Here is a 72089-nt window from a genome sequence, read left to right as displayed (position 1 = left end):
GTCCAATGCATAGTAAACACTTTACTAATAATTTGCAAACATACATTGCTTTGTTTGTATCTGAAAACGATTTTCAGTTCCATGAATATCACATAACTATCCCAAACTTTCGAAGTTCGGGTCTCATGGAAGCAAACATTTTGCACTTGAACGTAACGGAATTCTAGCTTTTGGATCGAAGGACGAGAGTCACATCATTCATAGCATTTGCGGGAGGATACCGAAAGCATGCGATAGGACAAAGTCCTTCTCGGCACTCTTGAGGACAATCCTCACATTACATTGCCAATCGTAAAGTTTTAAACAGATATTTAACAACTATTTAATTTTAACAAGGAAGGTGGAAATGTGAGCCATTATTCTACAACTATTTTGCAAGAAACACTTAGATAATATTAATTACACTGAGAATTAAACATGTTAATTCAATAGTGCGCTCCCACTCAAATCAATATCTCTCATAATTGATTGTGAGTGATTCAATATCCATATTACATTCAACACCAAGGATGCATCCATCTCAAGTGACGAGAATTGCAACCGGTAGGCCAACTTGCCAATCACTTCTTTATGTGACTCTTGTTCATCTTTCGATGCGTGTGTTCCGATCTCATGACTTTCATGCTTGAACATCAAGACAACCAAGTGATCTCGCTGTGAGGTCTCAACTCACCCGCCTCACACTTCTCTAATCGTTCGTACCCATGCATCCATGTGATACCCCGAAGAGATAGGTGCCATGACGGTACTACACTTGGGAGAACACTAACTACTTGATATTTTAAGTGATAGATCACCCTAATAAAAAGAGACTACCGCGCAATCAAGAAGGGTGCATCATAAGGGATAAACATCTCAGGCAATTCATAATAGCATGATATGGTATAGCCCTTTCTGATGGAGAAGTCTTTCATTTCTTCGTCTTCAGTATTTGCCTCGATGTTCACCTTCATGAATATTGCCACCGCCTTGTCAATGCACCAGATAATATTGCTATCTCTATAGCTAATAAAATAAGTGCATTACTTAAGGTTGACACGCAGGTCATTTAAAGTGACAATCATATGGCTCCTGCCATCATGCCGAATCATGACATGCAGGTCATGTTAATTTTAGATTATATAGTCATCTCATACATAATAAAATTATTATGAGCACTGCTATACCACATCACATGCAAACCATCCTGCAAAACCAAGTTAGACGCCTCTAATCGGTTCATACAAAAAAGGTTATACGTGGCTTCTAAGGTTTCGTAACAAACCGAAGCTACCAACGTCCATCATCAAGTATGATAATTCAAGTCGCTAGATTAACTTTGCAGGGTGTATGAAGCACGAGATAATAAAATCTCGAACCCCATACTAAACTTCTTCATACGCATGACCCCTGTGCAGATCATATCTTCATTGCCCTTTCGTGTGCGAAACATCCATCTTTCTTTAACTATGGTGGAACCCGAAGAACTGTTAGCACTTCGTTGATATGTCAATCAGCATACTCAGGGAGCAGCATGAAAGGATCGCGGATTGCCAGGACTTTGTGAGATTCCACCATGTTGTCAAGATTAGGATTATGCAAATTCAAGGGAAGCAACATGAACATCGGGTAATAGATTTCATCTGCTACCCGCACAAATAATTTTCAGTAATAGAACTCATCTACTACATAATTATATTATGCAACACCCATGCATCTCTATGTATTCTAGATCGCAACCTGCATCTACGCATAGCACGGCTCATTATGCCACTATAGGGTAACGCGGTAGAAAACAAAAATTTCCGACCTATGCACCAGCCCAGGACCACTATGGAGACTGCATACAAGGTTTGATCTTTTTCGTTACCGACTCGTAGCGCAGTGGAAGTAGAGTCGATGACGATCGGCGATGCGGATCCCCGCAGCTAGGATTTACAACCTCCCAACCGCGAGGATGTACTCCCTCATCTGCCCCACGGACAGCCCTCCGGGGAGCAGTCGGGCAGTCCCTCGGACGGTGTCGCGGACAGCCCTTCGGGAGGCACTCTCAAAACTCAGACGGTCACTCAAGCAGCCCTTCGGGAGGACTCACAGAACTCGGACCGTCACGTGGACAGCCCTTCGGGAGGCACTCTCAAAACAGCCCCTCGGGCACAAAGATCGAAACTACGACCTCTCTATGGGGTTGCACACATACGGTGTCATCTATCCAGCAGGGCTTCGCCGTCCAGAACTTGTTCCTGCCGGAACCCAGACGGCCTTTCAGCTCTACGAAACTATTTCACGGGGAGGGAGAGAGAAGCCAGATCATAGCATGGCACTTGTATGGGAGAAAGAGTGTGTCTTTAGGCAGCCCCCTCCACCCCTATTTATAGGCCAAGCCCAAGGGTGGCTTCTCCAAGAAGCCAAGGGGATAATACCAAAAGGCCCTCAAGGTGGCTTCTCCAAGAAGCCAAGCAAAAAGCACTTTCACTATTCATGACAAAAAAATTCAGCATCCGTTCGAACTGAAAATATTTATGTGGGCTCAGAACATTTCCAGTACCCACTAAAATAATTTTCAACGCGTTCCGAAACAATTTCGGTTTAGTGATTTTCATCTGCGCGAAGCAAACAAGAATGTATTTTCACTATTCATGAAGACAATTTTTTGCGTCCATTAAATCCGAAAATATTTCTATGGGTCTTAGAATAACTCCAGTACCCACTAAAATGATTTTGGATTCATTCCGAAACAATTTCAGATTAGTGAATTTCATCTGCGAAAAGCAACCAAACCGGTACCGACAGCTCCAGAACATTTCTGGTTTTAACCCGAAAAAATTCCTAGAAGTTTTCAGAATAATTCTGGCACCCTCCAAGAATTATCAGGCCTGTCTTGAAACCAATTTTACTTAATGGTATATCCCGAAACAAATTTTTGGTTGTACGAAACTATTTTGCTATTCTCTCTCCGGAACTCTTCCATTATCTCCGAAACTTTTTCGGCAAATTTCTCTCAGACTCCCTGTCTAGTATTCAGCAGATAGATGACCCTTAAGCGTGTGACCCTATAGGTTCTGTGAAGCATAGACATGACCGGAACACTTTCTGATCAATGATCAACATCGGAGCCGTGGACACCCATACTGACCCATATACCCACACGAATGAATATTTGAGTGAACCTCCAGTTGTCGTGTGCTATTCATGTTGCTTCGTGATATGTTACAAATACCCGAGGTAACACATGTTGGCATCCCCATGGATCAACAACTTGTCTACGATGCCAGTTACATCGTTATTGGTATTGTTCTCTTTTCTAGTTCCCGTGTTCCGGCATCCTCGTGATCAAATCACAAAGTGTCTGGCCAGACGATGATGGATACCATAACACCGAGAGGGCCGAGAGATATCTCTCCATCATCGAAGGATCAAATCCCAATCTTGAGCTATCAAGTTACTTGACATACTTTTCCATTTACCCGTAAGCCGTCATAATAGCCACTTATTTAGGGATGACATTTAACAAACCCCAAAGTTCATGAAGCAAGCATGAAGAAACTCGATGCTCTCATGGTCTAAGGAATCATGCAAACATTAACCATCTCTGGGTTATGTACCATTAACTTGTGACGAATGAATCTCATAGCATAACATTAATCCGGGTCGATTCAACACAAATGTTCTCTTAACATTATGCCCTCAAAGTTGTTGTCATAGACATGCCCATGATCAGGAAAACAAAACCATCATGCAACACTTGAGCTAGTCGTAGAGGCTAGACTAGGAATACTTCTTACCGTTTATTATTCCACACGTGCATATGAGTCTTCCTCCGAGCCTTGTGTTATTGCAGACTCGAGAACCATAGCAGTTATAGCATGGAACATAAACATAATTATGAACATGGAGATAAATAATAGCATTTACTATTGACTCTAGGTCATATCTCCTACAATTTGGACACCAAAAGTGTTTCGGGACGTACCGGGAAGGAATCAGGTCACCGGAAGGGGTTCTGGGCACCCCCCCCCCCCCGGCAAGATATGGGCCTTATGGGCCAAACGAGGGGATAGACCAGCCCACAAGAGGGCTGGTGCGCCCCCTTCCTTGTTTGGCCAGCCCTAGGGAAGGAAAAGGGGGAGGGCTAGCCCCTCCTGCCTTTCCCTCTCATGGGAGAAAGGAAATGGGGGGCGCCACCTTCCCCTGCCTTTCCCCGCACTCCAAATAAGGAAAGGGGCGCGGCTTGGGAGGGACCCCAAGTAGGATTCCTCCTACTTGGGCGCCTCCTTTGGCTGCTCCTCCCTCCCACCTATATATATGTGGGAGGGGCGCCTAGCACACCCCGGATCAATTGTTAGCCGTGTGCGGTGCCCTCCTCCACCGTTTACACCCCCGATCATATTTTCGTAGTGCTTAGGCGGAGCCCTGCGGAGATCACTTCACCATCACCGTCACCATGTCGTCGTGCTGACGGAACTCATCTACTACCTCGATGTCTTGCTAGATCAAGAAGGCGAGGGACGTCACCGAGCTGAACGTGTGCAGAACGTGGAGGTGTAATGCATTCGGTACTTGATCGGTTGACATGAGAAGAAGTTCAACTACATCAACCGCGTTGTGAAACGCTTCCACTTACGGTCTACGAGGGTACGTAGACACACAGTCTCCCCTCGTTGCTATGCATCTCCATGGATAGATCATTGTGTGTGCGTAGATTTTTTTTGTTTTCCATGCAACGATTACCAAAAGTAGTCACCAAAGGACCGGACCCCATGGTAGAGACGGGAGAAGATATTTTTGTGCATCTGAAACCGCCGGTGAAAATTGTTAGTGAAAAAAGCATCAGGGGCAAAGTAGTTGGACATCAGTGTTAAATGGCCTCGTGACCTATAGCGATTTAGCACTCGATGACTCTTGATGATCCCTTGAAATCGAGAACATGCTATTCCACATCTGTAAGGACCACCTGCATCATCATTGTCTCATTCATGTAGTCCTCCTCGTCAGAAGAGTTGTTTGATGACTCAACATAGAGCTCGTATATGTACTCCATATCCGGATCAATTGCTTCAAAGAAGAAGGGCCAAAAAAATTTATCACAGCCATTTCACCAAATAGTTGTTGGGCATGGTGATTACCATAGGAGCTGATGGTACCTGCACAAAGGTTTGGAGGGGTGTAGAATGGTTGTGGAGAAGAAGTGGCTTGGAACCCGGATGTGTCGTTGTAGGTGACGGACTCGTCGAGTACCATCAAGGCCGTGTCGGGGTGGTCTAGGTGGTGGACCTGTGGCGAAGGAAAGAGAGAAAAGGGGAAGGAGAGAAAATGGGAGGATGGAGGAGCGGGGTCCGGGAGGGGTTTTGGGTGGGCCGGGGGTGTCGGAGTTTGATACGTCTCTAACATATCTATAATTTCTGATTGTTTTATGCTATTATATCATCAATCTTGTATGCTTTACATGTCATTTTATATCATTTTTGCGGACTAACCTATTAACTTAGTGCCTAGTGCAAGTTCCTGTTTTTTTGCCTATTTCTTTGTTTCGCAGAAAAACCATACCAAACAAAGTCCAAATACGATGAAACTTTATGGTGATTTTTTTGGACTATAAGAGACCCTAGAAGCTTCGGGGGGCAAAAGATGCATGAGGGAGCGACAAGCTCAAGGGGCCCGCCGAGGAGGTGGTCACGCTATCAGCACTTGCGGGGCCACATGGCTCCGTTTGACCTAATCTATGGCCCATAAATTCCCTAATGTTCCAAAAACCCCAAAATGAGACCCCAAAACAATTTTACCGACGCCGCAAACCTCAGCTCTTCTGCAATCCCATATGGATGCGTTTTTCGGTACTCTGTCAAAGGCGGAAACCATTGGGGAGGCAATCTTCATCGACCTTGTTGCCTCCATGATGATGTGTGAGTAGTTCTGACAGGACCTACAGGTCCATATCAATAGCTAGATGGCTTTCTCTCTCTCTCTTGTTTTGATCTTCAATACAATGATCTCTTCAAAGACCTATTCAATGTAATTCTCACTGTGTGTTTGTTGGGATCTAATGAATTGTGGGTTTATAATCAGATTATTCATTGGAATTATTTGAATCCTTTTGAGATCTATTTATGTGTGATTTGATAGCCTTGTATTTCTCTCCGATCTATCTGTCTTCTTTGGCAGAGTAGATTGATTTATCTTCAGTGGGAGTGGTGCTTGGTAGTAGGTTTAATCTTGTGGCGCCCTTACTCTATGACAGGGGGAGTTGCAACGCACGTATTGTATTGTTGCTACTAAGCATAAAACAATGGGGTTTGAACACATTATTTGGTCTTAGTTTGTCTATATTATGTCATCTTACTTAAAGCATTACTCTGTTTCATGAATTTATACTTTGAGATGCATGCTAGATAACGGTCTTAGGGTGAGTAATAGTAGTAAGCGTCAGTAAGTTTAATGGTCTACTTATCATGAACGTAATGCCTATATATGAATCATGCCATGAAGAATCATAATCATAACTACGCACTATTTTGTCAATTGTCCAACAGTAATTTGTCTACTCATCGTTGCTATATGTTGGGGAACGAAGCATGAAAATCAAAAAAAATCCTATGAACACCCAAGATCTATCTAGGAGAAGCATAGCAACAAGATGGGAGAGTGTGTCTACATACCCTCATAGATCGTTATTTAAGCAGAAGCATATATCACACGGTTGATGTAGTCGTAATCGTCATGATCCAATTGCGACCCAAACCGATGGAGTGCCGAACGGACGGCACCTCCGCGTTCAGCACATGTGCGGCTCGATGACGTCTCCTCCTCCTTGATCCAGCAAGCGAGGGAGAAGAAGTAGACGGGATTGCCGTCAACACAACGACATGACGGTGATGGTGGTGGAGTGATTCCGGCAGGGCTATGCCGAGCGCTACCGAAACAACAAAGACGGAGGAGTTACGAAGTAACGGGAGAGAGGGGGGCCAAGGGCTTGTGTGTCCTCTTGGGGGTGCCCCTTCCCCTATATATATAGGTGGAGGGGCATGGTGTCCAGACCTCCAATCCCTAGCACAGGCGCTCCAAGGGGGAGGAGTTGAACTCCTAGTCCAATTCCCTCCTTTCCCTACACAGGTGGACTTTCTACCTTTCCCAGCCACATGGGCCTTGAGGGACTTGTGCGCTAGCCCAATAAGGCCAGGGCGCCTCCCCTCATCCCATGCTGGCCCTTGGGACGTGGTGGAACCCTTGGTGGACTTCTGGACTCCTCCGAAAGTTTTCGGAACCTTATGGAAGCTTCCCGGTACAATACAGAAAAAACTGAAACCTTTTCCGGAACCCTAAAAACAACTTTTCGTATATAAATCATTACCTCTGGACCATTCCAGAGATCCTCGTGATGTCCGGGATCTCATCCGGGACTCTAAACAACATTTGGTCACCAACATGCACATCCAATATTACTCTAGCGTCACCGAACGTTAAGCGTGAAGACCCTACGGGTTCAAGAATCATATAGACATGTCCGAGACACCTCTCCGGTCTAACCAATAGCTGAACCTAGATGCCCATATTGGTTTCTACATATTCCACGAAGATCCTTTATCGGTTGAACCACGATGTAAAGGATCCGGTTAATCCCGTATGCAATTCCCTTTGTCCGACGATATGTTACTTGCCCGAGATTCGATCGTCGATGTCTCCATACCTAGTTCAATCTCATTACCGACAAGTCTCTTTACTCGTTCCGTAATACAAGATCTCGTGTGTAACACCCTCGATGCGACTATAGCTCCCACGTGTCGAGGCACGACTTAGAGACATAATCGCATTGAAGGCATATGTCGCAAATTAGGCAATCTTCACAACATCCCATGTAATATGATAATAAAGGGGACAAAACATAGTTGGCTTACACTCGCCACGTCAATCAAGTACATAAATAACATTACATCAACCAAACACTCATGGCCCGACTACGGCGCCAAAATAAAAGATAACCCAACAAGCGACACGGTCCCGATCACCCCCAACTGGGCACCACTACTGATCATCAGGAAAAGAAACATAGTATCGTTGAGAGTCTTCGTCGAACTCCCACTTGAGCTCAAGCGCGTCTCCTGGAGCGGAATCATCGGGCCCTGCATCTGGTGTAATAGTAATCTGTGAGCCACAGGGACTCAGCAATCTCGCACCCTCGCAATCAAGACTATTTAAGCTTATAGGTAGGGCAAGGTAAAAATATATGTGGAGCTGCAGCAAGCGACTAGCATATATGGTGGCTAACTTATTCGCAAAAGAGAGCGAGAAGAGGAGGCAAAGCGCGAGCGATAAACTAGAGAGCAACCTGTGCAAACATTACTCCAACAGCGTGTCCACTTCCCGGACTCCGCCGAGAAGAGGCCATCACGGTAACACACTCAGTTGATTCATTTTAATTAAATTAAGATTCAAGTTATCTACAACCGGACATAAACAAATTCCCATCTGCCCATAACCGCGGGAACGGCTTTTGAAAGTTCAAATCCCTGCAGGGGAGTCCCAACTTAGCCCATGACAAGCTCTCACGGTCAACGAAGGAATAGACCTCCTCCCAAGACATTCCAATCAGACTCGGTATCTCGGTTCTTTAAGACAACTCCGACAATGGTAAAACAAGTCCAGCAACACCACCCGCTGTGCCGACAAATCCCGATAGGAGCTGCACATATCTCGTTCTCAGGGCACACCGGATAAGCTAAGTGTACGGGAGCCAACGTAACCCAAGTTGCCAAGGGACGGCCCCGCACGGTGCTCTAGGTTGGACCAACACTCAGAGGAGCACTGGCCCAGGGGGGGGTTTAAAATAAGATGACCCTTGAGTCCACGAAACCCAAGGGAAAAGGCTAGGTGGCAAATGGTAAAACCAAGGTTGGGCATTGCTAGAGGAGTTTTATTCAAAACGGACTGTCAAGGGGTTCCCATTATAACCCAACCGCGTAAGGAACGCAAAATCCGGGAACATAACACCGATATGATGGAAACTAGGGCGGCAAGAGTGAAACAAAACACTAGGCGAGAGGCCGAGCCTTCCACCCTTTACCAAGTATATAGATGCATTAAGATAACAAGATAATATAATGATATCCCAACAAGTAAATAAATGTTCCAACAAGGAACGGCTTCCAATCTTCACCTGCAACTAGCAACGCTATAAGAGGGGCTGAGCAAAGCGGTAACATAGACAATCAACGGTTTGCTAGGACATGGTGGGTTAGAGGTTTGACATGGCAATTTGGGAGGCTTGAAAGCAAGTGGTAGGCATCATAGCATTGGCATAGCAAAAGAGCGAGCAAACTAGCATAGCAAAGATAGTAGTGATTTCGAGGGTATGATCATCTTGCCTGCACATTTGTCAGAGTTGACTGGATCCTCGAAAGCAAACTCAACGGGCTCCTCGTTAACGAACTCGTCTCCCGGCTCTACCCAAACAAGACAAACAAGCAACAAGGACACAATCAACCACGTGCAAGGATCAAACAAGATGATGCAAAAATGGTATGCTATGCGGGATGCGATGCGGGATGCAAATGCAGGATGTGACAAGAAATGCAAGAACCTGGCCTCAACTTGGAAATACAAGTGTGCCATTGGAAAGATGAGATGAAATCGCTTGAAAACGATATAAAGAACGCCGGAATCGGAGTTACGGTTTGGAAATGGCAAGCGATTCAAATATGACACCGGTCTGCGATTTACAGCAAGTAGCCATCTAAATGAAATGAGATGAACATGTTACAGCACCCAAACATGATAACAAAATACATGGCAGGGATGCATTCAAGATGCTTAACAAAAGTCTAGCACTGAGCTACGGCCAATTCATCCATTAACAGGTTCAAACAAGCATGGCAAAAATGCATATGGCAAACAGATCTCAGACTTAGTGAAATTAACACTTGTCTGGAATTTCAGATCAGGTAGCACTCTTCGGAGCAACAAAACTACATGCTACAGGACCTGAACATGGCAAAGTAAAGCATGGCATGGAGCTACTCAAAGAGCTTAACAAAAGTCCCTTAGTGACCTTGAGCCAAAAGGGATCAGAAAATACAATTGCAAGCATGTGAACATAGCAAAAAAAATAATCAGTTTTCAGACTTAGTGAAAACTGGAGCATGCTGAAAACAGATATCAAGTAGGCATATTTACGTGCTCGGTGCACTCACTAAGGAGCAAGTCATGATAAGCTAAGCATACACCCATCAATAATACACAAAATTCAAGCTAGACATGGCAAGAACAAGAGCATAGCATGCACGGATCAACTACAACATAATCGGCAAAATTGCAAACAAGTTGACAATCTGCCCAGATTCACAAAGTAGCAAAAGTAGAGCTCGATTGACTCAAGCTATGGTGCTCCAAAATTGCAAACAAAGACATGGATGGATAGAGCACTACAAGATTAACAAAACATCCTTACTGATCATCCTCAAAAGAGGCACGGATCACTAGGAAACAACATGAACATATGACCATATGAGATAACAGCTCAAGGACTTGGTGGAAATGCTAAGTCCCTGAAAACAGAATTAGCAAGTGCACCACTTTGTAAGCTTGTGCTAGTCACCACACACATCACAAAAATACATGGGTTGCACCTCTGGAAAGATGACAAAACCCTTAACAAAACATATGTAGAGCATCAGGGCATATCATGCACACATTAATCATGGCAAAAAATGACAAAAAGCTAAATAGAGTAGCAGATCTGATAATTAACTCAAGTAGCCCTCTTCTAACAGCATTTCGGGCATCAAGATGAACTCAAATGAAAATGATGCAATGGAATGAAATGATGTACTCTCTGATATGAACATTTTGATATTCTATATGCATGAATCGGAGCTACGGATGCAAAGTTACGAGGCTATGAACAAGAGCACTTGGATCTGGAATTTTTGGGACTTAGAGGAAAAATCAACCCCGAGATAAAAGTCAACGGAGCACGGAAGTCGAGGCGGTGGCGGATCTCGCCGGAGCCGGCCGGGACTTCGCCGGAGAGGGGGCGGGGAGGCAGATGCGAAGCTCCCTCGGCCGGATCCCGACGGCGGCGAGGTAGAGGATGGCCGGCGGGGTCGGCGGCTCGCGGTGGCGCCGGGCGGAGGCGGCGAGGCACGTGGTGGAGCGGCGACCGGCCGGGCGGCGGGCGTGTAGGCGGCGGCGGCGGCCGGCTCAGAGGAGGAGGCAGCGGCGGAGAGGCGGCTGCGGGCCGCGGGGGCCCCGGCTGGGCCGCGCGGGCCTCGGGCGGTGGCGGTGGCGGCTTGCCACGTGGCAGGAGGCGGTTGGCGGCGGCGGATCCGTCCGGTCCGGATGGACAATGTCCGGCGCGCGCGAGGGGACGATCTAGGGTTTTTTTCGGGAGGAAGGAGAAGGAGATCCGCGAATTTCGGGAGGGGACTTTAAATAGGCATAGAGGGAGCTCGGAGAGTCCAAATGAGGTGCGGTTTTCGGCCACGCGATCGTGATCGAACGATCTAGATGATGGAGAAGGCTTAGGGGGTTTTGGGCCAAATTGGAGGGGTGTTGGGCTGCAACACACACGAGGCCTTTTCGGTCCCTCGGTTAACCGCTGGAGTATCAAACGAAGTCCAAATGATATGAAACTTGACAGGCGGTCTACCGGTAGTAAATCAAGGCCGCTTGGAAAGTCTCGGTCCAATACGGAAATGTTTAATCCCCACACATGAAAGAAAGCTAGAAATGACCACCGGAGGAGAACGAAGCGCCGGAATGCAAAACGGACAACGGGGAAAATGCTCGAATGCATGAGATGAACACGTATGCAAATGCAATGCACATGATGACATGACATGCGATGCATGACAACGACAAAAACACACGGAGACAAAGACCCGAACCCGAGAAAAATAAATAACTTAACACCGGATACGGCAAGAGTTGGAGTACAAATTGGGAAAGTTACATCCGGGGTGTTACAACACTCCACCACTATGAAAGGATCTCGTCCCGAGATCTAGGACTGAAAGAACACCGGGTACTCAGAACGGAGGTGATCCTCGCGTTCCCAGGTAGCTTCACGGTCGGAATGGTGTGACCACTTGACTTTGAGAAATTTGATTGACTTGTTGCGAGTCTTGCGTTCTGTCTCTTCAAGAATAGCAACTGGGTGCTCATGATAGGAGAGATCTTCTTGGAGCTCAATGTCCTCGAAGTTGACGGTGCGGTCAGGAGTCTTGAAGCACTTTTGAAGCTGAGAGACATGGAACACGTCGTGAACATTTGCAAAGTTTGAAGGAAGCTCGAGTTGATAGGCGAGGTCGCCTCTCTTGCTGACAATCTTGAAAGGTCCCACGTATCTGGGGGCAAGCTTCCCTTTGATACCGAAGCGACGAGTACCTTTCATAGGAGAGATGTGGAGGTAAACATGATCTCCGATCTCGAAAGCCAAATCACGGTGCTTACTATCATAGTAGCTCTTCTGGCGGGATTGGGCTGCTTTGAGGTTATCACGAATGACTTTGCACATTTCCTCTGCCTCTGTGATTAAGTCATTACCCAAAAGCTAACGTTCACCGGTTTCAGACCAGTTGAGAGGGGTACGGCACTTCCTGCCATACAAAATTTCAAATGGGGCCTTGCCCGAACTTGCTTGAAAACTGTTGTTGTAGGAGAATTCAGCATAAGGAAGACAATCCTCCCACTTCATGCCGAAGGAGATCACACAAGCCCTGAGCATATCTTCAAGAATCTGGTTGACATGCTCAACTTGACCGCTAGTTTGAGGATGGAAAGCTGTGCTGAAGCGGATGTTGGTGCCCATGGCCTTCTGAAAAGAGTCCCAAAACTTGGATGTGAAAATGCTGCCACGGTCTGAAGAGATCACTTGTGGAATACCGTGCAGAGAGACAATCCGAGAGGTATAGAGTTCCGCCAATTGAGCTGCAGTGATCGACTCTTTGATAGGCAGAAAATGAGCCACTTTGGTGAGTTTGTCGATGACAACGAATATAGCATCATTGCCACGCTTGGACTTTGGAAACCCTGTCACGAAGTCCATTTCAATGTAGTCAAACTTCCATTCTGGAATGGCAAGAGGTTGGAGGAGACCAGTTGGCCTTTGGTGTTCTGCCTTCACTCTTCTACAGACATCACATTCATTCACGAATTGAGCAATCTCGCGCTTCATTCAAGTCCACCAATAGGCCTGCTTGAGGTCCTGATACATCTTCGTGCTCCAAATGAGTGGACTTTAAATAGGCATAGAGGGAGCTAGGAGAGTCCAAATGAGGTGCGGTTTTTGGCCACGCGATCGTGATCGAACGATCTAGATGATGGAGAAGGCTTAGGTGGGTTTTGGGCAAAATTGGAGGGGTGTTGGGCTGCAACACACACGAGGCCTTTTCGGTCCCTCGGTTAACTGTTGGAGTATCAAACGAAGTCCAAATGATACGAAACTTGACAGGCGGTCTACCGGTAGTAAACCAAGGCCGCTTGGCAAGTCTCGGTCCAATCCGGAAATGTTTAATCCCCACACATGAAAGAAATCTAGAAATGACCACCGGAGGAGAACGAAGCGCCGGAATGCAAAACGGACAACGGGGAAAATGCTCGAATGCATGAGATAAACATGTATGCAAATGCAATGCACATGATGACATGACATGCGATGCATGACAACGACAACAACACACGGAGACAAAGACCCAAACCCGAGAAAAATAAATAACTTAACGCCGAAAACGGCAAGAGTTGGAGTACAAATTGGGAAAGTTACATCCGGGGTGTTACATCGTGACTAACTCATTAGCCACATTGCTTGCAAGCTCTTTGCAATGTTGTATTACCGAGAAGGCCCGAAGATATCTCCCTGTCACATAGAGTGCCAAATCCCAGTCTCGATCCATGCCAACCCAACAGACACCTTCGGAGATAATTGTAAAGCATCTTTATGATCACCCAGTTACGAAGTGACGTTTGATAGCACACAAGGTATTCCTCTGGTATCCAGAAGTTGCATGGTCTCATGGTCTTAGGAATAGATACTTGACATGAAGAAAGCTATAGCAATAAACTCAAGTGATATGATCGAATGCTAAGCTTGTGATTGGGTCTTGTCCATCACATCATTCTCCTAATGATGTGATCCCGTTATCAAATGACAACTCATGTCTAGGGTTAGGAAACCTTAACCATCTTTGATCAATGAGCTAGTCTAGTAGAGGCTCACTAGGGACATAGTATTTGTTTATGTATTCACACTTGTATTTAAGTTTTTGGTCAATACAATTCTAGCATGAATAATAACCTTTATAATGAACAAGGAAGTATGATAATAACCAATTTATTATTGCCTTTAGGGCATATTTCCAACACTATGCTTATGAGAGATGTCTCTAGTGAACCTATGGCCCCGGGTCCATTCTCCATATTTACTAAAACCCTAAATTTGCTCGTTGTTTTTATTTTATATATCTACCACTATCAGATTTAATCCTTGCAATTAATGGGATCAAGGGGATTGACAACCCTTTTGCCTTTGTTGGGTGCAAGCATTTGCATTTAGTGTATGCAGGTACCACTTATCTTGCTTTCATAGTATTTCTTATTAGTTCGATATAAACTTGTTTCTTAACTGGGGGAAATACTATCTGCTACTATATTGCTTTAACCCTTTCTCTTCGGGGAAAGCCCAACACTATCACAAGTAGAAAAAGGAATTTTTGGTGCCGTTGCCAGGGAGGCTTCACCAAACAAATCAGGTGCCTTCGCACACATCTATCAATTTGCTTGTTTTTACTTTCTTTGTCATTTGCCATTTTATTCACCTTCTCTTTTTCATCTCCCTCCTTCCTCTCTAAAAAATTAAAAATACCAAAAATATTTTGTGTGTTATCTTTGCTTGAATCACCAACATGTCTACTCAAAAAAATACTAAGTTGTGTGATTTCTCAAATACTAATAGTAATGATCTCTACTCCTAATGGACGAATTGGTTGAATAGTCCCCCCCACTTTCAACCGGTTTATTTTCAACCGGTTTATTTTCAACCGGTTTTTCTTCGTCCCACCTCCCACTAGCCCCTCCCACCGGTTTTTCTCTTTTCTCGTCTGACCGGCAATACCCAACGTATTTATGGTAATCAATCATAATTAATCCACGTATAGTAATAAATCAATCCAGGTATGGTAAGGTCATAACTCAGGAAATTTTGAATATGGCAATTATATGGTAATAAATTTAAATTACCCCAAAGGCTATCAATCCAGATATGGTAAGGCCATAACTCGGGAAATATCGAATAAAATTTAAATTACCACTAGGTATGGTAAGGCTATCCACGTTAGTAATAAATCATATAGTAATAAATCATAATTAATCCACGTATAGTAATAAATCAATCCAGGTATGGTAAGGTCATAACTCAGGAAATTTTGAATATGGTAATAAATTTAAATTACCCCAAAGACTATCAATCCAGGTATGGTAAGGCCATAAATCGGGAAATATCGAATATGGTAATAAATTTAAATTACCCCAAAGGCTATCAATCCAGGTATGGTAAGGCCATAACTCGGGAAATATCGAATATGGTAATAAATTTCGATCTGTTTCATCTCAGCCTCCAGCCTCGAGAGGAGCCGCCGCTGAGAGGAGACGCCCCAGCCCCGAGAGGACCCACCGCCGCCGCTGCCGCCGAGAGGAGACGCCCCAGCCCCGATAGGATCCGCCGCCGCCGCTGCCGGGGAACGAGGTCGCCGCCGCCTCCCTCGGCTGGTGGGAGGTTTGACTGGTCTGGCGTTGGCACCGCAGATCACCCTCTGGTCCATGGCCTCGACTAGGTACGAATCCCTCCTCCACTTCTTCTGGTTTGGTTATTTCCGCATCTTGATCTGATTCGGACGTGTGTGCAGTTTGCTATGATCTGGCGACGGGGATGCAAGGAGAAGCTGCTGCGGTTTCAAGGGGCCGTGAGGATGCCCACCATGAAGGCGTGTCTGGGATGATGAAGGTGATATCCGCCAGGTCCCCATTGCCGTCGACTGGCGGCGGCCACCGTCTCCTCTTTCATGGCGTCGTCGGGGCCTTCCCCTGCCAAGCGTAGCGGCTCCTTGGCTGGATCACCGTCGCACACCTCACCGGCGTGGTCGGCAAGATCTGCATCTTGATCCTCGCCACTCTCTATCCTCTTGCAGGTAATAGGCTTTCCGCCCCCTCTTTTATCTCCGGCGTTCTCGTGTGCACGGATTGTGAGCGTGAAGGAATATTTCTCTTCTATTTCATGGTGTTGCTGTGCTCCTTCTGCTTTCACACTGCACATATATAGATTCTTCAAAGGAATTGGATGCTGATAATATCAACTAAGTTCCCTGAATGTGATATATATTCTTCCCTCGCTTTGAATTGATTGCCCCAAACAATATATCTCTGGTTGACAGTCATGGCCTATTATTATTGTTGTTAATTTACAACACTCTGCGCTGTATTGTCCAATCATGGTCCAAACTTCAACTTGGTTGTGGATTCATTGTATGTACCATATGTTGTTCATAGCTACAAAATTGCAATCTCGCGAAAATGCTCTTGAATACAGTAATTTTTTTGTCACATAACCCATATGCTGATGATAAAGTTTGTTGTATGAGCTTGTGGCATACTGATCAGACAGGTGGCAGGTATGCATTCAGATGTTGCAGCTCTAAGGAAGGGTAGTATATGGCACATGGCTTCGTGGGTTGTTCAACAAGAAGTGTTTTGGGCATATTCGAAAGGCAATCTTGTGAAAATTATAGATCGATTTTCTTATTCCGTCATCAGCTTCTATTGATATGAGCGATACAAAAAGTTCAGCACTGAATTTTAGTATGTTAACTTGCAAGATTTCTCACGACTATTTTTTTTGTTATAGGTTTATAAATTTCGAAATATAGTTGCAGCTTCACGGAATGGACGGCCCAAATTATGCTAGTGTCTATATGTTTACTTGGTGGTGGTCTAGCGTGAGTGACACCTGCATCTGTAACTTACCCATTGGATGTTCTTCGAAATCACCTGACAACACAGGTGATGCTTTTCTTCCTTTCGTGATTTGTGAATAACACTAAGCCAACCAGTCAATCAACGCTTTCATGCAATGTAGCTTTACAGACCAAAGGAACAGGTTTTAGTAAGCTAAACTTTCATGTCTATAAAATTCTGCAGAAAACCACTAGGTATTACAAGGGCATCTTTCACACGTTGGGTGTGTTAACCTACAGTAATCAATCAAGTCAACAAATATAACAATGATACTTTGTCTTCTGATTTTTGGTGATGATTTTTTTTGTGACTGAACTAACAGGAGTTGAAGCATGTGTTCTTTTTTTTATATGACTAGATGCATATGAACTGAAGCTCCATAATTTTCTTTTCAAGTCGACATTGGTGGCAACCAATACAATTAGCGTTATTTACAACCAATGAAGTCTTATAATTTTCTTTCTTAGAAATATACAGTGACGCTGACTATCATTTAGTAGCTCTACAGGCACTAGCCAAAAACAATAATGTTTATTTATTTAACCACCAAATAGAACAATAGGTTATTCTGCATTGTGGGTACACAAATCACAACACTATATTTCAGCTGTAGAAATCTATGTGGATGCCTGCTGATATTTTAAGCCTACATATTGCCGATTTGGTTTGAGTAATGCTTGAAGCATAATTTACTTCCTAATGTGCAAATAGCAGTATCATTTTTTGTCAAGAAACTGAGAAGACGGAAGAGAGTTGGTGTTGTCAGTGTGGTGAGCCTATGCGGCAACCACAAGGCTGAAGTCTGCTTTGATCGTTATTCAAGATTTGAGCCTTGGCTCCGGTTTTGATAGCTCTATATCAGTAAGTTTAGTCCAGTAACTATTTTAAGTATCTTTACTGTGCATAGTTGCATACATTTTATTCATGGATTAGTCTTGGTAATATTAACATTTGAAAAGCAATTTTTCTGTGACCATTTTTTCATCTTAGTATCTCCATCTACCAGCAAAAGTCAACGTGCACAAACCTGTATTTAACATGCAACATGAGATAGTGTGCATCGAAACTATGCTTATGTTTGTGACATTCATGTGGCATCTCATGCAGATAGATTTTATTATCCATTTCTGTAGCATGCAATGTTTATTTTCTTCTTTTGGTCCATAATCCCTCCTAAAAGTAATATAAGAGTGTTTAGATCACTAAAGAAGTGATCTAAACGCTCTTATGTTTCTTTACATATGGAGTACATGTCATGATTGTTGGATACACATGCAGACTTTCAGCGAGTTTTTGTTCTCGGACTTGGGATCGACAGTCCAAAGTTGATTGGTGGATCAAGTGAACTTGGTGCATCTCCATTCGAGCTGGAGTACAATTACCTGCCTGCTTGTTTAGCGCAGTCTCCACAATCATACAAGCAAATGAGCAGCTGGCGACCCAACACACAAAGTTTCTATCTTCTTATTTTCTATACAAGTAGCAGCTGGCGCAGCGGTGGTGTTGATGAACGACACCCAATGCAGAGGCGACAGTTACCATAGGGAAGAGGTCAAGAACATCTAGCTCTTGTGGTGTTCCTCCTCATTATTGTCATCGCCATCAACAGCAACAATAACGACCGGCTCATGAGACAGCTACTAGAGAGGGAGCGAGGAAGGTGGAGACAAATCTTTCAGGTACAATGGTATGACAACCATGTTCTGAACTATCAATGAGATTTGGTGCTAAGTCAGCATCGTGTTTTATCCAATCTATCAAACACCATAAGTTTCATGTCGAATATGGTTTTAGTCCTTCATATTTTAGTATCGTTGTAAATTTATCCATTCACATATCACTCTGAGAAACATTTTTAATTGGGGGAAGGAAGAATGGGAGAAAAGAAGAGTGCTTTGACGTAAAAAAAGAAGTCGTCAATATAGCCCGTTGCAACACACGGCGTTCTACTAGGAGATGCAAGTGGAGTGGAATAATGAAAATACATTGCATCAAATACATTTTTTGATTGTTACTGTAATTTTTTTCTATACATGTGAAATTGGAACCATAGGAGCAATACTTGGACCATAGGAGCAATACATGCTCACTGTTGAATAGGAGCATAGGAGCAATTCATAGGAGCATAGGAGCATAGGAGAAATTGGAACCATAGGAGCAATACATGCTCACTGTTGAATAATTTGTATATAACTATTTATGCAATACTTGGACCATAGGAGCAATTCATTCTGTATATTTTGCTGGGGATTGTGCCTTGCAGTCAATTTATAGAAGGGTAAGATGTATCGCAATATCTTTGACTTGCATTCTCTGTGATGTCAAGTAAGAAAATAGAATATATACTCTTTGAATTATCTTTTCTTTTTTTTGATGTCTCTATCTTACTTATATAATCCAATTGGCATTCGCTAAAATTTCTGTTGATGAAACATTTGTTTTGTGATGTGAGGAGGTTCTGTTTGTGAGTAGATACGGTTCGTAGATCATGATATCTGCACAATCTCAATCTACTTCCTATGACCATATATTGTATTAATAGGTTGTGTCAGGGTTATTTTATCAACTACTGGGTTGTTGATCTACATTACGGTTTAATTCTTACACGAATTAATGTTGACTCGATTCCCTGTAGTAGGTTGAGAGGCTTCTCCTCTCATGATTTACTATGATTAGTTTGCTTGGCTCCATGCTCCTCATGATTTCTTTGAATTTTTCTGTAGGTGCTCGGTCAAAAATCATCTAAGAAAAATATGTTGTTCTTCTCTACAAGGGTTGCATGTGGAATTTGAGGAGAATCTGTGCACCAGCATCCGACTCCTTGATGTTGCTCTGATCATATTGTGTAAATATATTTCTAATAAAGCAATCGCCCGATGGTGTACATGTTATAAATAACAAGAATCATCAAGTGTGAGCGATGGCAACATCATGATGGGATGGGATGTACTGTTGTGCTCATCAATAGAGTTAGATCACTTTTCTGTCTGAGAGTCGATTTTTTAGTGCATTAGATGGATTGACAAGTACCAAAGATTGATGCCAAGCAGAACTAAAACATGTCCACGAATTACCTTCAGTCCCGCATTCCAATCAACAACATTGGGCCGAGCGAGCGCGCGGGTGGCGCAAGAGGCAATGGGCAGCCGGTGGAGACTGAGTGGTGAGCGGCGGTGGTGAGGTCGAGAGGTTGGCACCAGCGGCGAGTAGGCAATAACCGTGACGGGCGAGCGGACGGGGCTTGTAGGTGTCACGATTGCATCACAATTGGAATAAAGTAAACAATGCATACTCGTGTGGCGATTGACTAATTTTGTGTGTTGTGTGCTTGTGTTAACAGCCAGCCAAATCAATCAGCCAAGGGCCATTATGTACGTGAGTGTGTTAGCAGTGGGTATATCTGAAGATTATTTCTCAACTCGGCATGTGGGTAGAGACTAAAAAGACAATGCCATGGTAGCATGGCAGACCTGGCAAGTGCCACGAACATCATGATATTCTTCCTTTTCTTAATTCCTTGATTTGAAAAATAATTTGCTCCGCGTGTATAGGAACATAGCAGTCGGGCAAACGACATTTTGGCATCTTGATCTATCAAAGGAAATATTTTTTTTACTTTAGAAAATGTTGGTTCGGATTGGTCTGTTGAGTTATGGCTGGCTGATCGGAATAATTCTTCTATTTAAAAAATGTAGCAAATAGCATTTCATTAGAGATTGGTCTGTTGAGTTATGGCTGGCTCATCGGAATAATTTTCCTATTTAAAAATGTAGCAAATAGCATTTCATTAGAGATGGCTTTGCAGCAAAACGCAAATCACTCAAACCAAGCTATCGCCGCCTCGTCGCTCTCGCCGGGAGCGACAACAACCGCGGGTCTCTTCTTCGCCTTCTTAGTCGGCATCTCCTCCATCCGGATGCCCTGCAGCACGAGCCACTCCGCCACCGCCTGGGACTGGACCTCCAGGAAGTTTAGGTCCGTCTTCGGCCATCCAGCACGCCACACTGCCACATCGTAGGCACGAGAGGCCTCATCGGCGGTGGGATACGTGCCGAGCCACCAACGCTGCCCGGCATCGGAGAACTCCAGTCCAAAGTTCCCGGAGGGCTTCGCCCTCATGCCGAAGAAACCGGACTTTCCCTTCGGCGTCTTCTTCAGCGCCATCGGGGAGCGGGCGGCGGCCGAGCAGGGAGCGGGAGGCGACGTGCGGCGTGGGGCGGAGGCGGACGGAGCGGGGCGGCAGCATGCGGTGCGCGGCAGAAGCGGACGGAGCAGTGCGGCGGACGAACCGGAGAGGAGGCGGACGGAGCAGGGCCGGAGGGGAGGCGGACGGAGCGGGGCCGGGCGGAGGATGGACCGGAGGCGGAGGCGGCCGGAGAGGAGGCGGGCGGGGTCGGGGCGGAGGTGAACGCGATGGGGCAGCGTGGCGGCAGGCGGCGGCCTAGGCGGGGTAGAATCAGTGGTGGGGTCTGGATCTATGGTGGGGCGAGACCTTAAAATGTTAACATGTAACTCTTGCAAACTATTTCAAGAGCCCGTGGCAACGCACGGGCAGTCTACTAGTTTTATTAGTACACCAATTGCTCCTCCCGCCACTACTGCGGAGTCATATGATATAAAAGTTGCTTTGCTAAATCTTGTTACGAAAGAACAATTTCCTGAAAACCTAATGAAGATGCTACATCCTATATTAATACCATCGTTGAATTATGAGATATGCAAAAAAGAAAGACGTGGACAATGATATTGTAAAACTGAAATTATTTTCTTTCTCTCTTAAAGATCGAAATAAAGCATGGCTTTCATCTTTACCACAAAATAGTTATGAAAGAACATTTTTATTGTTTCATGCTATTATAATATCATTTCTGAATACTTTTTTATAGTAATTTATATTGTTTTTATGGACTAATCTATTGATTGAATGCCCAGAGCCAGTTGACGTTATCTGCATGCTTTTTCTTTTATAGAAAATCCGTACTAACGAAGCTCAAAATACCATGGGGATTTTTGACAAATTCTTTCTAAAGGAGAAGAATCCAGAAAGCACCGGAAGATGTTGGGGGCTACATAGGGCCACCAGATGGCCAAGCGGTGTGGCCAGTGGGTGGCCCACATGGGCCAGCCTTTTTGGGTCCCTGGGCACCGTCTCTTGACCATTTTTCATATAAATTCCCATAATTTTCAAAACCCTTGGTACCATTTTTACCTACTTTTTCGACGCTGTGGGGTGGGTTCACGCGAATAACCAGCAGCCGCATGCAAAAACGCTTTCTGATAGTATGTGCACCCGCATATGCCATTGTGACAACAAAATATTTTTATTTTATTTTTATTTTTGTGAATTAGTGCCAGCGTATTTGTATCTCCTCGAAAGCAGGGCAACACATTCTTTCATCTCACTAGATGCAATAGTGACATACTTGTGGTGGACTCGTGTCCTCAGGCTCCCCCGTTGCAACGACGTTTGCTCCAGCACTAGTGCGGAGCTTCCGAGGTAGTCCATGAGGGGACGCATGGTCTACGTTGACGACATCTGGAAGACAGTGGTTTGTGGGCTGGGTTCTTGGTTTGCGGCTGGCAGGTACGGTTTCTTCCTTCGATGTTTTAGTCAAATGGGGTGCCTGATCTAGAGTTAGATGGCGTGTTTTGGATGCTGACCAGCTAGATTCTTTCAATGGCAATGGCTTCGTCGTTGGTAAGGCACTTTGAAGGTCCGAAAAGCTGCATATTAGCGATGGAGCCGCATCGAGCTCAGGTGAAGAAGTGATCCATCATATTATTCTTTGGTGGGTGCTACGGTGGTGCCGGAGGCAGGTGATGGGCGTTGGCGTCATCTTCGGTCCTGATTGTATTTTTACTTCTTGGCTGGTGGTCCTTTGTGCAAAGACTAGTGTTCTGGGTTTTTTTCGGTTTTGTCATGTCAGTGTATATGTGGCTTGTAACTCTAGTTTTATTATATAAATGAGACACGTAGTGCACGCAAAACAAGAAAGATGTGGATGCTATTTTGAACATTCCTATTCGGCAAGACATGGGTGAGGACTCTTTCGTGTGTTCGAAAATCTAGGCAACTACATTGTTAAAACGGCGTACAGTATTCTAGTAACTCAAAAAGAGGGAATTGTCTAGTGGAAGGGATGGCTACTAATACCTCAAAGAATTATCAACAGTTGTGGAATGCACTTTGGAAGTTGGATGTTGTGCCAAAGGTGAGAATATTATGATGGGGAGTTCTTTGTGGAATACTTTCAAAGAACACAAACTAAAAAAGACCCCATATCAACGAGTTGAAGCAGATGTAATATATGCCTTGCGATGGACGAAGATCTTCAGGACGCTTTAATTCACTGTTTGTATGCAAAACATTTTTGGGAGTAGGAGCATTTGGGGGTGCAATCACAAAATATGTATATATGAAGTCTCGCATAAAGTTGTGTCCCGGCATATCTTTTGTAATATCTGAACTAGTTATAATTTGGGTATGCAAAATGACATTATAATTTGTGGATGACAACATGACTCATGTTTTGCAAGTGTTATAACAAGTTGACTGAAATTTCAACACGGACGGTTCAAGTTTGAAGCAAGTGGATTGAAAGAAGCAATAGCATGTTACATTATTTTTCTTTATTTTTAATCTATAGTAGAAGTATATCTAAAAAACAGATCTACACCTATTATCAAACCAAGCACACATGCACTCCAATGTGATAAAATTACCGAAGGATAAGAAGCCGGATACATCTCTCCTAGGCCATCTCATACACGAGCGGGAGATGATTCTCATGAAGATTGATGAATACGATTCCAGATTTTCTAGCTAAATTTTCGCGCTCCGAGCACATAACCGACTTGTGGTTACATGATGCCCCCGGGATCTCTAAGCCTTGGCTATGAATTGTAAACCTATTCATTAGTCAATAAAGCTCCCAGTCTTTATGCAAAAAAAAAAAGAACTGGTACTATGCATCAGGTACTATACTGCATCAAAGTAGATTAACGTTATATATATGGACCCCCTAGCTGGCGAGCGTTGGCCGAGAAAGGGTGGCATTACGAACGATTTCGCTAGCATTATTAGTTATCAGGAGGTGGCAGTTTCTGTCGAAGAAGGTAATTTTTCGTTTTAAACTGCCATTTGATCTCATTTGGAACTAAAACTGCCATCAAAAGGGATTCATGTGCCACTCCTCTCTCACCAAACAGTCACTAGATATCATTTTCGTTTTTATATACCATGAGAAATGATTCAGTGATGAGCTCCCATTCCCATGATGGCATTCTTGCGCCGACAAAGCTGGCAATAACGATCAGCGGCGTCTGCAGCTATCGCGGCATCAACGAGTGCCCAATATCTAGTCCTGGCCATGGACAGCCCGGCCGAACAACCCAGCCTGAAAAAGCCCAACCCGCCTGGCCTGACACTGCTTCGAGGCCTAGATTTTGAGTCCGGAGGCTGGACCAGGCCCGGGCCTGCCATTTTCGTGATTTACTAAAGAGGCTTGGCCCATGGCCCGAGACCCGACGGCTTTTACACATGCAGGCTGGGCTTGGGCCTGATTTTTTAGGCCCGGCGTCCGGGCTGGGCCATGCCCAGGTCTGGGTTTTTTGCGTCGGGCTTGGCTAGACCCGGCCTGAGGGATGGCCAGGTATACCAATATCCCTAGGAAACACAACGAGCACATGGGACAGCAAGCGGTGGCTGACGACCATAGCATCCCACAAGCAGTCGGCTGCCCGGCGGTGGCGATATTCAGATCGAAATCGTCTAGGGCTCGGCTGTTCGAGCTTTCAGTAGAATATACGAGGTAGAAACTTGCAGAATGTATGGGCAGATAACAGTTTTTCAAACAAAACTTGCCGAATAATCCTGCCCAGCAACGTCGACCCTTCGCAAGGCGCACACGCCAGCATACTCTCTCCCGTCCACAAATAAGTATGCTCTCCCATCCACAAATAAGTATGGGAGTATTTAGAACTCATTTAGATGAGATATAATTTGATCTCATTCATTTGGAAAACAAGAACATATGACATCTACGTCAGCACACACGCATCTTATAGCATCATATCCAAGAGTAGGGCGTTTTGGAGCTCGGTCTCCATGGAGTCCGGATTTTTTGAAAAAATCAAAATTCACATTTTTCAGTTTCAAAAAAATCTGAAAAAAATCATACAAGTAAACAAGGATGTTATGTGTATGTATGTAAAATTTGAGGATGAAATACCCTAAAATACGATCTGTGCAAAAAAGACAAACTCATGGACTTTTAGGATGAATAGTGCATATACTAAAATGCCTCAGATTTGTTCTTTTTGTGTAGCACTCATTTTAAGGTGTTTTGTTCTGAAAATTTACACACATGTGCTTTATGTCTCTAAGTATGTGTGTATTTTTTTCAATTTTTTTTGAAATGTGAAATTTTAAATTTTAATCAAGTCAAACTCGGGCTCCATGGAGCCCGAGCTCTAAAGAGCATTTTCGCATACCCAATGGCTATAAAAGATGAATGAGATCAAATTATATCTCATCTAGATGAGTTCTAGCAAAACTGAATAAGTATGGCTTTAGACGCACCTTCAGTCAAAACTTTCTTTTTTAGAGTTCAGACAAAACTTTTACTCCCGGAGTAGAACTTTGACTGTCAATATCGTTCTAGATATTTTGATTGGAGATTGGAGATTTTAAAATCGTATGTATAGCTTACTTTGTAAACTAGGAGTAGGGTATTTTTCCCCGTATTGTGATAGAACAAATATAATTTATCTGACTTTAGAATTTGTCAGGGTTGTTTAGTTCAAAACGTGGTGCAATTTCTGACATGAGACATGATGAGAGCTAGGCAAGTCACTGGACAAGATATACCAAGTAATTTATATTTCTGGGCACATAATCAAGAATAAAATGCACAATTACATATGAATGGGGAATTATATACACAATGAGGCAATTATTCTCACGCGTATATAATTTACACTAGTAAAACATGCTTTTGGGCACAAGTCCTATGGCTATCTTCTGACCCCCCACACAAAAAATCTTCAAAATGCTGTCTTCTGTTGTCTATTCTCCATATAAAACAACCTGACCTCCAGCCTTCTTAGCTTCTTTACTCTCCATGCAAAATGAAAACACAAAGGTAGGAGGAAACTCGACAAGATATATCAAAAGCTGGACAACAATAGCGTCATAGCTCTCACTTCATCAAGTCCAGGAATACAAAACCGTTCCAAAGGCTATGAAGCACCGTCGATGCCAATAGGTTGCGTGATCTGGCAAAGACACCTCCCATCACAACCCCGAGAAATATCAACGGCAACACCCTTTGCACGTTGAAGTGCGCTAGCGCAAATGCTGCGGCACTTAGCAGGATTGACCATGGAAGAGGCATGTATCGCGTTAGAGATGGGAGAAGGAAACCACGGAACACAATCTCTTCCCATATAGGTGCACATACAGTTACTACCACAGCATACAAGACCATTGCCACCGGATCACGGGCCATGATGGATTGTTCTACACTGGATACCCCAGTGACTGGCCCTGATGACATATGAACTAGGCTGATGTTGATGTGAGAGAGCAAATTCACCAGTGGGAATAACAGGCACCCCAACGCTACATCCCAATGCCATTTGCCCTTCAATTTGAACTCAAACCAGCCTGGAGGAAGCGGACGGAATCTACCAAGGCACTGGTGAAGGATAGCAATCCCAGCAAGGCCTTCAGTTATGTCCGTCACGAGGCTATATAATGCTTGGCCTCTGTGCGTCAATGTTTCCTTGCTAAAGCCAGCAGCATGAGCCAAGAATGGCACTATCCAGGAACCCACAAGCCAAAATGTCGCGATCCACAAAAACATGACCTGCATTCACAAAGTATAACTAGCTTCCCTTAATACCAAATTCATGTAAACTGCTAAGGCCTTGTACAATGCAAGGTGCTTAGGAGATGCTTGGAGAAATAAACCAGGCTTTCCTTAAGCACCGGTGCTTATTTGTACAGGGCAGACGCTTAATTAGGCGTCTCTCCTCTAGAAATAGGCACTGGTGCTTCAGAAAAACCACTTTATTTTTCTAAGCATCTCTCTAAGCACCTAGCATTGTACAAGGCCTAAAAGATCATTATATTCAATCAATGTTCCCTGTTTAACTGATAACTTTAGCAAGACAACCAATAACCAACGTATTACCAGGGGCATCCATTTCTTTCCATTACATACATAATATGCTAGCACATGCATCATAACTTTTTTTTTCATGTCATATCCAAAAGATGTAACCACATAGGTTCGGCATCTTTTAGATCAGATTCACTATTGATATGTCCGTGTCCGTATACAGAAATCTAACGGAACATGGATGAATTACAATAAAAACAACATCTGACCCCTACTCATGTCCCTTAGGATACCCAGAAGATATCTTATGAATTAGCAAAACGGATGTCCGACAAAACCAAAACAAATATAGGAACATAATAGAATAACTTGAGAACTAACCTGGGTAATTGTTTGTCCAGTCCAAGGTACTGCCCAGCGCTCATTCCAAAATCTGGATACCGTTTCCTGTAGATTTCCCTTTATCTGGAAGATAAATTCAGAATTTCCATTGATTCACAGGACAAAATAAAAGTCTTAACAATGAAAAGGACTGGCATCAACATCTAGCCAATTGGCACTAAACAAAATATGAACACCTGAACCGATCAAATATCGAATGAGTGAGAAACTAATTTTCAAAGTATATTAACAATAAGATGGTAAATATTCTGCCAAGTAACTACAGATCCCACAATGTTTGCAACAAGAGTAACACAAAAGGAGAATATTAGAATTTAGCTTTACTGGTGAAAGACCGTGCAAGATATCATACAAATACCTGGACTTGATGAGAATGTGTAGTGCAAGGCCCTAAAATGGCAGGTATTCATAAACTTATAAACGACAAGCACTTCTTCCTATATGTTACTCCCTCAGTTCCATAATTCTTGTTGTGGTTTTAGTTCAAAACTAAAACCACGACAAGAATTATGGAACGGAGGGAGTATTAAACATTGAGATGATCAATTGTTCATCCAAAAGGTTCCTTATAAACTCGGATAGACATGCAACGCAATACAGTAGCACAACAATAGCTATTTTCCTTCGGTCCACACATTGACTGGCACCACACTAACAGAGAAAAGCACATGCCTCTATCGGTAAGAAAATCAATTCAGGTGCAACAACTAATTTTTTATCAGGTCGCCGCCAGTTAATACTAATAGAAGCGATGTGATTCGGTAACTTGAAAACCAGGCCCAGCCGTAGTTAAAAAAGGCGCGCCTAAGCAAGCGCTTAAGTGCGCCTAGGCTCTAGGTGATAGCAAAACGCCTAGCGCATAACTGCGCTTAATCTGCACATAATTGCGCATAAGCATGCGCTTTGATCAGAAAAGCGCAAGACGGTGGCAAAACGCACAATTAACGCCTAGCGCTTTTTTGAACTACCGCCCAGCATTTAATAGATCAAGTATGAACTCAAATCGATGTAGTAGTTCACAATGTCTCCTTCATCGACTGTGAAGAATGTTCTATGCCACGATTCCATGCATGACTATTGACTACTGTTTTGCCATTTTATCTCTTAAGCTCTCAAATAGCGTTTCAAGTGAGCAACTGAGCATAGAAACTGGTAGTTCTACTTCTATTGTATCACGCATACTGTGCTTCATTTTGCAGTATCAACCTACTGAAATTCCTATTGGTCAAAACACAATGTAGTTGGAATGCGAAAAAGAAACAAGACAAACCTTCTGCGCTCTAACAAACCAGTCTCCCTTTACATAATTCTCATCATCCCTGTTGGGGATTCCACCGTCTTCCTCCTTCAGGTCAGGGTCCCCTGAGATCTCTGCCTGCTCATTGTACTTGAAGCCGGTGCCATCATCAGATGTTGTTGACACATCGTGCTCCTGCTTGAAGCACGAGATGTGAACCGGCCCCCACCCCTAAATGCACACAACAAGCACAAGAAACAAAAAAAAATCAAATTAACGCAAGCAGCATGCCATTGGCATGTCATTCAGATTGGACAGGTGGATAGCAATGTTGCAGCTCGGAAACCAGACTTAATACATCACACTAGCAAAATAAACCACACATATCAAAGTTAATGAATCCATCGTTGCTTTCGTCTACAGATATCTGGAACCAAGATTACTACACTGATCCACACGACTCGCAAAATCTGTAGCCATTTCTCGCCAAAATTCCACAAAGCCGAGCACTGTACAAGGCTTGCCTGCTGAAGTTGCGGCAGACAACGACACGACCGGCTACGCAGAAACAAGGTCAAACGGTTCAACCAGGGAGCAGGGGATCTTTTTGGCCTTACCTTGGTGGGAGCAGCCACGCGAGGCTTAAATCTGAGTGATGGCCTCTCTGCGGCGGCGGAGGGAGGTGGGAGCCTAACCCTACCGCAGGTGAGCCGCGGAGGGGGAGGGGCTAGGCAGGAGGTGGACGACATGCGTGTTCGGTAACCCGCCGAACCGATTTAGGGCAGGAGAGAGGGGCTTGGGCAAGGAGGCGAACGGCGCAGCGCGACTCCGGCGACGTCGAGGCGGGGACCAGGACGCGGGCGAGTGCGCGTGCGGCCAGCAGGCCACAGCAACGGTGGGGGCGCGGGCGCACCGGCGGCCGGCTGGTAGGGCGACGAGGGGGGAATGCGAGCGAGCATGCGCGCGGTGGGGACTACCTACAACTTATCTAGATGAGACGTAATTTGGTCTCATTCACCTGGAAAACAAGAACGGATACAATCCACATCAGCACACACGCATCTTATAGCACCACATCCAATGGCTATAAAAGATGAATGAGACCAAATTAAATCTCATCTAGATGAGTTCTAGCAAAACTGTTTCACATTCACTTGTGCATCAGTTGATATCTATGCCGATGTGTTTTGTGTTTGTTGATCCGATCAATCCAAACCATCCAAATTTTACACTCTTAGGCCTCCTTTAGTTTGTAGGAATGTCATAGAATTTCTATAGAATAGAATTTGTATAGGAAAAAAAAAATTTGAGACCTTTTTTTTAGAACGAAGGCTTTAGAGGAGCCCGGCTTTAAATTAACAAAGCCATTAACCGGCCAAGAATAGTAATACAAGCGTGAAACCAACACAAGAAAACAGAAAAGCGACAAGGTACAAAGACGCTGGACAGCAGCTCACAAGCCTCACACACGCCAAGCTAAATAAGATCGAACATGGAGACACGCAGCTTGGAGATGTGTAGGTCCTCAATCGCGTACGGGTCACCAAGGAAGTAGGAGAATGTCAGCACAGGAGTAGCAATTCCGACGGTGAGGAAGGACACGCCGTCGCCAAATCGCCAGCGGCCCCGACATGCCATGACCTCCCAGCTCCACTGTCAAAGAAAGCCCCTGCCTCCTCGCCTGGATCGAAGGCGCCGAACCGTTGACAGTGTCGCGGTTCACCCTAGAACCTGGGAGGAAGGACACCGGCAGGCTGCATCTGGAAAAGGAACCGAGCGCACCCGACAAGCCACGGAGCGCTGACCTGGAGCAGAGCACCACCAAATCCATGGACTGGACATGAATGAGAAAGAGATGCCGGAACGGGCGGAGAAGAGCAGTAGCGGCTAGCTACCTCCGCCGCTGCACACCCACCACATCGCCGAGCAAGCCCAATGCCCACCTAGCTCCCAAAGACAGCGCCTTCAGGAAGGCACGCGACGCCAAGGGCGGCGCCGCCGCCCAACAGAGTTGTGGTTTTCACCCGGGAGACTAGAGGGCAAGGGGGCAGCGGATCTGACCTGAAAGGCGCCTCCAAGGAGGGGAGGGGCGCCCTCGAGCGTCGCCACCGCCAAGACCGGCGAGGCCGGCCTGGGATTTCTCCCGGTCTTCGAATCCACGACACCCATACCCCAACGGCGCGAGACCTGGTGGCCCGCAGAGGAGCAGGCTGGATCTGGCCGGGGAGGAGCTCGCCAAACAGGGGAGGCAGGGGCGGCCAGATCTGGCGCTGCCGATCTGCCGCTGCACCACGCCACCCGTTCTCCGGTTCACCCGCCGTCCACACGGCCAGGTTCACCGGCCCCCGCCCCCGCCCCCGCCTGTCGCAGGGCCGATGACGTCTCTCCGACAGGGCCACCGCCCCGAGGACCTCGGCCCCCTGCAGAAGAGGCAGGGCAGCCAGGGCCCCGCCGCCACCTTCCTCGGCGGCGCCCCGGGCTTGCCCGGCGGCGGCCTCAGGCGGCGGCGAGGGGGGAAGGGAGGGGAAAAGGAGGCGGCGGCGCTAGGGTTTGGACCCCCGAGTCGCCCGAGCAGGGGCGACGCGAGGGGAGGGGAGGGAGTCCGGGCCTCTTTGAGGCCCTTTGATTTGTAGGAATGAATTCCTATTCTTATATAGGATAGGAATCAATCCTTCACATCTTGAAGGAAAAAAAACATTAGCTAAAACTCAATGGAAAAATTTCTATCCTATGCATCAAATGATATCTCTTTCTCTATAGGAATTGAGATGCATGTCATCTCACTTCCTATGATTTTCCTATTCCTACAACATATCTATCCTATGAACCAAAGGAGGCCTTAACATAATTGGCCACACAATGACTATCCCCGCAATTGTGCAATTATTCTCTTTCTTTTATCAAATATATATCCATTTTATTTTGCACCTTGCATTGTTGTGCACGTTGAACTCTAGTCGCCTTCTCTCCTTATATGTGCATACATACTGTGTTTCGCATGATATATACTTTCCTCTTTGGTTGTATATGTCTACATAAGTTTTATGACAATGTATCTCTGCTCTTATAAAAAAACAGAGTTAATGATGATGATGTGTCTGCCATCCTGCAATATAGGATGTCCAATTTATATCTGACGAATATGAAGGAAACTATGGCAATTTTGCAAAAAGATACCCACACCCTTCTCTAGATTTGCAAATAAGGTCTTTCCTCGTTCATTATTTTCTCCCACAAGATAAACTACTCATACAAATTTATCTTGATGTTCCGTGCAACGCACGAGCATCTTGCTAGTAATAGTATTTGTGTAAAATCATGTGTAGCAACACATTATACGATTGCCAGTAATTATGAATGTCACATGGCTAATGTACGTAGATGGTTTAACCATATGGCAAACCTGGCGATGTGTCCAAATCTGATAAATACATGTGTTTTCAATTGTGCATTTTTCTTTAGTTGGATAGTTGAGTAGAGGTATAAATGCTCAAAAAAAATTGTAGGGGCGTTCATGGCATCCATGTTCCATGGAACACTCCTATATGTGTATGTAACCGTTGGATGGTGAAGGCGGTGAGATAAATTAGTAATATGATCGACAAAATACAAATATAGACCTAACAACCATTCATACCGTTTATCGACTACTTCAACATATGGGTGCAGCACCTTCCTTCGGGCAACGTTTTTTCAGAGTACCACCAGGTTGAAAGAAATCGCTTAGCACGAGTTCTGTTACAGAACCACAAAGCAGTTGACATCATCCTATTTGGCCAAACCATTAGTTTTTTAGAAACTTTGCGATTTTAGTCTGATTTCTTGTTGTATTGTGTTGAATTGTTTTTAGATTTATTGTGTAAAAAGTGTGGATGAAAAAAAATTGATTAGTCAGATGACAAAAATAGACGAAGCTAATTAGACAAACGGAGTCATCGACTTATAGAAGCAATTTTCCTATTGTTTTGTACCTCAACTTTTATTGAAGGAATTTATCACACTTCTTTTATTCAATAGTGTTTATCAAGGGAATTTCTCTAACGTTTTGATCCCAAGGGCTTCACTTAGAGCTTAAATTCAGGAGAATCTATCCAATGCGGTTTGTTCCTCTACACTACATGTTTTTGGAAGTTTTTCTCGATCGTCATCATCATGAGCTATGCATGCCAATGACGATAGGTTTGGCTGTGGTTTCGACAAGAATTTTGAGACATACTCCATTTCTCAGCTGTAATGAGCTATGATGTTGTCCGTGTTTCTTGGAGTGCTATTTTGATTGTAATTTCTCTTTCCCTTGCTTAGGCCTTTTCTCAGCTGCCCCATTTGTAACCGATGTTTCAGCTAGATTGAAAAAACTCAGCAATGCAGGGCCTTGCGTCTCCTCCGTCGGTCGATTAGATCGCCTCCTCCGGGATGATGGTGTGGCCATTTTCACGCTTCCCCGTTTCGCACTTTCTGAACAAGATACTCCCTCTGGCTGCCCTACGTTTTCCTTCATTAAACAGCGACCACAACCACTCAATTTTCCAAGCCACAACAGCAGCGGTTTCCTTATCAGTTATGTAGATGTAGCACCTCCAACTATCAGCTATTCTGGGTTACTATGTTCTGCTACCTAGCTTGTGGTGTGGCCACACTGCCAGCATTCATAGACCAACACGGGTGCAACACTTTAATTGACACCGTTTTTCTACGGACAGGATGTCAGTAACCTGACCTTGTGCAGTGCTAGTGACTTTAGTCCTACCTTAGACATGGGAGGAGGCTAGGAGCTCCTTATAAAGGAGAGTGCCACATTCCCTTTAGGTCGGTCTTTTGGGATGTAGTGAGCTCTTCGCTTGTACTGGAGTGTCCGATGCGCACCGAAAACGTTCAAACATATGCTGATGGACCGGGAGCTAGGCCTAGACTGTTAACAAGTGGTATCAGAGCTGGGCCCCACGCCACCCTAAAAGGGGCTTCCCTAGGGGGGTGGGGTGTCAGGAACGTGACCTTGGGCAATGCTAATGACTTTAGTCCCACATCGAATACGGGAGGAGGCTAGGAGCTCCTTATAAGAGAGACTGCCACATTCCCTTCAGGCCGGTCTTTTGCGATGTAGTGGGCTCTTCGCTTGTACTGAAGTGTTCGATGCGCACCGGAAACGTCCGACATATGCCGATGGACCGAGAGCTGGGCCTAGGCTGTTAACACAGGAAACCAGAGAGGAACATGACACGCAGCAAAAGAGGCGATGGTCCAATCATACATGGCAAATGATGGTGTCAAATACACATATCCAATCCAAACACAAGATCAAAAGGTAAAATACGCCCGACACAGCATGCAAAAAATATCTTTGAACTATTGCAACCTTTATTTTGATTACACCGCAGTTCAATAAGATAAAAATCAAGCAAACCCCAACATTGGCAGCCTTGCGGGTCTCAGCACGCGTGGCCTTTCGTTTCAGTTGTACATTATTCAGTTTGACTCAATTTACTACAATGTTTTTGTAACTCGTTTGCCAACATCTAGCTAACTGATTGATGGGCATTTATACATTTGCAGAAAAAACATCCCCATGTTAATTATCGGGAGAAAAGAACCAAAGCATTTGATTCATCTCAGTTCGCAATCTACGCGGCACAAGCCATAGCTTCTGGTTTAGCTGTTTCCTCAGGTCTGCTGAGCACAAAAGCTGAGGTTAGTAACTGGTTAAATAAACAAACAAAATGAGATGAAGAACTAGTAAGAAACAAGTTGTATTTCCCATTTCCATAAAAAGACGACGCCTGAAGAAAATTGAATCTAGTTTTGTTTTGAATGGATGATAGACCATCAGTTAACGTATTATGTATGTATATATTAATGACACTGAGGTCAGTATGCATAACAAAAGAGATTAATCAAAAACGTTGTTAGAGATGGCGGTTGACACAAATTGTACCTCTCAATTCCTTCTCCAACTTCCATTCTGATAAAATTGCCAATTGTTACTTTCGAACCAACCTCCTTTGACAAATCATTCAGCAGAGTCTGAAAATAATGATACCAACAAGCAAAGCTATTAGAGATCACACAATTCACAGCCGTAAATCATCAAGGGAAAAGGTTGGCCAACTTACCTTAATGTTTGTGCTATCATTAACAACGTATTTTTGCTCCAAAAGCACGACATCTTCAAAATACTTCCTCAATCGGCCTTCCACCATTTTCTCTATGGCCATTTGGGGTTTACCTGAACTCTCAGCCTAACGTGTTACAAAGCAGTATGTCATGTCATTTCTGAAGTAACTTGGCATGCACAGCTCGCCCTCATATTATGTGGATCCATATCATAAAACATACTAATTCAACTCATGGAAATAAGCAGTGTAAGTGCTACCCACTTCTAAAACTTATAAACCAAACAGCTGTCCCGATATTACTAATCCAAAAATCACCATATTATGATACAATCAGGCTGCTTCCCGTTACGTCATCTTTCTCATCTCCGCAACACACATGCTTCTTTCTTTTAATCTTTTAATCCAAAATCTTACGGCGATGCATGCATCTGCTTATCCTTAATCATTCCCTACTTTGTAAAATTGTTTTGTTTGTTCTGTCAAAATGGTAGAAAACTTAAGAACCAGCTGATGGCCTGTGATAGACACATTTATCACACAAGTGCATGTCCATTTCTTGTATAATAGTGGATGGATGTCAACTACTCAGAGCATTACTAGTAGAGCCCTCAAACCCTCAAACCCCTAAAAATAACCGCTTTTTTACAGTTTTCGCCGAAAAAACGCCGTAGACTAGAACCTCTAAACCCTCAAACCCGTAAAAAAATTTAGAGGTCCAACCCTCAAACCACTTTGCAATCTGTAGAAGTAGGGGTTGAGGGGAAAATCGCCCCCCAACCCGCACTCCTCCTCCTCGCTCGCGCGGGAGCCAACCGCCTCCTCCTCCCGCTGCCTCCTGCCGCGCCGGCCATGGAGGGCCCCGCCGCCGCCGCGCCCCCGCCCCCGCCCAACCGACCGTGGCCGACGTGGTGGCGGCGACCCACGTCGGGGCCAAGCGGCGGCGGGCGGGCCTCGCACCACCTCCTGCCGCCCCGGCCACCGTCACCGCACCGGCGCCCGCCCTCGCCGCCTCCCTGCCGCCCGCCCCGGCCACCAAGAAGAGCCGGCCGAAGGCGGCCTCTCATGGGCCGTGAGGGGCGGCCTCCAAGGTCGCCGGCTCGTCCCCGGCCGTGACCAAGCCGCGGAAGAAGCCCGCGGCGGCCGCCGTCGCCGAACCTCCTCCCGCCGCGCACGAGGTGTTCAAGGAAATGGCAAACCCATCCTCGTTCATGGACCTCCTCCAAAACGCGGAGGTGGACCTCGGAGCTCCGCCTCTAGACCCCTTTAGGGTTGGTGACGACTTGGAGGAGAAGGAGGAAGATGAGGAGGATGTAGGGGATGACGAGGAGGAGGTGGCCGAGATAGGGGAGGAGGCATTCACCGCCGCTTCCCGCCCACACGCGCGGTCGACAAACTACACCGAGGCGGAAGATGTCCTCTTGGTTCGTGCTTGGGCAGCTGTGGGAATGGATGCAACCACCGGCACCGATCAAACCGGTAAACGGTATTGGCAAAGGATCGAGGACGTCTATTGTAAGATCAAGCCGAAGAATAGTGGGTTCATCCATCGCTCTTTCCGGTCGCTTCAAGGCCGGTGGGAGTTGATCAAGCCCGCTTGTTCTCGTTGGAGTGCGGCCATGGACCAAGTGATAGATGCACCACCTAGTGGAACCGTGGAGAGTGACTATGTGAGTACATATTTCTTCACTATTTTGATTATGTGTGTGCACTATGCTATTGGTGGGTTCTTATGTGATTTATGTGTGGTCGATAGGAGACAATTGCCGGCATGAGGTACAAGGAGATGGCCGCTTCCAAGGGCAAGCCATTCCCATTTAAGCATGTTTGGTCAATTCTTCAAACCTTTGACAAGTGGAAGTTGAGGGATCAAGAGACCGCACCCAAGAAGTCGGCAATGCTAAGGATGGATGATAGTGAAGATGAGGAGGAGAGGAACTTGGGCAAGCCCGAGGGAACCAAGAAGGGCAAGCTAAGGGTGAAGATGGAAGAAGAGGCGTCAAGCCTAAGGGAGAAGATGGACCACATGATGAAGGCAAGAGAGGAATTGACAACGAAGACATTGGAGACGAAGCTTCTTATCACCGAGAAGAAGAAAGAGGTCAAGCTTGCACAAGTTGAAGCAAAGCATGAAGAAGCAAAGCGCAAGGCCGAGTTGGAGGAGAGGATGATCAAGCTCAAAGAGGCAAAGGTATGGAAAGAACTCATGGTGGAAGAGAAAGAGCACATGATGATGTCCAAGAAGGACATGGATGAAGACCAATTGCAATGGTGGAAGGACTACAAGGAGGACATCGCGGAGAGGAAGAGGATGTTCCGTGTTGCGTCCTCTACTTTTCGAGGTGACACTCCGATGAGTAGTTGTGGTGATGGCGGTGTGTACGACTCCACCGGTGCCGATGGAGATGCTTGATGGAGCCCGCTTGTGGTCTAGGAGATGGCGCCAAGGTGCAACTCTTTGGTGATGGTGCCGATGAGAGGAAGATGATGATTTTGTGATGTAAACTATTAAACCATGCATCAATGATTGTCATTTGGTAGTTTGTTTGGAAGTTGATTGTGTTCTTGTTGTCATAAATTGTGAGATGTCAAATGATAGATTTAAAGGTTGGGGTCGAGGCAAAGACTAGAACCCTCAAATCCAATCCTTAAAGCAGTTTAAGGGTTGGGTTTGAGGGTTCTAGTATTTGCCCCTGTTTTTCAACCCTTAAAAGTGTCAAAAGGTGGCACTTCTCAACCCTTAAAACTGCTTTAAGGATTTGAGGGTTTGAGGGTTCTACTAGTAATGCTCTCAGCCACACGACTATATGACTGTAAATCATTCTAGGTAACGTCAGAATAAGGTTACCTGAGTTCGGAGCACGTCACGTTCATTTTCCAGAGCTGCAGCAGAAACCAAATCTTTTGATAAGAATAATGGTTTTGCTGCAACAATATGCATTGCGATAGACGACCCAACTCTCTTGAGAGCATCAAGGGAAGCACTGCTATCTTCTGCTTCTAATGTAATCAATCCAGCAATGCGGCCCAAACCTGAAGCAAGAAAATGCATCAATTAAGTGAACGAGCAAATGTGCCGTTTATCCAAAGCAAGGAGAAAATGGGGAAAAAAAAGAAGAGTGCTGACAGGAACAAATGCATAATACCGAGTTTGGCCATCTTAGGAAAGAGATTATTAGTAGGATTAATCTAACGTGTTAATTTATATAAGGAGTACAGAAACAAGGCTTCCCCGTTTTAGATCAAGTGTCATTTTCTTAATGTTGTACTGCTAGTACAAAATTCAAGAGTAAAAAAAAAGGGCAGCCCCAGTGCATGTAGCTCCCGCTTGCGCAGGGTCTGGGGAAGGGTCCGACCACTTTGGGTCTATTGTACGCAGCCTTTCCCTACATTTCTGCTAGTACAAAATTCAAGAGTAGTTGTTGAAATTGCAATTTGTCAGTAGTATGGCTGCACGGCTATGTTTCTGCCAACAGTTCTGCAAAAGTAAACTAAGGCTTGTCTCCTGCTAGAAATACAATAAATACACAGTACTGTATGATATCCAGCTGTCTACAAAGAATGAAACGGTGATAAGAATAAATAGGAGACAAACATGCTCCAGCTGAAAATTATTGTTTGTAGTGTTTAATAATCATACTTAGCTAACGAAATAAAAAATCTGAAGAATGACAGACACATGGTCTGGATAAAACTTGACAAACTGAAATAACAATGTCTGCGCACCTGGCTGAGGACAGGTATGCAGATAAGATGAAACGACACCATGTGCAGTCGTGGACAACATGAAACCTCTTCTGAGTTTTACATTCTCCCCAACCATGGCAGCAACTTCTGTAACAGCATTTTGAACAGTTGTTTCACCACTGAGTTTAGGATGATCTAGGTTAATACTCATGTTCTGCAAAGATGAGGAGCAATGTAGTAGTTTCTCACATGAAAAAACCAGAAGAAAAAAAAGGAAGATAAACATATAATAATCTCAGCTGTATTGCAGACACTTCAATTTATATAGATCATCAGACATTATTAGCCTAAAATTTACTATCCATCTATGAAAAATAGATGCAGGCACTGCAAGGCACTACAGCTGAGAAACAGGCACCTGATTGTTCCAAAAGTAATGTAACATAAGCAAAACAGGAAATCCAACCAAAACCACCTGAAGTAATTTCATTTCGTTTCAGATGCTTTATGCTTGTCACCAAGCATTGCCTGTATAATTGAATATGATGACCCTCAAAAGCATCACCGCCATTCACCCATCCCATTCCTCACCAATCACAAATCAAATATACGACAAACTAGTCTCAGCATAGATTCACAAAGTCAACAGTGCAGGACATAAATAATCTTACTTGCACTGCTAAGGCTGCATCACCTTCATTACAGGAATTTCTGTTGGTGTTGCAAACCCCTTCATTTATACTATGATGTATTTTTTCACTCATGTTGCATTAGTAGATGCCATGTCAAGTTTATCATATCAACTCTTGTCAATATCTACAAAATTTCAGTGATACTAGGTCACAGCATAACACTATGACATCTCCATGTTCTTGATCAATGGTATTTTAGTACTTCAAGCAATTCACCAAACCGACTCCGTACATAATGAAAAGCTGATGCCCACAAGGCTTAGATGGTATTAGGCCCCGCCATAACACTATACACAAATTTGATCATAAAGCCAGTTCAAACGGAATATAAATCGATATAGAACTCCATCTAATTAAAATCCAATAATTTGGATTTGGTAGTCACGAGTCTAGAGCCATCACTGGTAGATATAAGCAACAATGCCATACGTCATGTACTGGAACTGCTCAGCAGGGGAAGATGATAGAAACAATAGATGTTCAATAAACTAACCAACAGGTAATTACACACCTCCAAATATGCAGGAGCAAAAGGAAAAACCAATTTGCCGGGATCCTGTGCTGACAAAGCCATCTTTGCCAAGGATGAAGCCTGTATGGCAAATGAATTTTCGGGAAAAGGGTTATCAACATTGTATCAGTGTAAGAGCACAGAATCAATCGGCACATTTAATTAAGTACACTCTAGTGTTGTGTCCAATATAATACCAGAAGTAATTAATATCCTAGGATATAAAATGACATGAACAAAGTACTTCAAGAATACAATTACAACAGAGTTTGAAGTTGGAGTATCAGAAAAAAACTAGAAAGCTGATTATACACGGTTAGAACATTCTTATTTATGTTTGATATAACATAAGGTCCGACACAACATTTACTACTATTATGAAGGGGAATTGGTGGGTCCGTCATCCAACTCCCCTCACAAACCAGACACGTGGGCCTGATTTTCTACCATCCGAAAAAACAATCGGCTGCCTCTGCTCCCATACCATGTGCGCTTGATTTTCTACCGTCCAAAAAAAGGACTGCCCATTTAAAAATCGTATGAGATCTTAAAATCGGACGCATTGCCATCTTTTCCCAAAATTAAAATGATACTTCAAGTCATGGAGAAATGATTTCTACTTATGCCAACTAGCAATAAAATCATTTTATAATTTCCATATACTTATGTTAAGGATATGGACTTAAAAGGACCTTGTCTCTCACTCTTACAGGGTTTCAGTATAATTATAAGATAAAACACAGATCATGTTGCTGAGGGTGATACCGACCAGATACTGGAACACATCATTTCTTGCCACAAAGTCAGTCTCGCAGTTTAGCTCAACCACAACAGCCCTTTTCTCATCTTGTGCGATAGCTAGCAAACCTTCAGCAGCAGTCCTTGACGACTTTTTGGCAGCAGATATCACCCCTCTTTTCCTTAGATCCTTCTGTGCATCCTCTGAAAGAAACCAACAAACTGGGATAAGAATGGAGGGAATAAACACATTTGTCAACAAAGCTGCGCCTAAAGCAAGGAGAAAGAAGAGCTAACCAATATCCCAGTTGCAACTGACTAGCGAAGCCTTGACATCTTTGATCGGAGCACATGTTCTTTCGCGTAGTCGTTTAATAAGATTCATTTGCTCCGAAGCAGGCACCTCAGAGCTAAATCTCCTACAAATCATGCCATTTTGGGCAAAATGATTGCTCGACAGGTGAGTTTCGAACGTTGCAGAAGTATACCCTCGAGCAGCTTGTCGTTGAGCACGAGACAGAAGCCCTAGTATGGGCCTTCTAGCACCCTGACCCCAGGCCATTCTCGGATTGCTCTGCAACAAGGGCGGACAGACGCAATTCTTCAGAAAACTACACAGGCAACGCACATCACAGCAGCCAAATTCAGTTTTGGGTAAAAGACGATTAGGCGCCGCCGCTGCCAGATGCAGAGAGGATAGAGGGCGCCAAGCGCAGGGAGAAAGAGAGGAATGGAGCCCCACCTGCAGATACGCCGGTGCCAGCCGCCGTTCAACCGCCGCCGCCGAACGCCAGAGAGGGTGGGAGACTGGAGGCCGAGAGGAGGGTGCGCGCGGTAGGGTTTCGTAAGGGGTTGAACCAGGAGCAGAAAAAGGAAAAGAAAACCTTTTGATCTGGATGGATGGAAAAATGGAAAACCTTGGAGAGCACCGATGAGGCTGGTTGCTCCCCTTGGTGTGTCGCCCACACAACGTAATCACATAGCATATATTTTTTAGTGGATGATTCTCGCAACAATGCATGCAGTCATTTTGTTAATTATTCATCAAAACTTTACAGTGTAATACATCAATAAGTCTGAAGTCATCATCTTCGCAATATGGATCGTACTCATATCAACTTGGTGAAGTGATTCAGATTGTCAGGACCACGTATCCCAGATCTCACACCAAAGTCCAACATCTAACACCGGAGACCCAACATCTAACGCCGAATTGTCGGGTCTGGGCCACACACCGGTCCAGCTCACTATCAGCGGGCACCGCATGCGCACACTGCAGAGGCCATCGCCACCATCTTCCATCAAACCTTCTTTAGAGCAGGTACTGACGCATCAACTTTACCAGGCCTGCAATCGACGCCAGACAACGCCACCTCCCTAAGCGTGTCGGTCATCACACACCCGTCGCCAAGACCCTGCCGCGCCATGCTGTCAAGTCTCCATGTCGTCGATGCGTCACATGAAACGCCGCTCCACCTGCATCCTCCGTCCGGCTACTCTCTTCGTTCCAAAATACTCTCTATGTCCCATAGTAGAAGAGGTTTTGCAGTTCAACCGCAAAAACGTCTTGTATTTAGGGACAGAGGTTAAGTGTCATGGTTTTAGTACCGAAAAAGATGGGAGGTATGGGAACTAGAGATCTTTACAGCTTTAATCTTGCTATGTTAGTGAATCATTATATGCACATGTTCTTGGTGCAAAATACTATCCTGATGATGACATTTTGAAAGCCAGACCAAAGAACGGTTCATCATATACGTGGCCAAATATTGTTGCTGGAATCCAAACTTTTAAATAGGTTTTATTTAAAGAATTTGAACCGGTGAGAAGATCAACATATGGCAGGATCCTTGGATCCCCTCAAGTGTTAACCATAAGGTGATCGCTCCAAGGGGTCAAATTATGTTGACAGATGTAGAAGAGTTGGTAGACGTCTTTAGTCTGGTCGATGCACAATGTATATTGCAAATACAACTGAATGTACAAGATTGTTAAGATTTTGTCACGTGGCACTACAACAAATCGGGCACCTTCTTTGTCAAATCAGCAAATCATAGAGAATGGGAACACCCACATGGACAATGTCTCGAACCAAATTATGGTTGAATGTTAGAAGGACGATGGTATCTTTAGTCCACTAGGGTTCAAGTCATGATTATACAGGAAGGGTTGACTTCTCATGGTATATTTGATTTCAGACTTGCCAGTTTCTCCAGAACGTCATGATTATTTGGATTCGTTCCCCGTTGGCGCAGCCATCCAGAAGATGAAACATCCACTCTGTTCTTGTGTTGGTGATGTCGTCTACACATGCCATGCTCCATGTTTTTGCCATCACCATCCATAGGGCACACACCCTTTGTAACGCCCCGAGACCGATGTGCCAGGTGTCGTCCAGTTATTCGCTGTTGTTGCCTTGTCTTTGCTTGCGTGTCATGCATTGCATATCATGTCATCATGTGCATTTCATTTGCATACATGTTCGTCTCATGCATCCGAGCATTTTTCCCGTTGTCCGTTTTGCAATCCGGCGCTCCTATGTCACCCGGTGTCCCTTTCTACCTCTTTTCGTGTGCGGGTGTTAAACGTTTTCGGATTGGACCGAGACTTGTCATGCGACCTTGGTTTGCTACCGGTAGACCGCCTGTCAAGTTTCGTACCATTTGGACTTTGTTTGATACTCCAACAGTTAACCGAGGGACCGAAAAGGCCTCGTGAGTGTTGCAGCCCAACACCCTTCCCATTTGGCCCAAAACCCACCTAAACCTCCTCCATCATCTCGGTCGTTCGATCACGATCGCGTGGCCGAAAACCGCACCTCATTTGGAGTCTCCTAGCTCCCTCTACCTATATATATGTGCTCTCCTCCGAAAATTCCGCGCAGATCAAACCCTAGTCTCCCTCCTCCTCACGCCACCGGACATGTCCGCTCCGCCGCCGGACGCGTCCACCCCGCCGCCACATCACCCGGACCAATCGCGCGCCGCCACCTCAGCCCCGTTGCCGCTCTCCTCCAACCCGCGGCCGCCACCTGTCCCAGCCGGCACCCCCGCCGCACCGGCCCGCCGCGGCCCAGATCCAGCCCGCGGGGCCCAGATCCGGCGCGCCGCCGGCCCGCGCCTGCCCCAGCGCCCCGCCTCCTCGCCGGCGTTCGCCGTCCGCGCCGCCAGCGCCCACCTCCGGCGGTCGGAATCCCGCCGCTCCGCCACCTGAGCTTCCCCGGCCACCCAGCTCGCCGTTCGCCGCCGCTTGGTCCATGAGCGCCTCCCGCGCCAAGGTCGCCGCCCCGTGCCTCGCCGGAGCGCCCCTACCTCGCCGCCTTGGCCCCGGCCACCGCCACCGACCTCGCCATCGCCTGGCCACCGCCACCGACCTCGCCATCGCCATCGCCATCGCCGGTGAGCTCCCGCGCCGCCTCCTCCATCGCCGGTCGCCGTCCCGTCGCCGGATCCGGCCGGTTGGAGGAGATCCATCGGTCCAGCGAACCAAACGGCCCCTCCCGATCCGGATCCGTGCCGTCCTGCTTCTCTCCGGCCCGCGTTGACTTTCACGGAGGTATAATTTCACTAAGTCCCCAAAATTCCCAGATTCACATGCCCATGTTCATCGTGTCATAATTCATCATCCATAGCTTCGTTTTGGGCGTGTAGCATATCAAAATGTTCTTCTCAGAGAGCTCATCATTTCATCCCATTGCATCATTTTCTTTTGAGTTCATCTTGATGCCCGAAATGCTGTTGGAAGAGTGCTATTTGAGATAATTGTCAAATCTGTTGCTCCAATTAGCTATTTGTCATTTTTGCCATGATTATTGTGTGCATGATATGCTCCTGATCATGTGTTTTGTTATATGCTTTGCCATCTTTCCAGAGGTGCTTACCATGTATTTTTGTGATATGTGTGGTGACTAGCACAAGCTTGCAAAGTAGTGCATTCGTTAATGCTGATTTCATGGACTTGGCAATTCCACTAAGTCCTTGACCTGTTTTTATCTATGTGCCATATGTTCATGTTGGTTCCTAGTGATCCGTGCCTCTTTTGAGGATGATCAGTAAGGATGATTTGTTAATCTTGTAGTGCTCTATCCATCCATGCCTTTGTTTGCAATTATGGAGCATCCTAGCTTGAGTCAATCGAGCTCTACTTTTGCTATTTCGTGAATCTGGGCAGATTATCTACTTGTTAGCGATTTTGCCGAGGACGTTTTAGTTGATCCGTGCATGCTATGTTATTGTTCTTGCCATGTCTAGCTTGCATAAGATGTATTCTTGATGGGTGTATGCTTAGTTTGTCATGCCATGCTCTGTAGTGAGTGCATCGAGCTCGTAAACATGCCTACTTGATATCTGATTTGCATGCTCTAGTTTTTCTCTAAGTCTGTGATCTGTTTACGTTTTTGTCATGTTCACATGCTTGCAATTGTATTTTCTGATCCCTTTTGGCTCAAGGTCACTAATGGACTTTTGTTAAGCTCTTTGAGTAGCTCCATGCCATGCCTTGCTTTGTCATGTTAAGTTCCTGTAGCATATAGTTTTCATGCTCCAAAGTGTGCTACCTGATCTGAAATTCCAGACTTGTGTTAATTTCACTAAGTCTGAAATCTGTTTACCAATTGCACTTTTGCCATGCTTGTTTGAACCTGTTAATGGATGAATTAGCCGTAGCTCAGTGTTCATCTTTTGTCAAGCATCATGAGTGGATCCCTGCCATGTATTTTGTTGCCATGTTTGAGTGCTGTAGCATTATTATCTTGATGCATTTAGATGGCTACTTGCTGTTTATCACAGACCGGCACCATATTTGTTTCGCTTGCCATTTCCAAACCGTGTCTCCGATTCCGGTTTTCTTTATATCGTTTTCAAGCGAAATCATCTCACCTTTCTAGTGGCACACTTGGATTTCCAATTTGAGGCCAGGTTCATTCATTTCTTGTCAAATCTTGCATATGCATCGCATACCGCATCTCGCATATCATACCATGTTCATGTGTGGTTTGTTTACTATGTTGTGTGCTTCTTTCCGGTGTTTGCTCCTTCGGGTTGGTTCCGGTAACATCGCGTTTGTGAGGACCCGTTCGACTACGCCTGTTTGTCTTCTTCATGGACTCGTTCTTCTTCCTTGCGGGATTTCAGGCAAGATGACCATACCCTTGAAATCACCTCTATCTTTGCTTGCTAGATGCTCGCTCTTTTGCTATGCCTATGCTACGATACCTACCACTTGCTTATCATGCCTCCCATATTGTTGAACCAAGCCTCTAACCCACCTTGTCCTAGCAAACCGTTGTTTGGCTATGGTACCGCTTTGCTCAGCCCCTCTTATAGCGTTGTTAGTTGCAGATGAAGATTGAAGCTTGTTCCATGTTTGGAACATGGATGTTTTGTTGGGATATCACAATATCTCTTATTTAATTAATGCACCTATATACCTGGTAAAGGGTGGAAGGCTCGGCCTTATGCCTGGTGTTTTGTTTCACTCTTGCCGCCCTAGTTTCCGTCATATCGGTGTTATGTTCCCGGATTTTGCGTTCCTTACGCGGTTGGGTTATAATGGGAACCCCTTGACAGTTCGCTTTGAATAAAACTCCTCCAACAAGGCCCAACCTTGGTTTTACCATTCGCCACCTAGCCTCTTTTTCCCTTGGGTTAGGCCAACCCAAGGGTCATCTTTATTTTAACCCCCCTGGGCCAGTGCTTGTCTAAGTGTTGGTCCGAAATGGGCAGCCTGCGGGGCCACCTCGGGGAAACTTGAGGGCTGGTTTTACTCGTAGCTTGACCTATCCGGTGTTGCCCTGAGAACGAGATATGTGCAGCTCCCATCAGGATGTCAGCACATCGGGTGGCTTTGCTGGATTTGTTTTACCATTGTTGAGGATGTCTTGTAACTGGGATTTCGAGTCTGATCGGGTCTTCCCGCTAGAAGGAATATCCTTCGTTGACCGTGAGAGCTTGTGATGGGCTAAGTTGGGACACCCCTGCAGGGATTTGAACTTTCGAAAGTCGTGCCCGTGGTTATGGGCAGATGGGAATTTGTTAATGTCCGGTTGTAGAAAACCTGAACTTGACCTTAATTAAAATACATCAACCGCGTGTGTTACCGTGATGGTCTCTTCTCGGCGGGGTCCGGGAAGTGAACACGGTGTTGGAGTTATGCTTGACGTAGGTTGCTCTAGGATCACTTCTTGATCATAGATTTTCGGCCGTGCTTTTGCCTTCTCTTCTCGCTCTCATTTGCGTATGTTAGCCACCATATATGCTAGTCGCTTGCTGCAGCTCCACCTCATACCTTTACCTTACCCATAAGCTTAAATAGTCTTGATCGCGAGGGTGTGAGATTGTTGAGTCCCCGTGACTCACAGATACTTCCAAAACCAGCTTGCAGGTGCTGATGAGTCCGTGTAGATGACGCAACCAAGCTCAAGGAGGAGGTCGATGAAGATCTTGTCCTTTGTATTGTTTCGTTCTAGTTGATCAATAGTGGAGCCCAGTCGGGACGATCGGGGATCTGTGTAGCATTTGGGATAGTCTTCTTTTATTTTGGTTCCGTAGTCGGACCTTGATTGTATCTGGTTGATGTAATGCTTTATTCATGTAATTGTGTGAAGTGGCGATTGTAAGCCAACTATGTATCTCTTTCCCTTATGTATTACATGGATTGTGTGAAGGTTACCTCACTTGCGACATTACTTTCAATGCGGTTATGCCTCTAAGTCGTGCTTCGACACGTGGGAGATATAGCCGCATCGAGGGCGTTACAAGTTGGTATCAAAGCCTTCCCCGACCTTAGGAGCCCCCACTGCTTGATCGAATTAGCTGACGTTGTTGAGTCTAGAAAAATGTTTTGAGTCAATAGGAATTATATATCGGAGAGTTAGGAATTCTTTTTACTCCTCAGTCCCTTCATCGCTCTGGTAAGGCATCACGACGTAGAGTTTTGACTCTTCTCTTCTCAAATTTTCATAAAAAAAATTTTAGGATCACACGGGTATCTTGGAATCGTTCCGGTGGATTTGTGACGAGAACATTGTTCTTGGTGCCTCCTGTCATTTAGGGGTTGTGGCAGTGTCCCGGGGAGTTGAGCTCCGAGGTGTTGTCATCACAATTTTATCGTTACAGTTCTGGAATACCCGAGTTTAGTTTCGCCGACATCGAAAATCTCTTTTATGTAGTTGTTGGTGAGATAACCTCGATGCCACCCAGTACTGGGGCGGGAGTTCGGGAGTATTGCCATAACTTGTATAATAGATGCTTTTCGAAGGTTGAGGTAGATGATTTCCGAAGGTTTCTTGGTTATGTGTTGAAGGATGGATACAACTGGATGTAGGATTTGCTAGTTTCGGTGAGATATTATGCTTCCCCTGTATCCCCAACACCTGATTGCATAACCGGAAAATTTTAGGAGTTTATAAGTGGGAATTCAAGTAGCTCCTCGGATTTCTTTCCGACAGATGTATGATACGAAATTGGGGTTCGACGTCTAGTGGTCCGCCTATCCACGGTTGGTTTTACAGTGGTCTCGTTGTGTCTTAAAGAGTCCTTGGCTATGCCGACCCGGGGACGCTTCGTATGTCATGTGCACTGCCTTGTACATGATGGTGCTGTACGATCGAGCCCGTGTAGGCCCCACCACGAAAACTTCGGATGAAATCTCTATCATATGTTTGTTCTGGCTTATTTTGCAAGCCAATCCTTTGTTTTGTTTTGAGTTGTGGTATTCAAGTTGCTTCGAAGTCAAATGTTGATTCCATACCTTCCCTAAGCGGTGGTCTCATACTCCGATGTGAACACTAATCCTTCATGATAATCGAGATTGCCATGTCAATCCTTTTCAACCGGTGTGATTCTCTTCAAGATGATCCTATCATTTTTTCCTATTTGCAACATCCAATCTCAGTTCTTCCCAACGGTGCTTGTTTTCATCCATCCCAAGTTTCCTTTGTTTTTCCCGCCCTCCCACCCTTGTTTCTTCAAGGACTCAGATTTCTTAATCAACTATCCATTTATTGATGGAAGTTTCTCTATTCTTACCCGGTGGTTCTCAAGAAGATGTTCTACTAGTTCACCATTCTTCATTCTTTTTCTTCTCCGGTGGTTTAAATTCAAGCGTTATTGATCATATTTTTTTCCTCATTCCAAATACCCTCTCATGCCGGTGCTCCTCATATTCATTCACTTCTCGTTATTCATTTGTTCCGTAGTGCTGAAGATATCTCAAAAGATTTGTGTCTCCATTATCAATCCGTCCAGGATATCTCGAGGTGTTATCTCATTCAAGCCATTTTATTCAACCGGTGCATTATCTCTCTTCAAATCGTTCAATCAGTGTCTCTTTTGAGTGGGCCCTAACCCACAGGTCTTTTCCCAGGATCTTACCCGACTCTTCTTATTTTACCGGAGCTAGCCTAAATTCTTTCAAAGTGTGACGTAAGAATGAATTTTCATCAATCAGAGGATTTCTCCAAGGTCTTTCAAATTCTTTTCATCATTGGCTCAACATTTTCTATTTTTCATTCCGGAATGCATCAATGATTCATGGTGGTGTTTCTCATCGCCATTCTCAGAATTTGAACACCAAAGAAGAGTTTTACCTCCATATCTTATCCGTTCTCTCAGAGATTCGTGATTCTAGCTTGTTGCCATCCTCTCATAATTATTTTCGATTGTGGGAATTCTTTTCACCTATCCGGAGCAATTCAAGAGTCTTCTCAGTTTTTTATCCAGAGTTCATCAATTCAGGTTTATTCATTCTCAGCTTTCAGTTTTCATTCTCCAAGCTTACCGGTGCTTCGTTCAAGTAATCTCTAATCGGCTCGTGATCTCTTCGTTCTCATGTATCTAAATCCTCTCAAGCATCCTCGTTCATTTTATAATTCTTTCCGATGTTTCTTTATCTTCTTGTCGTTCATTTTCAATTCTTATGGTGGTTCGTCCAAGAGTTCTCGGCATTCATTGTCATATCAATTCTTTCGTTCTTTCAAATCCTACCAGTGGATCATTGAAGTCCTCTTCAAGTTTGCGCAATATCTATCTTAATCCTTTCTAAGAGAGTAAGTAGTATGCCAAATCCGTTGTTTGTCATCAATTTAAATTGGTGAAGGATACGCATAACGTAATTCTTATTCTTGCTTCATCCAACTGTTTAATTCCCTATTCCGGAGGCTCATCAAATTCTTGTTTTCATTTGTTTCATCTTTATTTTCTGGAGTTCCACGTTTTTTTCCGCATTATATCGTCGCGAAGCTCCATCTAAATCATTGCAAGGATTCACCTTGTGTTTTCAATTTCTCTTTCTTTTCATTCCTTTGTTACCGGAGTTCTTCATGGAGGCTCGACATGGTGGTCCATCAAGGATTTAATTCCTTCTCCAACTCTTTCATCGAGATTCTTTTCTAAGAAGCTCAAGCTTTCTTCATATTGTAATCCGGAGTGCAATTCTTTCTTTCGTATCATTGGAGATGGTATTGTGTCATTCTTGATAATCTGAGTTCATATTTCATGATTCGAATGTTGTTAAGAATGAGATATGTTAAATCCATCAACCTCTTCGTTGGAATTATCTTGGGTTATATTTCACCTAAAGCCTTCCCTAAGGTTTGTTGCTATCTATGGTGCTTATAAAGGACCCAAGTTCTTCATTTATCCTCCCGGTGAAATAAGTTTCTCGTCTCCTTATTCATATCAATCCAACTCTTTTTCCCGTGAGTGGCTGGTTTTCATCTCTTAAATTGAGATGTACTCCACAAGACCATATCAAGCTTATTCTTTTCGTTGTGGGTTTTCCAACAACTCCGTTCTAGCATTTGTTGTAAGTGTGCTCCCTCAAGATCTTGTTTCCCTTTGCTCATTCCATTCCATTGTATTCTTTTGTTCCGGAGTCATTGTCATGTTGCTCTTTTCTACCCATCATCTCGTCTTGTCAAAGATCATGTTCTTTTCATGCCTATCCATTTTACCGGAGTGTTTTGCCCTTTTTGCTCAAGTTCTTTTCATCTTATCAAGTCTTGTATCACTTTTAAACCGGAGTGCTGTCCGAGATCTTTCTTACCCCTTGTTCCATTCATTCAATAGTTCCGGAGGCAGTATGTTGTTGATCTCATCAAGCATCCTCTCATCTTGTCAAGATCATGCTCAGTTCCTTCCGTTTTCAGTCGTAGTGCTGCCCAAATTATACCATTCTTTCCCTCTCTATCTTGTTTTAACCGGAGTGCCATACAAATTTGTTCTTCCTTGTCTCTCTTTTCTAACGGAGTGTTTTCAATTTTGCTCATCTCCGTTGCATTCTTTCCTTCCATTTGTTCAACCTCTCAAGGCTCGTGGTTTCACTCATTTGTCAAAGAAGTAACTTAGTTTTTACCGCTTATCTTCCTCCGTTTTTTTCTCCCTCCGGTGCCATTATAGATCTCGGGACGAGATCCTCTCGTAGTAGTGGAGTGTTGTAACGCCCCGAGACCGATGTGCCAGGTGTCGTCCAGTTATTCGCTGTTGTTGCCTTGTCTTTGCTTGCGTGTCATGCATTGCATATCATGTCATCATGTGCATTTCATTTGCATACATGTTCGTCTCATGCATCCGAGCATTTTTCCCGTTGCTCGTTTTGCAATCCGGCGCTCCTACGTCACCCGGTGTCCCTTTCTACCTCTTTTCATGTGCGGGTGTTAAACGTTTTCGGATTGGACCGAGACTTGTCATGCGGCCTTGGTTTGCTACCGGTAGACCGCCTGTCAAGTTTCGTACCATTTGGACTTCGTTTGATACTCCAACGGTTAACCGAGGGACCGAAAAGGCCTCGTAAGTGTTGCAGCCCAACACCCTTCCAATTTGGCCCAAAACCCACCTAAACCTCCTCCATCATGTCGGTCGTTCGATCACGATCGCGTGGCCGAAAACCACACCTCATTTGGAGTCTCCTAGCTCCCTCTACCTATATATATGTGCTCTCCTCCGAAAATTCCGCGCAGATCAAACCCTAGTCTCCCTCCTCCTCACACCACCGGACATGTCCGCTCCGCCGCCGGACGCGTCCACCCCGCCGCCACATCACCTGGACCAATCGCGCGCCGCCACCTCAGCCCCGTCGCCGCTCTCCTCCAACCCGCGGCCGCCACCTGTCCCAGCCGGCACCCCCGCCGCACCGGCCCGCCGCGGCCCAGATCCAGCCCGCGGGGCCCGGATCCGGCGTGCCGCCGGCCCGCGCCTGCCCCAGCGCCCCGCCTCCTCGCCGGCGTTCGCCGTTCGTGCCGCCCGCGCCCACCTCCGGCGGTCGGAATCCCGCCGCTCCGCCGCCTGAGCTTCCCCGGCCACCCAGCTCGCCGTTCGCCGCCGCTCGGTCCACGAGCGCCTCCCGCGCCGAGGTCACCGCCCCGTGCCTCGCCGGAGCACCCCTGCCTCACCGCCTTGGCCCCGGCCACCACCACCGACCTCGCCATCGCCATCGCCATCGCCGGCGAGCTCCCGCGCCGCCTCCTCCATCGCCGGTCGCCGTCCCGTCGCCGGATCCGGCCGGTTGGACGAGATCCACCGGTCCAGCGAACCAAACGGCCCCTCCCGATCCGGATCCGTGCCATCCCGCTTCTCTCCGGCCCGCGTTGACTTTCACAGAGGTATAATTTCACTAAGTCCCCGAAATTCCCAGATTCGCATGCGCATGTTCATCGTGTCATAATTCATCATCTGTAGCTTCGTTTTGGGCGTGTAGCATATCAAAATGTTCTTCTCAGAGAGCTCATCATTTCATCCCATTGCATCATTTTCTTTTGAGTTCATCTTGATGCCCGAAATGCTGTTGGAAGAGTGCTATTTGAGATAATTGTCAGATCTGCTGCTCCAATTAGCTATTTGTCATTTTTGCCATGATTATTGTGTGCATGATATGCTCCTGATCTCTACATGTGTTTTGTTATATGCTTTGCCATCTTTCCAGAGGTGCTTATCATGTATTTTTGTGATATGTGTGGTGACTAGCACAAGCTTGCAAAGTAGTGCATTCGTTAATGCTGATTTCAGGGACATGGCAATTCCACTAAGTCCTTGACCTGTTTTTATCTATATGACATATGTTCATGTTGGTTCCTAGTGATCCGTGCCTCTTTTGAGGATGATCAGTAAGGATGATTTGTTAATCTTGTAGTGCTCTATCCATCCATGCCTTTGTTTGCAATTATGGAGCATCCTAGCTTGAGTCAATCGAGCTCTACTTTTGCTATTTCGTGAATCTGGGCAGATTATCTACTTGTTAGCGATTTTGCCGAGGACGTTTTAGTTGATCCGTGCATGCTATGTTATTGTTCTTGCCATGTCTAGCTTGCATAAGATGTATTCTTGATGGGTGTATGCTTAGTTTGTCATGCCATGCTCTGTAGTGAGTGCATCGAGCTCGTAAACATGCCTACTTGATATCTGATTTGCATGCTCCAGTTTTTCTCTAAGTCTGTGATCTGTTTATGTTTTTGCCATGTTCACATGCTTGCAATTGTATTTTCTGATCCCTTTTGGCTCAAGGTCACTAATGGACTTTTGTTAAGCTCTTTGAGTAGCTCCATGCCATGCCTTGCTTTGCCATGTTAAGTTCCTGTAGCGTATAGTTTTCATGCTCCAAAGTGTGCTACCTGATCTGAAATTCCAAACTTGTGTTAATTTCACTAAGTTTGAAATCTGTTTACCAATTGCACTTTTGCCATGCTTGTTTGAACCTGTTAATGGATGAATTAGCCGTAGCTCAGTGTTCATCTTTTGTCAAGCATCATGAGTGGATCCCTGCCATGTATTTTGTTGTCATGTTTGAGTGCTGTAGCATTATTATCTTGATGCATTTAGATGGCTACTTGCTGTTTATCACAGACCGGCGCCATATTTGTTTCGCTTGCCATTTCCAAACCGTGTCTCCGATTCCGGTTTTCTATATATCGTTTTCAAGCGAAATCATCTCACCTTTCTAGTGGCACACTTGGATTTCCAATTTGAGGCCAGGTTCATTCATTCCTTGTCAAATCTTGCATATGCATCGCATACCGCATCTCGCATATCATACCATGTTCATGTGTGGTTTGTTTACTATGTTGTGTGCTTCTTTCCGGTGTTTGCTCCTTCGGGTTGGTTCCGGTAACATCGCGTTTGTGAGGACCCGTTCGAGTACGCCTGTTTGTCTTCTTCATGGACTCGTTCTTCTTCCTTGCGGGATTTCAGGCAAGATGACCATACCCTTGAAATCACCTCTATCTTTGCTTGCTAGATGCTCGCTCTTTTGCTATGCCTATGCTACGATACCTACCACTTGCTTATCATGCCTCCCATATTGTTGAACCAAGCCTCTAACCCACCTTGTCCTAGCAAACCGTTGTTTGGCTATGTTACCGCTTTGCTCAGCCCCTCTTATAGCGTTGTTAGTTGCAGGTGAAGATTGAAGCTTGTTCCATGTTTGGAACATGGATGTTTTGTTGGGATATCACAATATCTCTTATTTAATTAATGCACCTATATACCTGGTAAAGGATGGAAGGCTCAGCCTTATGCCTGGTGTTTTGTTTCACTCTTGCCGCCCTAGTTTCCGTCATATCGGTGTTATGTTCCCGGATTTTGCGTTCCTTACGCGGTTGGGTTATAATGGGAACCCCTTGACAGTTCGCTTTGAATAAAACTCCTCCAACAAGGCCCAACCTTGGTTTTACCATTCGCCACCTAGCCTCTTTTTCCCTTGGGTTAGGCCAACCCAAGGGTCATCTTTATTTTAACCCCCCTGGGCCAGTGCTTGTCTAAGTGTTGGTCCGAAATGGGCAGCCTGCGGGGCCACCTCGGGGAAACTTGAGGGCTGGTTTTACTCATAGCTTGACCTATCCGGTGTTGCCCTGAGAACGAGATATGTGCAGCTCCCATCAGGATGTCGGCACATCGGGTGGCTTTGCTGGATTTGTTTTACCATTGTCGAGGATGTTTTGTAATCGGGATTCCGAGTCTGATTGGGTCTTCCCGCTAGAAGGAATATCCTTCGTTGACCGTGAGAGCTTGTGATGGGCTAAGTTGGGACACCCCTGCAGGGATTTGAACTTTCGAAAGCCGTGCCCGCGGTTAAGGGCAGATGGGAATTTGTTAATGTCCGGTTGTAGAAAACCTGAACTTGACCTTAATTAAAATACATCAACCGCGTGTGTTACCGTGATGGTCTCTTCTCGGCGGGGTCCGGGAAGTGAACACGGTGTTGGAGTTATGCTTGACGTAGGTTGCTCTAGGATCACTTCTTGAACATAGATTTTCGACCGTGCTTTTGCCTTCTCTTCTCGCTCTCATTTGCGTATGTTAGCCACCATATATGCTAGTCGCTTGCTGCAGCTCCACCTCATACCTTTACCTTACCCATAAGCTTAAATAGTCTTGATCGCGAGGGTGTGAGATTGCTGAGTCCCCGTGACTCACAGATACTTCCAAAACCAGCTTGCAGGTGCCGATGAGTCCGTGCAGATGTCGCAACCAAGCTCAAGGAGGAGCTCGATGAAGATCTTGTCCTTTGTGTTGTTTCGTTCTAGTTGATCAGTAATGGAGCCCAGTCGGGACGATCGGGGATCTGTGTAGCATTTGGGGTAGTCTTCTTTTATTTTGGTTCCGTAGTCGGACCTTGATTGTATCTGGTTGATGTAATGCTTTATTCATGTAATTGTGTGAAGTGGCGATTGTAAGCCAACTATGTATCTCTTTCCCTTATGTATTACATGGGTTGTGTGAAGATTACCTCACTTGCGACATTGCTTTCAATGCGGTTATGCCTCTAAGTCGTGCTTCGACACGTGGGAGATATAGCCGCATCGAGGGCGTTACACCCTTGGGCATCTACATAGGGCATGGAATGCATCCACACGCTCCATTCCACACATAACACAAGTGTTAAATTCAGTTATTTTCCTCTTGATATTTTCCAAAGTGGAAAAATAATTTATCGCAACACACCACGCAAATACGCTACCTAGGGGGAGCAGGGCACCCCCACACCACCTTCTAGATGGCACGAGTGTTGACCGGTGCCCTGCTCATGGCACACACGATGGTGTTGGTCTTTTCCGTCAGGGCAATCTTGTACGCGCTATAGATGTTGAATACACCTCAAGGATCTAGTGCTCGGGCCAGAACGTCCTCAAGATGCCACGGACTGGTCTTGATCGCTAGAATGCACTCCACATGAGAACAGTTGAAACTAAACTAAACTACCACATGCAAGTTTTTTACTTTCACTAACCAATTGATAGCAAGGATGTGGAAGACTTATAATCATTCTCAAGGGTGAAAATGTGGTAACACACATAATTGATCATGCATCTAATATACTTTTCTCAAGGGCGCAATAAAACTACACATTAAGGATATTCATAACTCATCGAAATAAAGGTTCCTTCCTTGTTCAAAAGGACTTGCTAGTTCAACTTCATTATTCAACCTAAGACGAGCTCATCTTGGTTTGCAAGAAAGTAAATACTAGAAAGTAAGATACAAGATACTGTTGGATCTCCTACGAGCTTACTAAGCCGATGGGATCCTAATACCTAGTTCTGATTGGGCTCGATAGGTGTCTTCTCCTCCTTAGCTTCCTTGGGTTCCTCGCCCTTATTCAGATTGCCTACAAGACTGATGCACTTGAAGCGTGAGACCATTACTGAAATTTCTTTCTTCTGCTCAAAGGCCAACTTCATGAGGTGGCGGGTCTCTAGAAAGAGAGCTTAGTGGTAAAATCAAAGAGGGTGTCTATCTTATTATAGAGACCATCGAGCTTGGCCTTAAGGTCTTTGATCATCCTCCACTATGCATCAATGCCTTGACCAATTATATCTGCACATGTTTTAGAGGCCTTCTCGAGCTTGTTGATCTTTTCCTTGATCTCAACAAGGGTTGGTACTTCCCTTTCAGCTCGCGAAGTGCCATCCTGTAACGCCCCGGATGTAATTTACCATATTTGTATTTCCAACTCTTGCCATTTTCGGCACTAAGTTATGTGATTCTTTCGTGTTTGGGTTTTGTCTTCATTTTGCGTTTTGCCCATGTCATGCATATCATATCATGTCATCATGTGCATCGCATTTGCATACGTGTTCGTCTCATGCATCCGAGCATTTTTTTTCCGTTGTCCGTTTTGCAATCCGACACTCCTATGTCATCCGGCGCCCCCTTTTACCTTTTTCGTGAGCGGGTGTTAAACATTCTCGGAATGGACTGAGATTTGCCAAGCGGCCTTGGTACACCACCGGTAGACCGCCTGTCAAGTTCCATGCCATTTGGGGTTCGTTTGATACTCCAACGGTTAACCAGGGAACCGTAAAGGCCTCGTGTGTGTTGCAACCCAACACCCCTCCAAAGTGGCCCAATAACCCATCCAAACCCCCTCCATCCTCTCGGTCGTTCGATCACGATCACGTGGCCAAAAACCGCACCTCATTTGGACTCTCCTAGCTCCCTCTACCTATATATTTGTCCTCCCCGTCCAAAATCCAGGTCCCGAAACCCTAAAATCAATCCATCTGCGTCGCCGGACACGTCCGCTGCCGGCCGGATGCGTCCGTGCCGCCGCCCGGACCAACTAGTGCCTGCCATCTGGGGCATCCTCCGCCGCCAGCCGCCGCCGACCCGCCCGAGCCCGCGGGAGGCCCCCCGGCCCGCCCGCGCACCCGAGCGCTCGTGCCTCCAACCGCCGAACCACGCCGCCCGGCTCGCTCTCCGCCGCCGGCGCGCCTCCACCATCACCTCGCCGGTGCACCGCTGTCGCAGGTCGCCTCGCCCGGCGCCGTGCCGCCCTGATCTCCGCCGCCGTGCTCCGGCGCCCGCGAGCCACGCCTCCCAGCTCCGGATCCGCCACCATCCCAGCTCCGTCCGCTGCGTCTCTTCCTCCAGTGGGAACCCCGACGAACCTCAGTTCGCGCGCCGCCCCAAACCCGAGATCTGAAATCTGAGGTTGACCCCGAGATATTTCTAAGTCATTTTCTGCATTATTTTCTAGCACTGTTCGACATGCCATAACTTCTCATCCGTAGCTCCGTTTTGCGCGTGCAATATATGAAAATGTTCATCATGATGTGCTCTTCATTTTGTTCCATTGTGCCATGCTTGTTTGAGTCCATCTTGATGCCCAAATCGTTGATGCAAGAGTGCTATAAAATATTAGTTACTGTTACTTAACAGATTATGAGCATTTGTCATTTTTGCCACATTTATTGTGTGCTGCATATGGGCATGAGCTCTACATGTGTTTTGGGCTATGCCATGCCATCTTTACAGGGGTGTATGCCATGTATTTTTTGTGATCTTTGTGGTGACTAGCACATGCATGCAAAGTAGCTATCGTGATATTGCTGATTTCAGGGACTTAGAATTTCACTAAGTCATTTTCCTGATGTTATTCTTATGCCATGTATTCATGTTGCTACAGAGAGATCCATGCTTCTTTTGAGTATGTTCAGTAAGGATGATTTGGACATATGGTTGTGCTCTATCCATCCATGTCCCTGTTTGCATTTATGGAGTGCCCTAGCATGACTCAATCTTGCTCTACTTTTGCTATGAAATGTTCCTGGCAGACTGTTTACGTGTTAATCAATTTTTGCCAAGGTTGTTGTAGTTGATCCATGTATGCTATGACCTTGTTCTTGCTTTGCTTGGCTTCATGATCATGTATTCTTGCTAGTAGTATGCTTAGTTTGTCATGCAATGCCTTGTGTTGAGTGCATCGAGCTCGCAAACGTGCCTTCATAATTCTGTTTTTGCCATGTCCAGTTTAAGTCTGAATCTATTAACGAAACTTGCTATGTTTACATGGGTGCCATCATATCTTCTGATCCTTTTTAGCTTATGGTCAGTAAGGGACTTTTGTTATATGCTTTGAGTAGATTCATGCCATGCCTTGATTTGCTATTTCCTGTTCCTGTAGCATGTTGTGATCTTGCTCTAAACATTGCTTCCTGATGTTAATTCCTGACATGTTAGTATTTTCACTAAGTCTCTGAAGCTGTTATCTTTTGCACTTTTGTCATGCTTGTTTGAACCTGCTATTGTGTGTTTTAGCCGTAGATCAATGTTCATCTTTTGTCAAGCATCTTGAGTAGATCACTGCCATGTGCTTTGTGGTTATGTTGGAGTGCAGTAGCTTAGTTTCTTGTTGCATTCTAGGTGGCATCGTGCTGTTAATCGCAGAATTGAGCCATTCTTGTTTTGCTTGCCATTTGCAAACCGTGCATCCGATTCCGGTGATCTTTATATTGATTTCGACCAAAATCAACTAATCTTTCCAGCGGCACCCTTGGTTTGCCAAGTTGATGTCTGGTTCAATCTTTTCCTTCCGGAGCACGCATATGCATTGCATATCACATCCCGCATATCATGCCATGTTTTGCATCATGTTGCTTGTGCATTGCACCATGGTTGATTGTGGTTTTCTTTGCTTGTGTTCTTGCCTTGGGTAGAGCTGGGAGACAATTGCGTGATCGAGAAACCCATTGAGTATGCTTTCGAGGATCAAGCTTACCTCAACTCGGAGAACTTTGTAGGCAAGATGACCATACCCTCGAAATCACTTCTATCTTTGCTTGCTAGTTGCTCGCTCTATTGCTATGTCGCGATACCTACCACTTGCTATATCATGCCTCCCATATTACCATGTCAAATTCTAACCCACATTGTCCTAGCAAACCGTTGTATGGCTATGTTACCGCTTTGCTCAGCCCCTCTTATAGCGTTGCTAGTTGCAGGTGAAGATGGAGTTTGTTCCTTGTTGGAACATGATTATTGTTGGGATATCATTATTATATCTTGTTTACTTTAATGCACCCATATACTTGGTAAAGGGTGGAAGGCTCGGCCTTATGCCTGGTGTTTTGTTCCACTCTTGCCGCCCTAGTTTCTATCATACCGGTGTTATGTTCCTTGATTTTGCATTCCTTACGCGGTTGGGTTATAATGGGAACCCCTTGACAGTTCGCCTTGAATAAAACTCCTCCAGCAAGGCCCGACCTTGGTTTTACCATTTGCCACCTAAGCCTTTTTCCCTTGGGTTTCGCGGACTCAAGGGTCATCTTTATTTTAAACCCAGGGGCCAGTGCTCCTCTGAGTGTTGGTCCAAACTAGAGCACCGTGCAGGGCCGTCCCTTGGCAACTTGGGTTACGTTGGCTCCTGTACGCTTAGCTTAGCCGGTGTGCACTGAGAACGAGATATGTGCAACTCCTATCGGGGTTTGTCGGCACAGCGGGTGGTCTTGCTGGTCTTGTTTTACCATTGTCAAAATGTCTTGTAACCGGGATTTCGAGTCTGATCGGGTCGTCCTGGGAGAAGGAATATCCTTCGTTGAACGTGAGAGCTTGTGATGGGCTAAGTTGGGACACCCATGCAGGGTTTTGAACTTTCGAAAGCCGTGCCCACGGTTATGGGCAGATGGGAATTTGTTAATGTCCGGTTGTAGAGAACTTGAAACTTAACTTAATTAAAATGAATCAACCGCGTGGGTAGCCGTGATGGTCTCTTTTCGGTGGAGTCTGGGAAGAGAACACGGTCTTGTGTTATGCTTGAACGTAAGTAGTTTCAGGATCACTTCTTGATCTTTTTAGCTTCACGACCGGGCTTTGCTTCTCTTCTCGCTCTCTTTTGCGTAAGTTAGCCACCATATATGCTAGTGCTTGCTGCAGCTCCACATCACTACCTGTAGGATCGAAAGTATGTCTAGAGGGGGGTGATTAGACTACTTGACCAAATAAAAACTTAACCTTTTCCCAATTTTAGTTCTTGGCAGATTTTAGCTATTGTAGGACAAGTCAAGCAATCATCACACAATTCAAGCAAGCATGCAAAGAGTATATTGGCAGTGGAAAGTAAAGCATGCAACTTGCAAGAATGTAAAGGGAAGGGTTTGGAGAATTCAAACGCAATTGGAGACACAGATGTTTTTCCCGTGGTTCGGATAGGTGGTGCTATCCTACATCCACGTTGATGGAGACTTCAACCCACGAAGGGTAACGGTTGCGCGAGTCCACGGAGGGCTCCACCCACAAAGGGTTACGGTTGCACGAGTCCACGGAGGGCTCCACCCACGAAGGGTAACGGTTGCGCGAGTCCACGGAGGGCTCCACCCACGAAGGGTCCACGAAGAAGCAACCACCCACAAATGGTCCATGAAGAAGCAGCCACCCACAAAGGGTCCACGAAGTAGCAACCTTGTCTATCCCACCATGGCCATCGCACACGAAGGACTTGCCTCACTAGCGGTAGATCTTCACGAAGTAGGCGATCTCCTTGCCCTTACAAACTCCTTGGTTCAACTCCACAATCTTGTCGGAGGCTCCCAAGTGACACCTAGCCAATCTAGGAGACACCACTCTCCAAGAAGTAACAAATGGTGTGTAGGTAATGAACTCCTTGCTCTTGTGCTTCAAATGATAGTCTCCCCAACACTCAACTCTCTCTCATAGGATTTGGATCTGGTGGAAAGAAGATTTTAGTGGAAAGCAACTTGGGGAAGGCTAGAGATCAAGATTCATATGGTAGGAATGGAATATCTTGGTCTCAACACATGAGTAGGTGGTTCTCTCTCAGAACATATGAGTTGGAATTGTGTATGTGTTCTGATGGCTCTCTCCACGAATGAAGAGGAGGTGGAGGGGTATATATAGCCTCCACACAAAATCCAACCGTTACACACAGTTTTCCAATCTCGGTGGGACCGAATCAAAAAACTCGGTCAGACCGAAAAGGTAAACCTAGTGACCGTTAGAGATTTTCGGTGGGACTGACATGCAACTCGGTAGGACCGCTATGGTTAGGGTTTGGGCATAACGTAATCTCGGTGAGACCGATTACACAAACTCGGTGAGACTGATTTTGGTAATTAGCTAACCAGAGAGTTGGTCAGGCAAACTCGGTGGGACCGATTTGCTCTTTCGGTGAGACCGAAAAGTTACAAAAAGGAAACACTAAATTTACATTGCAATCTCGGTGGGACCGATTTGCTCTTTCGGTGAGACCGAAAAGTTACGAAAGGGAAACAGAGAGTTTGCAATCCCATCTCGGTGAGACCGAGATCCCTATCGGTAGAACCGAATTGCTAGGGTTTGGCAATGGCTTATGACAAGTGAAACTCGGTGGCGCCGGATAGAAAGAATCGGTAGGACCGAGTTTGGCTTGGGGTTTAGGTCATATGTGGAAGTGGGAAAGTAGTTGAGGGTTTTGGAGCATATCACCAAGCACATGAAGCAAGAGGCTCATTAAGCAACACCTCATCCCTCCTTGATAGTATTGGCTTTTCCTAAAGACTCAATGTGATCTTGGATCACTAAAATATAAAATGAAGAGTCTTGAGCTTTTGAGCTTGAGCCAATCCTTTGTCCTTAGCATTTTGAGGGTTCCACTTTCACATCCATGCCATGCCAATCATTGAGCTTTCCTGAAATAATCATCTTGGAATAGCATTAGCTCAATGAGCTATATGTTGTTATGAATTACCAAAACCACCTAGGGATAGTTGCACTTTCAATCTCCCCCTTTTTGGTAATTGATGACAACATATAGATCAAAGCTTCAACAAATGATAATAAGCATGAAATATATCGTCGCTTTGAGAAGTATGTGACAAGTGAGAGCTCCCCCTAAATTTGTGCATATTTAAAATTTGCTTTGGACTGCAAATGCACAAAGAGTTAGAGTCATGGGTTACTCTTCCATGTCACATACATCTTGGTGGAGCGCTTAAAATGATAAGAATAAAATACATGCACTCATCACCAAGAATAGTGAATGATCACATAAGATAGATAAGATATATCAAGCATGCATAAGTGTAGATTATGATCAAACACATGATCATCAATGTCTCACGAGCAATGACATAGTATCTCAAGCACTCAAAAGCAAACAAAGTTCGAAAAACCACCAAATAAAGCAAGAGAGAAAAAAGCAACACTCTCTCTCTCTCGAAGCCTATGATCTATACATTTTCTCCCCCTTTGGCAAGAAGTTACCAAAAAGTTCCTAGAAAATGCATAGTGCTAAGTCGACACTCAGGCTTGATCTTCAGGTGGTGGTGGAGTCCGGAGCACTCCAAGGACGAAGCCTTCTGTAGACGTGGTCGGAGTTGAGGCTGAAGTAGATGCTGGAGCTGGTGGAACTGAAGCTGTAGCTGGTGCAGAAGTGGTGGCTCTGGTGTCAGCAACTGGCACTGCATATGATCTCTGAGCTCTTGGCACTCTGGCAAATGCATCAGTTGTAGTCTTGCCCTTCCTCTCCTGCATATCATCCTGAAGTTGTTCCACTACAGACTGAATCTCTGTTACTTTGACATCCAAGTCATAGAACTTCTGTTCCATGATTCTTTCTAAGCTTTGCTGATTCTGAGTGAGGGTGGCCAGTCCTTGCTCAATCCTCAGTGTGGATGCAATCAAATAACCAAGATGCTCTTGTTTGGTTTTCAAGAAATACTCAGATGCCTCCTCTTGAGTTGGCATCTTGGCAGCTTTCTCCTTCCTTGCCTTCTCGTTCTTTGCTTGTGCTTGAACGGACGATGGTTCATTCTCATGCATGACAACCTGATTATCTTCAAAATCTGGATGAATGGGCAGATGTTCCTTGTCCAACAAGTATATGCCTGTGCCCATCTTGGAGTTAATGAGCTCCTGGATCCGAGGGGCATAACCACAACTCCTCTTCTGATCAGCTGTTGTCCTCTTAATGGTCTCTACCATGAGGCTCATGACCTTGAATTTCTGAGGTACATCAAATACATGAAGCAAATTGATTGCATGGCCTCTGATCATCTTGTGATCACCTGACTTGGGCAACAGAGTGTGCCTAAGGATCCAGTTAATGGTTGGCAGCCCTGACAGAAGATAATGCACAGACCCAAACTTGAAAGTATCAAGTGCCTCATTTGGAAATTCCTTGTACATGTTGGACATAGAGTTGTGGTCCATCTTCTTCTTGGCATATACATCCAAGTCATCTTCCTGCTCTTCTGGGGCATTGATCAGCTGAGCCCATTCAGCAACTGTAGATTGGTACCTCGTACCTTCAGACATCCAAGTTATCCTACCATCTGGATAAAAATGGGCTGTGGAGTAGAACTGCATGATAAGCTCCTCATTCCACTTTGTGAGCTTCTGCCCAACAAAGTCCTCTACTCCACATGCCTTGAAGCTGTCCTGCACTCCAGGGTAGTGTTCCTCATTTTCCTTGATGTATTCCCAGTCGACCCATCTCATATCACATACAATTGGCTTCTTGTCCAACAAAACTGTCTCATAGAAATCTTGCTGTTCCTTGGTGTGAAACCTGTAATCCACAGCAGTTCTTCTCCTTGAAGCATACGGGTCTGCTTCTCTCCACTTCCTGAGCCCTGAATCTCTTCTGAGCTTCATGTCCTCAGCCACAGGATGAGCATCATTGTGGTCTGGGATCTTGGGCTTGAGTTTTCTGAGAACTTGACCTTCTTCTTCTTCAGCAATGTCAGGCACTGGGGCCTTGTTCTTCTCAGCAGCTGGGATGCTTCTTGTACTCCTCTTTGGCTTTGGCTTTGGAGCTGGCTTGGCCTTAGAAGCAGCTGCCCCTGTTCTTATGGCATCACCCATCAGCTTGGGTGCCTTAGGTGTTGGTGCAGCTACCTCTTCTTCTTCATCCTCATCTTCCATGATGGAAGCCTTTCCAAGCACTTTGGCTACGATCTTCTTGACCCTTTCCATTCTTTTCTTGCCTTCAGCAGCAACTGGCTCTATGGGTGCAGGCTTTTTAGGAATCTGGGTTGAAACTCTGGCCTTTGGCATAGGCTGCCTACCTGCTGGCCTTTTGATCTTTAAGCCTGGCTTTGTGCCCTGTGCTGGCTCAACTCTCTTTGATGTGGCTTCCTCTTCCTCTGCCACATAATCTTCATCCTCAGAATCTGAAGTTCTCTTCTTTCTCTGTCTGGTGGCAGCTTTAGGCAGATTGCTAGGAGTACTTCTGCTGCCATCATCTGAAGAACTGGAGGGACTAGTGCCCTCACTCATCTGCACTTGCTCTTCTGACATGTTCTGGCTATTACTTTGGTCTGACATGATGAACAAGCTGACTGCTGACCCTGTGAATAGTTTATAGATGAGATAGAGTGGATGAGCATCACAAAATGCAGAGATTTTTGCAAAAGAATGACTCAAAAACTTAGTTTTAGTTTCCCACTGAAATCATCTCGGATCTACCGATTTTTAAACTCGGTGATACCGAAGCAGTTTTGGCACCTAAACTAGTGAACTCGGTTGGACCGAGTCACAGTTCGGTGGCACCAAGACTGCTAGGGTTTCACAGAGTTCCAAAATCGGTCACACCGATAAGTAACTCTCGGTCAGACCGAGTCTCACTTGTGCAATGGCATGAGCCAAATCGGTGGGACCGAGTTTTTCAACTCGGTGGGTCCGAGATGGTTTCGGTGGAAACCTAACCCTAAAATTTTCGAATCGAAACTAATCTACGAACGCATTGACTAGATAGGAGTGTTTAATCGTGGCAAGAATCATGATGATCACAATGTGCTAAGAATCGGATTGGGGAATAGCACAAAGATCAAGTCCATACCCTAGTTCGGCGGAGACTCGCTACGGCGGCAACGGCGGGGTAGAATTCCGTTGACGGCGATGGAGACCAGCGACTGGAGGCGGCTGGTGGCGAGGAGACGATCCGGAGACCAAGTTGGCAGAGCAGGCTATCGCGCGGGCGAAGGGGTTCAGAGAAATTTCCAAATTTTTACCCGTGACTATATATAGCCCGACCCTGTCGGTGTGACCGAGTGGAACAACTCGGTGGCACCGAGATGCAAAACTATATACAGTTGTTGCAACTCGGTGTGACCGAAAGGTTCAAATCGGTTGCACTGAGATCGAAAACATAGATCAGCTTAATGATCTCGGTAGGACCGAAAGTAGGGTATTGGTCAGACCGAGAATCATAAAGAGGTTTTGGAAGTTTAAGTCTATGACGAATCGGGGACTCCGAGCGCTCCTCACACAGAGTGGTTCGAATCTGACTTGATCAAATTTTGTGATGTAGCATGAATAGAGTTTGAGATGAGAAAAGCATAGATAGCTAGAGGAGGTTCTTAGGCATTCTTGTCCATCCACTTGGCAAAAGGAAATAAAACCGAACAATCAAAACAACAAGTGGATGTCCTCGAATGAGTAAAATATGCAACCAGCATGCTCACACAATAAGATGGCAAATGAAATATGTGACAAGGCATGCACAACCAATTCTAGCATCTATCAAGCAATTTGCGATGACAAGGTCATCTATATATGAGTATATTGACCTAGGAGTCAAGTGACAACACTTGATCATAGGTCATACTCATCGTTTAAGCTCAAGTGGGGTTACCACTTTTACATAAAGCATTGTTGTGTTCACATCTTTAGAGTTGCTTTAGCTCAAGTCTTAGAGTAAAGCTCCCCCTAGATGTGATATCCCCCCTTAGAGGGATGAACTAACCTCGGGTTTTGTCGATGATGACTTCATGTAGATGTTGAAGATGTGGATGCTCAATGTTGATGTAGATCACTTGGAGCTATCCCTTTGAGTGAATTGCACTTTCAATACCTACATGGGTTAGTCCCGCAAGGAACAAACAAGGATTTCCATAGACATAGAGTGATGCACACACAAGATGATGTCCATGAAAACTTTTAGGTTACCTTGTCCCTTGTCTTACCAACAAGAGGGTTTGTGACTCCTTGAACTAGTGCAAGATGTGGAAGTTGATTGCACTTGTTCTTGCCAAAATGATAAGAGTGAAGTATGTTGGCGGAGTCACCCTCAAGAACTCTCTAGTTCTTCTTCTTTTGGATCCACACCATCTTGATGGGAATCCTTGGAGTTGTAGTCGTACTTGATGAAGTGGAACTTGAAGTAGTCTTGGGAATCCACTTGACTAAGGTCTTAGGAGCTTCTTCAAATGCATCAATTTCCTCTTGAAGCTTGTCCTTGCCTTTTTGCTTGTAGTCTTGTGGTGGAAGATCATCTTGAGCTTGTGTCCCCTTGAAAGAAGTATCATACTCTTCTTGTTGAGGAACAAACTTTGTCTTGGGGTATTGATCTTCTTCCCACTCAACTCCATTGGCATTGAACTTTCGTTCAAAACCAACACCTTGATTCTTCCGGTGCATTCCTTGCTTGCACACAATTTCCTCGAATTGCTTACTCCCGGCAAGGCTTTTGTACACTCCTTTCTCTATAATTCCCTTCAATAAGCTATTTTCTTGCTCAAGTGTAACTTGGCTAAGAGAATCATTAGTGGAATCAAGAGAACTACTAGAAGCAACAATATTGGATTTAGCATGATCATTGTTACTGCTAGAGGAAGAATCTTTCTTGTTCTTGTTACTAGACTTGGCTTGAGGCATGTAAGTGGATAAGAGTAAAAACTTGGCAATGTAAGGAGAACTTTTCTTGCGGAGATCATCATTGATTGCTTTTAAGAACTCATGCTCTTGCTCAAGATTGAGCTTTTCAAAGCGTAATTTCTCATGAGCTCTTAAAAATTCTCGATGATCTTCGAAGATAGTTTCATGATCTAACTTAAGAGTGTTTAGTTCTTTAGTTAGAGCCTCAATCTTCTCCTTATCATTGCCATTCGTTTTATCTTGATTAGCATGATTAATTGACGTTTCGTCATAGTATTCATCACTAGAGTTGTCAACAAACAAATCATCACCTAACAAGTCATCTTTATCACTATTGAAATCAACATACTCGGGGTGTGTTACCTTAGGACCTTTGGTCATGAAGCATCTTCCAATTCCTTCATTTGGTGAGTCAATGATGTCGTAGGAGTTGGTTGACACACGTTCTAGACCGGCAACTCCTTCATCTTGAGTATCTTCGGAGTCGGAGTGATAACTTCTCTCGGAGTGGCTGTCGGAGTCGGAGCCGGATACATATTCACCAACATGAGCTTGATGTCTTCGTTTTGTGTAGCTCCTTGATGATTTTTATTTCCTTTCCGAATCCTTGCTTCTCCATGAGTATCTTCGTTCATAACGATCATCTCTACTCCTTCTCTCTCTTGGTGGTGATTCTTTGCTTCTTCTTTTTGGAGAATCTTCTCTTCTCTTGTAGGGAGGCGTACACTCATTGGAATAGTGTCCGGGTCTTCCACAACTGTAGCAGTTTCGCTCTCGACTAGAAGATCTTTTGTCATTGTAGGACCTTGACTTGAAGCTTCTATCTTTGCTTCTACTCTTATAGAACTTGTTGAAGTTCTTCACCATTAAGCTCAATTCTTCATTGAAGTTTTGTTTCTCACTTGATGATGTAGGGGCTTCACATGAGGCTTTGTAGGCACCACTTGATTTGTTGTGAAGTTCCTCTTTATCCTTAAGTGACATCTCATGAGCAACAATTCTTCCAATCACCTCCATTGGCTTGAGATCTTTGTAATTGGGCATCATTTGGATCAATGTGCACACGGTATCATATTTTCCATCCAAGGCTCTTAGAATCTTCTTGATGATGAATCTATCGGTCATCTCTTCACTTCCTAAGCCAGCAATATCATTTGTGATGAGAGCAAGCCTAGAGTACATTTCAGCGACACCTTCACCATCCTTCATTTTGAACTTGTCAAGTTGACTTTGAAGCACATCCAACTTGGATTCCTTGACGGAGTCGGTACCTTCGTGCATATCAATCAAAGTGTCCCAAATTTCCTTTGCATTCTCAAGACGGCTGATTTTGTTGAATTCTTCGGGGCACAATCCGTTGAAGAGAATATCACAAGCTTGAGCATTGTATTGCAACATCTTCAACTCATCCGTGGTAGCTTCACGGTTTGGTTCTTTCCCATCAAAGAAGTCACCTTGCAAACCAACACACACAATAGCCCAAACGGCGGGGTTATGTCCAAGAATATGCATTTTCATTTTATGCTTCCAACTAGCAAAATTAGTACCATCAAAGTAAGGACCTCTACGGTGATAATTTCCCTCGCTAGACGCCATACTCTCCTAGGTTGTGAAACCAAGGCTATGACCACCAAAAGCTATGGAGATCAAAGCAAATGGAGACCAAAGCTCTGATACCACTTGTAGGATCGAAAGTATGTCTAGAGGGGGGTGATTAGACTACTTGACCAAATAAAAACTTAGCCTTTTCCCAATTTTAGTTATTGGCAGATTTTAGCTATTGTAGGACAAGTCAAGCAATCATCACACAATTCAAGCAAGCATGCAAAGAGTATATTGGCAGCGGAAAGTAAAGCATGCAACTTGCAAGAATGTAAAGGGAAGGGTTTGGAGAATTCAAACGCAATTGGAGACACGGATGTTTTTCCCGTGGTTCGGATAGGTGGTGCTATCCTACATCCACGTTGATGGAGACTTCAACCCACGAAGGGTAACGGTTGCGCGAGTCCACGGAGGGCTCCACCCACAAAGGGTAACGGTTGTGCGAGTCCACGGAGGGCTCCACCCATGAAGGGTAACGGTTGCGCGAGTCCACGGAGGGCTCCACCCACGAAGGGTCCACGAAGAAGCAACCACCCACAAAGGGTCCATGAAGAAGCAGCCACCCACAAAGGGTCCATGAAGTAGCAACCTTGTCTATCCCACCATGGCCATCGCACACGAAGGACTTGCCTCACTAGCGGTAGATCTTCACGAAGTAGGCGATCTCCTTGCCCTTACAAACTCCTTGGTTCAACTCCACAATCTTGTCGGAGGCTCCCAAGTGACACCTAGCCAATCTAGGAGACACCACTCTCCAAGAAGTAACAAATGGTGTGTAGGTAATGAACTCCTTGCTCTTGTGCTTCAAATGATAGTCTCCCCAACACTCAACTCTCTCTCATAGGATTTGGATCTGGTGGAAAGAAGATTTTAGTGGAAAGCAACTTGGGGAAGGCTAGAGACCAAGATTCATATGGTAGGAATGGAATATCTTGGTCTCAACACATGAGTAGGTGGTTCTCTCTCAGAACATATGAGTTGGAATTGTGTATGTGTTCTGATGGCTCTCTCCACGAATGAAGAGGAGGTGGAGGGGTATATATAGCCTCCACACAAAATCCAACCGTTACACACAGTTTTCCAATCTCGGTGGGACCGAATCAAAAAACTCGGTCGGACCGAAAAGGTAAACCTAGTGACCGTTAGAGATTTTCGGTGGGACTGACATGCAACTCGGTAGGACCGATATGGTTAGGGTTTGGGCATAACGTAATCTCGGTGAGACCGATTACACAAACTCGGTGAGACCGATTTTGGTAATTAGCTAACCAGAGAGTTGGTCAGGCAAACTCGGTGGGACCGATTTGCTCTTTCGGTGAGACCAAAAAGTTACAAAAAGGAAACACTGAATTTACATTGCAATCTCGGCGGGACCGATTCGCTCTTTCGGTGAGACCGAAAAGTTACGAAAGGGAAACAGAGAGTTTGCAATCCCATCTCGGTGAGACCGAGATCCCTATCGGTAGAACCGAATTGCTAGGGTTTGGCAGTGGCTTATGACAAGTGAAACTCGGTGGCGCCGGATAGAAAGAATCGGTAGGACCGAGTTTGGCTTAGGGTTTAGGTCATATGTGGAAGTGGGAAAGTAGTTGAGGGTTTTGGAGCATATCACCAAGCACATGAAGCAAGAGGCTCATTAAGCAACACCTCATCCCTCCTTGATAGTATTGGCTTTTCCTAAAGACTCAATGTGATCTTGGATCACTAAAATATAAAATGAAGAGTCTTGAGCTTTTGAGCTTGAGCCAATCCTTTGTCCTTAGCATTTTGAGGGTTCCACTTTCACATCCATGCCATGCCAATCATTGAGCTTTCCTGAAATAATCATCTTGGAATAGCATTAGCTCAATGAGCTATATGTTGTTATGAATTACCAAAACCACCTAGGGATAGTTGCACTTTCACTACCTTTTCCGACCCGATTGCGAGGGTGTGAGATTGCTGAGTCCCCGTGACTCACAGATTACTTCCAAAACCAGATGCAGGTGCCGATGATGCCAGTGCAAGGGACACTACCGAACTCAAGTGGGAGTTCAACGAGGATTCAGGACGTTACTATGTTTCCTTTCCGGACGATCAGTACTCTTGATTGTATCTGGATGATGTAATGCTATATTTATGTATTGTGTGAAGTGGCGATTGTAAGCCAACTCTTTATCCCTTTCTTATTCAGTACATGGGATGTGTAAAGATTACCCCTCTTGCGACATGCCTACTATGCGGTTATGCCTCTAAGTCATGCTCCGACACGTGAGAGATATAGCCGCATCGTGGGTGTTACACATCCCTAAAGGAGATCTAGGAAAAGATCCTTGAATATTATACATGTAAGGGTTTCGAGGGTAGTCATCTGACACACCTCCAATGTATCTACTTCCCAAACACTTTTGCTCTTGTTTTGCCCTCTAATTTGCATGATTTGAGTGAAACTTACCCAGTTGACGATGTTTTCAGCAGAACCACCATGGTGTTGTTTTTGTGCAGAAATAAAAGTTCTCAGAATTGGATGGGAGTTTTTTTGGAGATTTATTATGGAAAATAAAAAAATGCTAGAGCCAAAAAGTACCGAAGAGGGGCCAGGGGGTGGCCACATGGGCAGGTCCTGCGACCACCCCCAAGCCGCGCAAGGTGTCTGATACGTCCATTTTGCATCATGTTTTCTTACTGTTATTTATAATTTTTTATCAATATAATACTTTGTGGTGCAATTCTAATGCCCTTTCTCTCTTAATTTGCAAGGTTTAAATGAAGAGGGAGATTGCGGGTAGTTGGAATTTTGGACCTAAAAAAGCTACATCAGAGATACCTATTCTGCAGAACTCCAAATGAGCTGAAATTTTATGGAGAATTATTTTGGAATATATAAAAAATACTGGAAAAAAGAAATACCAGAGGGGGCCCACCAGGTGCCCACGAGGCACATGGGTGCGCCCAACCACCCTAGGCGCGCCCATGTGACTTGTGGGGCCCCTGGCTAGCCTCCGAGGCCCATCTTCTTCTATATGATGCCATTTGCCCTAGAGAAAATCAACAGAGGACTTTCGGTACGAAGCGCCGCCGTCTCGAGGTGGAACCTGGGTAGGAGCACTTTTGCTCTCTGGCGGAGCGATTCCGTCGGGGATACTTCCCTCCGGGAGGGGGAAATCGAAGCCATCAACATCACTAACAACCCTCTCTTTGTGGGAGGACTAATCTTCATCAACATCTTCACCAGCACCATCTCACACTACTGCAGGATGCTGCTAACGCGACACTGTAACCAGAGACCCTTCCACGAAACTATGTGTGATGCATTAATCACAAACGATGATGTAAAAAACCCGTCAAAAAAGATGCAAAACATTTGCGATGACGGATACATCAAACATGGTTCAGATTTTAGTTGCGTGTGCGATGCGGGGCATACGATTCAGTTTAATGAACTGTTTGCGATGAGGCAGAACAACAGAAATGGGCAGCCAGATGAAGGTGTGTGCAATATACGGCATACCGTTCACTAGGATAAATTGTTTGTGATGAGGCGAAACAACAGAAACGGGCAGCCAGATGAAGGTGTGTGCAATATACGGCATACAGTTCACTCGGATGAACTATTTGTGATTAGGCAACACAAAAGAAACGGTCGACCGGATCAAAGTGTGTGCGATAT

At 45.1% G+C, this 72089-nt stretch overlaps 2 protein-coding genes and 1 pseudogene across 4 annotated transcripts; all 3 read right to left on the bottom strand.

Moving 5' to 3' along the window:
* Positions 1-20793: 20793 nt before the first annotated feature.
* LOC119333575 lies at positions 20794-22483 on the bottom strand (annotated as a pseudogene).
* Positions 22484-25843: 3360 nt separating this feature from the next.
* Positions 25844-29679, bottom strand: LOC119334110. Its single transcript, XM_037606763.1, has 4 exons — positions 29358-29679; positions 28774-28971; positions 27483-27566; positions 25844-26846 (listed from the first exon to the last, which is right to left on the bottom strand). Exons 1-4 carry the CDS (start codon positions 29487-29489, stop codon positions 26178-26180), a joined length of 1083 nt encoding a protein of 360 aa, XP_037462660.1. The 5' UTR covers positions 29490-29679; the 3' UTR covers positions 25844-26177.
* A 4382-nt stretch (positions 29680-34061) lies between these two features.
* On the bottom strand, positions 34062-41377 carry LOC119334109 (elongation factor Ts, mitochondrial-like). 3 transcript variants are annotated; one of them, XM_037606761.1, is made up of 9 exons: positions 41218-41377; positions 40773-41049; positions 40507-40679; positions 39738-39818; positions 38574-38748; positions 37696-37880; positions 34848-34973; positions 34670-34758; positions 34062-34407 (listed from the first exon to the last, which is right to left on the bottom strand). In XM_037606761.1, the coding sequence occupies exons 2-9, from the start codon at positions 41035-41037 to the stop codon at positions 34359-34361; spliced, it is 1143 nt and encodes a 380-aa protein (XP_037462658.1). In that variant the 5' UTR covers positions 41038-41049; positions 41218-41377; the 3' UTR covers positions 34062-34358. The 3 variants fall into 3 exon arrangements, with proteins under 3 accessions (XP_037462658.1, XP_037462657.1, XP_037462659.1); XM_037606760.1 differs by having other exon boundaries at positions 40773-41086; positions 41218-41376; XM_037606762.1 differs by having other exon boundaries at positions 34062-34404; positions 40773-41086; positions 41218-41376.
* Positions 41378-72089: the final 30712 nt, after the last annotated feature.

This window comes from Triticum dicoccoides, chromosome 7A (genome assembly GCF_002162155.2).
Source record: "Triticum dicoccoides isolate Atlit2015 ecotype Zavitan chromosome 7A, WEW_v2.0, whole genome shotgun sequence".
Taxonomy (NCBI): Eukaryota; Viridiplantae; Streptophyta; class Magnoliopsida; order Poales; family Poaceae; genus Triticum; species Triticum dicoccoides.
Note: the sequence above shows the minus strand (reverse complement) of the source record. Positions and strands in the feature narration are given on the sequence as shown.

Coding starts and splice junctions, on each gene's coding strand:
- LOC119334110 (XM_037606763.1), bottom strand. CDS start 29,489: ATGTCGTCCACCTCCTGCCTAGCCCCTCCCCCTCCGCGGCTCACCTGC. Junction 27,567..28,773: donor GGTTTGTTAGAGCGCAGAAG/GTTTGTCTTGTT, acceptor TTTATCTTCCAG/ATAAAGGGAAATCTACAGGA. Junction 26,847..27,482: donor CTGGACAAACAATTACCCAG/GTTAGTTCTCAA, acceptor TTGTGAATGCAG/GTCATGTTTTTGTGGATCGC.
- LOC119334109 (XM_037606761.1), bottom strand. CDS start 41,037: ATGGCCTGGGGTCAGGGTGCTAGAAGGCCCATACTAGGGCTTCTGTCT. Junction 39,819..40,506: donor ATGATGTGTTCCAGTATCTG/GTCGGTATCACC, acceptor TTTGCCATACAG/GCTTCATCCTTGGCAAAGAT. Junction 38,749..39,737: donor TTGCTCCTGCATATTTGGAG/GTGTGTAATTAC, acceptor TCATCTTTGCAG/AACATGAGTATTAACCTAGA.